Source organism: Lactuca virosa, chromosome 3 (assembly GCF_052849685.1).
Source record: "Lactuca virosa cultivar CGN04683 chromosome 3, Lactuca_virosa_CGN04683_v6, whole genome shotgun sequence".
Taxonomy (NCBI): Eukaryota; Viridiplantae; Streptophyta; class Magnoliopsida; order Asterales; family Asteraceae; genus Lactuca; species Lactuca virosa.
Window position 1 is genome coordinate 254,596,223 of NC_136428.1, and position 72,089 is coordinate 254,668,311.

General features: G+C 39.6%; 1 long non-coding RNA gene across 14 annotated transcripts; it reads left to right on the forward strand.

Moving 5' to 3' along the window:
• Positions 1-45,262: 45,262 nt before the first annotated feature.
• On the forward strand, positions 45,263-49,123 carry LOC145167143 (uncharacterized). Of its 14 annotated transcripts, XR_013740946.1 has the most exons (7): positions 45,265-46,210; positions 46,612-46,677; positions 46,893-46,981; positions 47,271-47,526; positions 48,244-48,443; positions 48,558-48,636; positions 48,821-49,123. It is a non-coding gene; the product is annotated as an uncharacterized LOC145167143 (long non-coding RNA). The 14 variants fall into 14 exon arrangements; XR_013740939.1 differs by having other exon boundaries at positions 45,263-46,082; positions 46,180-46,981; XR_013740935.1 differs by having other exon boundaries at positions 45,263-45,884; positions 45,961-46,981.
• The last annotated feature ends 22,966 nt before the right edge of the window (positions 49,124-72,089 follow it).

A 72,089-nucleotide genomic window follows, 5' to 3' on the forward strand; every position in this document is an offset into this window, starting at 1 on the left:
CATACATGGGGAATTTTTAACATAAAAGATGGCTAGAATTACATACCTTGTAGTTGTTATGATTCATTGAAAACCTTGAGAGCCTAGCACCCCAAGCGTGATGCCTCAAATGTTTCACACAACACCAAATGCTTTGGAATAACTTTAGAGAATGTATAACACTTGTAAAAATCGGCTTGCCCTCACTTGTTCTTAGTGTCACCGATTTTTGTGAGTATCTTGTTCCTTATATAGTGTGTCACATCTAGGGTTACACCATGTAAACCCTAATGTGACATGACTCTTCATTTCCATGACCCATGGGTTTGTAACTCCCATGGAGCCTCCATGGAGCATCCAATGGGTTTAACCCAACTTGATAATCCATGGGGCCTTTTAGCCCACTATACAAGTTATAGATGATTTACATAATTAACCCATATATTTAATTAGTCATCTTTTGATCACTTAATTAATTCCAAATTAATTCTTGATCAATACTAATTAAATAATACTATTAATATATTAGAACTTATAATATATTAATAAACCACAAGTGTTATTTCTCTCATTTAGTCTATCCAAATGCATGATGCCATGCAACCCAAATGGACCATGCCGGGTCGGGTCAAGTACATACCAGAAATAGTTATGGACTTAGACACCTTATCCAACTGACCATTAGTGAATGCTACGGCTCCCCCGTAGTCTTACAACACTTTCATCCTAAAACAACTGTAGCCCAATACCTTACCCCTAATCTATCGATTCAAACGCATACAGGGTCGAGCACGCACTCCACCGAAACCCGAACTGAACTCCATTCATGACTGGAGCCCTAACCTGTCTCCCTAAATTTAGTTATCAAGCCCCCAAGAAGATGCAGTTCACATGACGGGGAGTCTTACCGGACTCCAAACTCGCACAACCCTCAAACCAAATAACCACTTGGGCTGCCATTTTCCTTCGATGGGGACGAGAAGCCCATCCCGGTCTCATACATGTCCCTGTCCTGAATACCTGTGTGGTTCTTCCCCACTTAGATTCGACTAAGTCTTCGCAATACATGAGATTTGAAGGATTCCTGATCCTTCTTACTCTTTAATAACCAACTGCCCACAACCTGTTTCTTGTCCGTGCGAGTGCTCTATTACGGACCCAAATCCCCAAGGACTACACACTCCTAAAGATCAGACAAACACTTCCCGAATCCCATCGAGACTAATAATCTCAGACGCCTTGAAATGATGCCCCACCTATATCTTGAGGTTCGAATAACCGATGTCTATGCCAAGGCCTCAACAGTAAACCACTTCCCCTGGCGCTTCCAAAAGCCGACTCGATCATAATGGCCGAGTCACCAATCCTATCCGTAGGCCTTCCGCATCATGTCCCTGAACCGATCTTGACCCTAGACCCAGATAACATTGAACGCTCCAAACCAGCAAAGAGGGAAACAACTTTTCACTAACCACCCCGTAACTCACGGTATGCAAATGGCATATGACAAATGTTTGAATGTATAGTCCAAACACAAACACGGTAACACACCCAGAGATACACTTACTAAAACCCTCGAAACGAAAACTCCCTCGTGCAGTTTCCTGCAAGTACCGCACTAAACCCGGCCCTGTTGGCCTCTCATAACTGACTCGAACCCTTGGGTCCCTTTCCAGGACCCTCCAATGTATGTACCTGATCTGATCCCCTCTTCCCAATGTGCTCCAAATCAATCCCTGCTCTCGAGGTCTAGAAATCATATCATTCAGGGTCTCGCACCCTAGCACACTCACCAGCTCAATCGGTAACGGCTGAACTGCAATAGTTGGAGCAACCTCTGCTCTATACCGTGCTACTAACCATCCCCAAGACATAGTCTCCAATCCCAAAAGTGCAATAGAATGCACAATCAACCCGTTCCATCCGATACTAGAAATCCACAGCGATCTCAAAATCCTGACAGTCCTTCCGCTATCTGGCTCACCACCGGAGCCGAGACCAAACCCTGGTCCTCCCTCATGTGTGCTCATCCTCATCTAGAAAAGCAGTTATCCCCACTATCAAACATAACCAAGAATTCCCCTTCCTATCAGCTTCTTAGATTCTCCAAGACTCTCACTGATTCGAGTATAGATCTCGTGCTTTCAGTAGTACGGGCCCATACTACCTTCCACACCTATCCATACTTTCCTCAGTAATCCTCCCGAATCCTCTAAGTCACCTATCCCACTGATGCACCAAATATCCGCCAAACAACAACACAATATCCACCGAAGCACCTACTAGGCTCCCCCTAGGCTCCCAACCTCACTGAACCGCCCCAACTAACTCACTGGAGCATATCCTAGGCTTTCCTAGGTTCCCAATCTCGCCTTTCCATCAGCTGCTGAGGACTCCCCATGATGTCATCCATCCACCTCCTGGATATCGTCATATCCACTTAGTAGCTGACTCCCATCACTCAAGAGTTCCACAAAGCACAAAGCAAGCAGCATTCGTGCAGTAGTATTCCGATCCAAAGAACTATCATAGAACATTCCGCCCACATGTCACGACTCGCGCTGTCCACATCCATCCATCCTCACTGTCGGCTGCCTTATGCATGCAAATTATACATAAAACAGCATCTAATAGACAGTTGAATAATAGACTCTACCCTAGGACCACAACCAAACAAGGAACATGAAATAAGGCTATAAGATCCTAACCGTATATAATTTTAAAAGCATACACATAGCAGTTACAAATACCAATTATCATTCCTAGTCCAGCATGGCATCCAATATTCTCGCAGCTACAAGCATCACATATCAGGCCAACCTATTGCTAACTACTCAGCACTAGCATGCAATTCTACCAGCTCATACAACATACACATGCATCTCCCTAGCCCTAACTAGCATGCGATTCACAGATTCATAATCAAATCATAACAGACAATATATGTGGGTATTCTGGGAAACTTACTTGAGCTCGGCTGATTGCATGCACCACACCCTTTCTTGTCTTAGAATTTCTTTACTTAAAATCATTTCCTTTTGAAAACTTTACAGATCCTCAGTTTGAGTTCAGACTCACCGAAAGTATGTCTGAATCCCTCAAACCAAGGCTCTGATACCAACTTGTAATGACCCAAAAATCAAGGGTAAAAATATCATTTTTAATATAACTAAAACATTGATACCATTTAATTCAAACATTTCAATTCATAGTCAAGTAAATCCTTTATCAGAGTTTATCCCAAAATCATTCATTGCGGAAATCATAGGTGTGTGCACTGCGATCACTCCGAGCGCTTCCTTTCCAAAACGATGATACCTGAAACCATAAACAAAACCTGTAATCACGAAGCTTAGTGAGTTTCCCAGAGCATACCATACACACAATCCACATATCACATATCCTGTTAGCTATAAAAGCTACATGTATCACATATCCTGCTAGCTATAGAAGCTACCTATAACACATAAGCCATGCATACAAAAATCTGTAAGGATGCCATGGGCTTCCCCAGGGTCTTACAACATTGTATCATGGCTACCCCACATGGTTTTAACCTGGGAATGCCATGGGCTACCCCACATGGTCTTATATCCAATTGCCACAGGCTCCCCCCGGGGTCTACCATGCAAGTATCACAAAGAGAACTAGCATAACACACATCACATAAACATATCATATATCACAGAAATATCTACACATAACACAAACATAAACCTGTAAGGATGCCGTGGGCTCCCCCCCAGGGTCTTACACCATTGTGTCATGGGCTACCCCACATGGTCTTTACCTAGGAATGCCATGGGCTACCCCATCTGGTCTTACATCTAATGTCATGGGCTACCCCACATAGTCTTTACCTAGGAATGCCATGGGCTACCCCACATGGTCTTACATCCAATGCCACGGGCTCCCCTGGGGTCTTCCATGCAATAACACACAATCAAATCACAGAATGACTAACACATATACCATAATCACATAATGGGCCGACATTGGAGCCTTAGACCCATGGTTATGGTGAGAAGACTCACCTCGCACTGCTGAAGTCCCGCGGATGAACTTCCAGCTGCTGGTTGACAGATTCCTGAACTGCCAACATCAAACAATACCCAATTAATAATTGGGTTCCAATACATAACCACAACTCCATACTTGGGGTAAAAGACTACTTTACCCTAACTCAGCTTTCTTCAGTCGAAGGCCCAATCCAAAAGGCCCAAAAGTCAAACCATGGACCAAAGCCCAACATATGGCCCAATTTTCCAAATTGGGCCCAACCTTTATATGGTCTCATTCAAAGGCCCAACCATTTAGTCCAGTACAAACATTTGGCATTTCTAATGGCCTAATATCTCATAATCAGAAAGGCCCAATTATAGCCCATCTATGGCCCAATTTTCCAAATTAGGCCCAAACCTTCACATAGGCCTTACCCTAAAGTCCATTAAATTATTATAGTCCATATGATTGTTCTTGGATGGCCCATCAATATCCCAATCACCAAAGCCCAATAGAAAGGCATCAACTCAAAGCCCAAGTGAAATTAGGGTTTCACATAAAATGACAATTAGGGTTAAGTGTTTCTCACTTAACCCATTAAGGACTTAATCCATTAAGTCCACCACTCTACTACATAAATCATATGGTGTGATTGGGCTTAATACATAGTCCAATTCCAATGGCCCAAATGTGGGTCCCGATAAGTCCAAAGCCCATAAATCAAATATTAGGGTTTTCTAAACCCTAATTAGGGTTTCCAACCCCATCTTAGCCCAATAGGCCCAATAGCTAGATCTTTTGATCAATTAAGGTTCATTAGGTCCATTAGGGTTTCACTAGGCCCATTAGGGTTTTAGTACATTTGTCCAAACATCCAAGACAAGTCACAATGCAAACGAGGCACACCGCCACCCGAAACGGGGGCCGGTGGCAGCAGGAGGCGGCAGCCACCACCTCACGGTGGTGGTTTGAGTTTCTTTTCATTATTCTTCTTTCTAGTTACATTTTACAATGCTAAACCCCAAATAATCACACACACACACATACTAATAGAAACACATATACACAGCAACCTAGTGGTGGCCGGCGGTGCCACGTGGTGGCAGCCACCACCTTACGGAGGTAGTGGTCATGTTCTTTGGCCAACACAACACCAAAAGCACTCCAAACATCAATCCAAACGCACCCGAAAGTCCACAGCCACCCAGAATGGCGACAACAGGTGGCGGAACGGCGGCAGTAGGTGGCGGTGACGAGCTCTCTTTGTTTTTTCCTGTCCAAGAATGTTCATATTGATGGGTTTTGAGCATTCTAACACTCCTATGGTGTATATGCAAACCTAGAAACCTTGGATCTATGTTTGACTATGATACATGCAAATAATTATTTTTCCAAGGTTCTTATCCTATCTAGCATGGCATGGGGAACTTGAATAAAATAAAGCTAGTAGAATTACTTACCTTGTAGTTGTAGTTGATTGCTTGGAGTTTTAGAGCCTAGCACCAATAGTGTGGATGCCTCAAATGGAAATCACAAATCACCACAAACTTGGAATTTTGAGAGAGTAGTAATCACCTTCTTGAAATCGGCCTTCTTACTTTACTCACCACAACTCGTGTGATTTCAAGAACCAAAGCCTCCTTTATATAGTGTGGTGGATTAGGGTTACATCCATGTAAACCCTAATACCCATGTCTTTTCATTTCCATGAGATCCATGGGTTAAAGCTCCATGGAGTATCCATGGACTTTCCATGCAAGCCTAGCCCATTCCAAATAAGCATTAGCCCACACTATATAAATACAAGAGCCCATATTTAATTAGTCATACTTTTGATCTCTAAATTAATTCTAGATTAATTATAGATCAATACTAATTAAATAATATGATTTTATATTAATATATTAGGACTTATAATATATTAATAAATCATAACTTATACTATTCTCAAACGATTATCCATAAATTGTTCGGGTGAAGTGCAACCCAAATGGACCATGCCGGGTCGGGTCAAGTACATACCAAATATAGTTATGGACTTAGACACTATATCCAACACATATAACATTAAACTCATGAATTAGGCTCACACACACTAAATCATGCACACAGACACCCTCCCACGGTGGCTGGTGGCGACAAAAGAAATGGCAGCCACCACCTCACGGTGGTGGCAGTTGCTTTCCGGCCAAAAAAATCGATCACCCAACCCCATATGTTCATGACGCGAGACCACAACTCCCAACCACCGACTAGGTGGCTGAGGATGATGAAATGAGCAATACGACAACCCTAGGGCTGCCGACGACAGCAACCGACGTGCACAATGTCGTCACACTGGGAAAAACGAAGGAGAGGAGAGGGAGAGGTAGCAGGTGGCATACCGACCGTTTCTTGATATCTCGCAGCCCAAAGGTGACGAACGCAACGTGCCCCACCATCCTCGCGTATCTTTTGTTTCCCATGGCGTCTCCGACGGTCAGGGTTGTGATGGGTTCTGAGCATTCTAACACTCCTATGGTGTACATGCAACCCTAGAAACCTTGGATCTATGTTTTCTCTAAAATATATGCAAATAAGAATTTCCAAGGTTTACATCTTAACTAGCATGGCATGGGGAACTTGAATCATAAAATTACTGGTAGAATGACATACCTTTTGATAGTGATTGATTGCTTGGAGTTTGAGAGCCTAGCACCAATAGTGTGGATGCCTCAAGTGGAATCACAAATCACCACAAACTTGGAAAACTCTTGAGAGAATATGTGTGCGCTATAGAATCCGGCCACCCTTAGTTCTCACACACAACTAGTGCAATTTCAAGTGCCAAAGACTCCTTTATATAGTGTGGAGGATTAGCGTTACATCCATATAAACCATAATACCCATGACTCTTCCTTTCCAAGGATCCATGGGTTAAAAGCTCCATGGACCATCCATGGACTCCCATGCAAGCCTATCCCATTCTAAATAAGCATTAGCCCACACTATATAAATACAAGAACCCATATTTAATTAGTCACCTTTTTTATCACTAAATTAATTTAAGATCAATACTAATTAAATAATATGATTTCATATTAATATATTATACCTTATAATATATTAATAAATCATAAACATACTATTCTCAAAAGATTATCCATACAAATTGTTCGGGTGAAGTGCAACCCAAATGGACCATGCCGAGTCGGGTCAAGTGCATCTCAAATATTGTTATGGACTTAGACAACTTGTCCAACAGTCTCCCACTTGGATAAGTCTAATAACTATATTTGCAGATATGACTTCAGGAACCAACCGACAATCGTAGCTCTTAAAACTCTGTTGAACTATGAAGCGCCATTTTAGATAAGTGATCATACAATCCTCTGTTCTCAAGATATCAGCCGGACAAATACATGGAACAACGTCGTACTTATTGTCCAACAGTTTGTTTCCCGATTTCCGATTTGTTTGACATAGAACTAAATTGAACACATCAATTAGGTTCTGACCGGGAATAACCTAGCTATTTTGGAAGTCAAAACGTGCAAAGTGAAACACAAGAAGAATCGAATCCAATATGGCCTCAGAACTTATGAATATAAATAGAACACCTTTTATTTATCACCACATTGATTACACATTATAATGTTTCAAATAATCAACTTTATACTTGAATCAAAACAATAGTCATGCCATGCCCTAAGCATGCACACTATGTTTATTCAAACTATAGTTATGCCATACACCAAGTATGCACACTATGTTTGTCTATGATCCTTACTTTGTGGAATAGATCAATTGAACATAATTCCAATGATTCTCATTTCACAATCCCAAATCCTTATTGTAAATATAAGAATTCCAAATTCCTACAATTTACCTAAATCTGTTAGATTCTAAACTCATATGCATTGATCCTCTTGTACTGACTATGCACAAAGTCACAAAGACTTGTCAACAAACATTACAAAGTATTCTAGTGGAGATCAATTCCATGAAAACGAAGTCTCATATTCAAAGTACATTGCTTTGAACATTGTAACGCCCGCAGATTCGGGCTAGTCAATTTAGAGACAATAAACATAAAAAATGAGTTATTGATGAAATATTATTTAGAAGGATTAATCTTAACCAAGTGGTATTATATGTTACAAGGGTTCCGTACATATAAAGAACGCCGAAATCCGAGTTATAACGAAGAAGTTATGACCCGTCGAAGTTTTACGGCAAAACCGACACGACACCGGGAGACGTAAATAGTGAATTTACGATAGAGGACCTTTTGGCCTTAGTGATCTAAACAAAAGTTGTAGTATACGTTAAACCGATAGCGTGCATAATAAGAACGCCCAAATCTGACTTCGTATGAGGAAGTTATGAATTTTCTAAGATTTGGCACGGCAGTGCACGACCCGAAACTCGAATTTTAGATCGAGCGGTTTTTGGCCTACGTGACCTAAATGAGAGTTGAATATCTCATTAATAGGAATTCAACGATAAAAAGACAAATGAAAACGGAGTCCGTATGAAAGAGTTACAAATATTTCGCGGTCATTTAACAGTATAATCTCCTCATACTGTTAAATTTAAGATCGGTAGAGAATTAGCCGACAGAGTCAAAAGTAAAGTTGTAGATCTTATTTTTACCTACGCGTGGATATAAAGAACGTCGAAAATGGAGCTTGTATACGAAAGTTACAGGGTTTAGAAGTCGGCAGGGTGCTGCTGCAAAAGGGGTGACGTGGCACAATCTTGGCCATTGCTTTCTCCCCAAGGCTTGCCACTAGATGGTGACATGTGGCACCAACTTCAGCCATACTTCACCCTATAAATACAACCCCTTCCACCCTCATTTCTTCACACCTCCACCCTTCTCTCTCTACTCTCTCTCTAAACCTCCCAAAACTCCCCTAGCGCTAGAAGAAAGCCCCGGAGCGCTCGACGGCTCCGAGAAGAAGAGCTTTCAGCTCGGAAGTTCTGCCCCTGCAGAGCCTAGCTTCTAGCCAAACCCCCTCGTAGGTAAGATACGTCTACACTATTTTAAATATAGTTTTTAGTTAAATATAGTAATGTTATTAGGACCTTATAATAAATATTTGGGCTATTATTATGAGTTATATAAGTGTCGTTATAATATCTTTTTAACCACATGCGGTACGGGGAATCTGGTTTGGAGGGCCGCTTGGGTTGCTAGATTTCAGAATTGCTATATGCCAAAATGATCCTGCCCTCCGGTGTTCCATGTCTGGCCCCTACCTGTACATAGTGGGTGAAAAGTATTTTGTTAACGCTTATATAATAGTAATAATAGTTAGACTATTAATTAGTCTCGTCGAGCATTAGACTAAACTCTAGTGGTAATGATACTAGGTTCTGTCAAAGGAGTTGTTTAAAGTAAACGAAGTGCCGTCCGAGTACCGAGTCACCACCTTATCAGGTGAGTGCATAGTCCCTTTCATGAACATGATTTTAATACAAGTATTGATTGAAGTATTAAATATATGTTTATGTGTGAGTTATTTGATGTTGCCTGAAATACGTGTTAAAGAACATGCCTGATTATATATGATGATTTAGGATAAAGAGTAAACCTAAATTAATTATGAGGAATATTGGGTAGTATTTTCTTACGAGTACGAGTGAGTTATACTCAGAGAATAGAACTTTAGTATATGTCATTGATCCGGGAGCATGGATTAGACATAGTCATTGTCCCTAGTCCGAGAGTATGGATTGGACATAGCCAACTGTCATTAATCCGGGAGTATGGATTAAGACATAGTCAGTTGTCCTTAGTCCGGGAATATGTATTAAGACACAGTCAGTCGTCCTCAGTCCGGGAGTATGGATAGGACATAGTCATTCGTCGTTAATCTGGGAGAATGGATTTCACATACACACTTGTCCCTAATCCGAGAGTATGGAATGGGCAAAATTATTTATCCGAGAGCATGAATTAGATCCGAGAGTATGGGTTAAGTAAGAGGTAAAATTTAAGGTTCGAGAGTATGGATAATCTCGTTGTAAGGACTAACGGGGTGGGGTAAGAGTTGCTTATGTATATATATGGTGAAATTCTATATTTTGTGAGTTCTAAATTATATGATATAACATTGTGGGATTGAAATCCCTATGTACTCACCAGGTTTCCCAACCTGACCCACTCAAGCTTATTTGTATCACAAGTGTCGATACGAAGTTACAATACTCTGAGAGATTAAGGAGATATAAATCACTAGTGAAAATGAATGTAAGTTCTGTTTATGCTTATGTTTCTGTATTGACGAAGACATCCCAAGTATTTTAAAATGAATAAAAAAAAATACATTTCTTCGGAAATGCTTTGATAACGTATTTATCATGTTTTACTGGGAACAAATTCCGCAACATTTTTATTAAAACTAGTACTCTGATTTTTATAAGGAATAAACAAAATCCGTCTTTTCTGGCCGTGAAAATGGGGATGTCACAAACATCCTTCTTGCATTAAGTTTTTCTAATCTTACACAGATTGAATAACTTCCACCTATGGATACATCTCCATTTTCCCATTTTGACTATTACTTCTGAACACGAGTTGCCTCTTTTCAGAATATGTCAATATGGTCCTTTCCAAAAATTTACACCATACTTCTAACTGTCAATGAGCAACCAATCTTTGGTAAACCTTAGATTGTCCTTGACAATTGCTTAATCATTTTAGTCATATCCAATTCTAGACTTTTCCCTTTTTAATGCCCTGGGCATTTGGAAAATTTAGAAAGGATGAATATGATAGCACATGCAATCGACCCTATATCCGAAGCATATGGGACACGATTCATGATATCTCACATAAAGACATCATACTAGACCATTCTTTTGCTATAATATTTCTATTTCTATTTGCCATGTTCTCATAATTCAGATTATGAAAAGGGATGCCGTAATCATAATCGAATTTTAGAACGCAAACAATGTTCCCATATATGGAATTTCCTTATGTTGAACCATTCCAACATAACATTCATATATATACTTGACTAAAGGTGATTAAAATCTCAATCTAAGCTTTTTAGAATTTAAAAGAAGTATAGTTTCCTCTCCCTTAATTATAGCAAAACAAATTTTCTCAATTGAAACTTTTGTTTTCTATAATTAACATTGCTAACTTGCAATACTGATCATAATTGATTATGCTCCCACTAGCATAATAATTACTTAGCATAACAATTATGCTCCCACTAGCTTTGACATGTACTCAGACATCGACCTCTAGAAATCAATACTTTTATTGCCTTTCATCACCAAAGTTCAGATTTCTTATACGAGATGCTTCGACAAGACTTTATCTAGGCTTCTCTTACTCACACACCTTTCCTTAGATTGCTCACATGTGCGTCTAAACAATTATGAAGAGGGATGCCATAATCATAATGTTTAGACCTATTTGCCATTTCTCACAAGTCCACGTTAGTGTGCCGGTTAACCACACACGCTCCACTAACGACTTTGAGAATGCAAATATCACAATTGCTATCTACTTAAAATCTACTTAGTGAAAGCGTTTCCTCACCATCATTTTCATGAATCGGAAAGAAACCTTATGACACTTAGATTTTATGGTGTATGTGTTCCCATCCATGAGAATTTGTCACAACCATAATCACAAGACAAGGTTAGTGACAAACTCAAAACCATATGGATTGAACTTGTTCAATCTTAAATTCTTGCCACCTGGTAGCACAAGGGCCTACAATTGCTTCCAAGTTGTTATGCATACAATTAAGAACTCACATAACTCACAGAACTCACATACATAGTCAACTTTACCGAAATAGGCATAGAAACAAGAATTATGTCAACACGATAGGTTAGAAACCTCAAGTCGTGTGCTAGCGATAAACGATAGGTTAGAAACCTCAAGACCTTTAAGACTCACACTGTCCTCTTGACATATAAGTTTCTCTTTATCAAGAACCATTCCTTGACAAACAAACAAATATTCAAGAGTTTGTGCGGATTCTTATCAAGACAAACACTTTACACAATCGGTCATAGTTGGTCTTTGTCTTATCCAAGACATCACAACTTACCAATTTCAAATGTTCAAGAGTAGAAAACATTTTACTTTACATTTGATAAGTGTTTTAAACCTTCCTTTATGTCACTCAAGGTTACAATCTTGGAGTATGACTCTAAGAATTGTTTTGGAACGAAGTATGATTCATCTTCTTGATTTTAACCATTCCAACAATTCATGATTCCTCTTCTTAGCCATACATAAGCACTAAGATGTCCTTAGAGAATCAAATTGTGATATGGTTTCATAATCATTAAGATGATCATAAAACATGATACCAAAGTACTCTCCCATCTTTTTAGATTGGAGAAACTTTTATCTTTCTGCCTAATTTGATTCTTCTCATTCGTTCTACCATACATCGAAACTTTTTCAATGCTTCAGAATTATACTTAAAGTTGTAAGTATAACCATATTTACTTTAGTAAATCATGACAAATAGACTTTGTGGTGGACCTGACCAGCGCACAACCATGTGTACCCAATCCCTTTGTCCTTCACTTGACTCACATATACATGTGAACAAGAAATTAGTCTTAATTTTCCAAAAATGAAAAATTCTCATTCTTCATACAATACAACCTGCATGATTCTAAGTTTTGGTCCAATTGAAACTTGGATGATGAGAATCTTTCCTTATTTGGTAAACTTAGACACTACCACCAAAGAAAGAATCAAATTCATATTTCCATTATTGCTAGAAACATACAAACATTAACTTTCCATAAATGTCATTGCAAGGATATATAGAATAAAGTAAAACAAAGTTTTATTTATTTATAAAATGCGGAAAAAAAACTTTCCTTACAATGCAGCCTTAAATGGAAACTATGCTATTACATATTTCCTAGCAATCTATCATAAGTCCTAAGTTGTAGCTCAAGAATCTGATCTTCGAACCATCTTCGCGATCAGATTCAGCATATTCTTCCTTTAAGTTTCCTTCCCTTTGTTTGATCTTGCCAAACATCAATATGTACCCAAGTCACATTTTGTATGAAGAATCATCAATTAGGAACTTAACAGAGTTAGATAGTGGAATTACCTGAAGCAGAGTCAAACTTTTTGATTCTTCCTTCTCTCAGATCCTTCAGGTAGTTAGGGCAGCTTCGCTTCCAATGTCCCTTCTCTTGACAGTAAAGACATACAGACTTATCCTTTTTCTTTACCTTTTGGTCAACCCGGTTGACCAAGGCCGATCCCTTTCCATTGGGAAGAGAAAGTTTTTCTGTACTTCCAATGTGATCATTGTCAATGTCCATGAAAGTTTGAGAAACAGACCTTCCACCAATATTTGCTTGACCATTGCGCCAAATCATTGTTGATTCAGCAGCAACAAGCAAATAATAAAGATCTATTAGGGTCATGTCGTGATCTGTCATATAGTAGTCTTTAGTAAACTTACTATATGACTCAGGAAGTGACTGAAGAACCCAGTCAATAGCCAACTTCCTTGGAACAACGACACCCAACATTCTCAACCTGTTAATGTGTGACTTCATTCCTAAGACATGAGTGCACACAGGTCTTCCATCTTTATGTTTCATTGCTAGTAGGGTTTGAGTGACCTTGAACCTTTCAAGTCTTCGAGCTTGTGGGTCAGGGAGAATAAATGAAGGAGGTGGAGGAAGAGAAGTATGATTTCCATGAACCAATCGCGGGAAATCATCTTCATTAGGAAAGCTTGTTCCAAGAGATTTGGGAAGATCATAGTTGTCTGAACCAGACATCTACAATGGGAGAAATTCAAGTTAGTTGATTTAAGACATTAATATAACACCCAATATGAAATATTAAGGCTAGGACCCAACATAATATTTTATAACTTGGAAGAGGGATGCCGTAATCCAAGCTATAATGTAACATCCCAATTTTCAGGTCCAAAAATTTCTTTTTAATTAACCAACACATAAAAACATTCATAAGAAAATACTGTGAAAACACATCGTCTCATAAAACAATGTATCATGTCTGAAAACCCAAGCCATAGAATAATAACATATCAGGGTACAATCCCAGAAAACTCCATGCGGAAATCATATGTGTGTGTGATGCGATGCTACGCCGCCGGCTCCTTCCCCTTAGACGAAGAGGTACCTGAAACCAAAACCGAAACCGTAAGCACAAAGCTTAGTGAGTTCCCCCATCATACCACATACCATACAATATCATTGGTATCTCTCAACCGGTAATCATCATCGGTATCTTTCAACCGGTAACCAACATCGGTATCTTTCAACCGGTAATCGTCATCGGTATCTTTCAACCGGTAACCATCATCGGTATCTTTCAACCGGTAATCGTCATTGGTATCTTTCAACCGGTAACCATCATCGGTATCTTTCAACCGGTAACTATCATCGGTATCTTTCAACCGGTAACTGGGAACTATTCCACCCCTACCACTAGCATACAACAGCAAGGTACAATCATACAGTCAGGCATATCCGGGTACTGACCTACCCCACGGCCCTAAGGGCCGCTGTTAGGGATCCTAATCCCTACTATACACGTAACATATCATGCAGATAATACTCGTGACCAAAGCACATAACCAAACCAAGATAATTATCACAAAGACAATCATCTTACAAATACTCCTCTTTGGTGGGCCGGCATTGTGGCCTTAGACCCACCCCTACTGGAAGGTAACTCACCTCAATGTCGTGCAGTGTTTGAATTATCCTCGGCGCACAAGTCGACTCCCTTCGACTCCTCGATCCCTACACGACGACCTTCAAGTCAACACACAGCCAGTACAACCCTAAACAGGGTCAGTCCAAGTCTAATCAAAGTCAACTTCAAGTTGAACCGACTCGCCGAGTTGGGCCGTCAACTCGCCGAGTCCCTCACCCTTTACTCGTCCTTATCCACAACCCGACTCGTCGAGTTGGGCCGTAAACTCGACGAGTTCCTCCCTCACATGAACAACGCATGAAACTCATCCGACTCGCCGAGTTGATGAACAACTCGTCGAGTTCACCTTCATCTGATGAACAAGTTCTGTCCTCGACTCGCCGAGTTGATGAACAACTCGTCGAGTTCATCTTCATCCTTAAGAAGATTGCCTTGGACTCGCCGAGTCTGTTCTAGCACTCGTCGAGTCCCATGAACTCCAGGTCTAAAATCACGTCCAATACATTGGGTAACTCTTCCTGTCCGATTACAACCCTTCTAACACTCAACTGGGTTCCTTTGACTCTCAACATATATGGGGCTCAAAGCCTCGGACTCGTCGAGTCCAAGAACGGACTTGCCGAGTCAGTCATGTCCACACTCTAAATCCTTGAATTCTGATGTACAACCTTTGATCAAAAGATAGATCCAAGCTTCTATAATCGATCTAGCACGTAAAGTTACAAACTTTACGTGCTTGCATGGGACTTTGAGCTCAAAAAGACATAAAACAAGCTCTTAAGATGCATGGGGCCTTTCATGGGTGCAAAAGCAGTCCCCAACTGCCTTGTGACTCTTTTAATGACATGATTCAGAAGCTCTAACCCCCAACCATGTTTGCAATCATGGTTGGCCATCAAAAGTGGCTTATAAAAGCCCTAAATCTCCCCAAAAAGGGATCTAACAAATGAAAGAGCAAGGTTACAGCTTTTTACCTTCAATGAACTGTAGAAGGTACACAAACTCGGGTTCCCTTGGTCTTTACTTGCTTCCTCAAGCCTTTCTCCTTCCTTCTTAAGACCACAAGCACCAAAATCCACCAACAAGGCTTAGATTGCTTCAATAATGGCTAGGGTTTCAATGAGAGGTGTTCTGGGAGCATAAGGGATGTTGTGGCCGTCATAACATTGTTTAAATAGGGTGCAAACCCTCAGATTAGGGTTTTTGTCCAGTCAGAGTCTACTCGTCGAGTCCGGGACCCGACTCGACGAGTCCATCACTTAAATCCTGCGCCTCATCCCGCTTCTACTCGGCGAGTTGGTCCTTCAACTCGCCGAGTCCAAGGCCAAAAATGCAAAAATACTTAAATAAAAATACATTCCAAGAACCAGGTGCTACAAATCTCCCCCACTTATTTTAGACTTCGTCCTCGAAGTCTGCTGCTCGATCCTGGAACAGCTCTGGGTAATGCTCCATCATCTCATCCACCGGCTCCCAAGTCGATTCCGAGCCCTTCCGGTGGTGCCATTGCACCTTTACTAGCTCAACCCTCTTGTTCCTCAGATCCTTCGACTTCCGGTCAAGGATTGCTACAGGTCGCTCAATGTAATTCAGGCTGTCATCGACCTGAATATCCTCTAAGGGTACTACTGTTGAGTCGTCCACCAGGCACTTCCGCAGCTGAGAGACGTGGAAAGTGCTGTGGATCTGACTGAGTTCGGCTGGCAGATCCAACCTATAAGCCACCTTGCCCACCCGGGCTATAACCCTGAAGGGTCCAATATACCTGGGACCCAACTTGCCCCGCTTCCTGAAGCGGATAACGCCCTTCCATGGCGACACCTTCAGGAGAACCATATCCCCGACCTGAAACTCCAGGTCCGATCGGCGCTTGTCGGCATAACTTTTCTGCCGACTCTGAGCGGTCTGAAGCCTGCTCCTGACCTGCTGGATCCGTTCGGTCGTCTTGAGCACTACATTGGTGCTCCCCATGACCCTCTGGCCAACCTCGCCCCAGCATATCGGGGTCCTGCACTTCCTCCCGTACAACATCTCGAAGGGAGGTCGATCGATACTCGCATGATAGCTATTATTATACGAGAACTCCGCCAACGAAAGGTAGGTATCCCAGCTACCTCCGAAGTCTAAAACACATGCCCGCAGCATATCCTCTAGCGTCTGGATGGTCCGCTCGCTCTGACCATCCGTCTGCGGGTGAAAAGCGGTGCTGAAATGCAGACGAGTACCCAGCTCGTCATGAAACTTCTTCCAAAACCTGGAAGTGAACCGTACATCCCTGTCGGAAATCACTGAAACTGGCAACCCGTGCCGCGACACCACCTCCCTGATATAGATGTCGGCCAACTTCACGGCCGAGATACTCTCCGGAATCGGAATAAAATGAGCGCTCTTGGTCAATCGATCGACGATGACCCAAATCAAATCCACCCCTCGCGCGTTCCTGGGAAGCTTTGTGATAAAATCCATCGTAATATCCTCCCATTTCCACAGCGGGATATCTAACGGCTGCATCTTGCCGTGTGGCCTCTAGTGCTCGGCCTTGACCTTCGTGCAGGTCAAGCACCGCTCCACGTACCATGCTACGTCCCGCTTCATGCAGGGCCACCAATAATCGGGACGAAGATCTCTATACATCTTCGTCGCTCCGGGATGGATAGAAAATATGGATTTGTGTGCCTCCTCCATCAGGATTTGGCGCACGCCTCCATGATAAGGGACCCACACCCTATGGTGAAGAGTCAATAACCCTCGGCTATCTTAGTCGAAGGAGGAAACCTGCCCCACAATCTGCTCGCTCTTCCGATGTTCCTCCTTCATGGCCTCCTGTTGGGCCTCCCGAATCCGCTCCAACAGCGGAGTCACCACTGTCATCCTCAGACAGATATCCCAGATCGGTGCTGCCTTGCAGCTAAGCTCGTCGGCCACCACATTGGCCTTCCCCGGGTGGTAGAGGATCTCACAATCATAATCCTTTACCACATCAAGCCACCGATGCTGCCTCATGTTCAGATTTGGCTGGTCCATGAGATACCTCAGGCTCTTGTGGTCCGTGTAAATCGTACAACGAACCCCATAGAGGTAATGACGCCAAATCTTGAGGGCGAACACAACAAGCCTCAACTCCAAATCGTGCGTTGGGTAGTTTGCCTCGTGAGGCTTCAGCTGCCTCGAAGCGTAAGCAATAACATGCCCTCTCTGCATCAATACTGCGCCCAAGCCCGAGATGGACGCATCACAGTACACGACGAGATCCTCCATGCCCTCTGGCAGGGCTAAGAGTGGCGCCTCGCACAATCTCTGCCTCAATGTCTCGAATGCAGCCTGCTGCTCAGGCCCCCAACGAAAAACCACGACCTTCCTCGTTAGCCTGGTCAGGGGTACGACTATCTTGGAGAAATCCTGGATGAATCCCCGATAGTAGCCGGCTAATCCTAGGAAACTCCGAATCTCAGATGGAGACCTCGGAACCTCCCATCTCATCACGGCCTCCACTTTGGCCGGATCTACCGAAATCCCGTTCTGGTTGACAAGGTGCCCAAGAAACTGCACCTCGCGCAACCAGAACTCGCACTTGGAGAACTTGGCATACAAGCTCTCCCTCCTCAAAGTCTCCAGAACCTCTCGCAGATGCTCCTCATGCTGCTCTCGCGTCTTGGAGTAAACCAAGATATCATCGATAAACACTATCACAGACCGGTCTAACATCGGTCTACACACACGGTTCATGAAATCCATGAACGCGGCAGGAGCGTTGGTGAGCCCGAAAGGCATCACCACGAACTCATAGTGGCCATAACGCGTCCGAAACGCCGTCTTCTGCACATCCTCCTCTTTGACCCTCATCTGATGATACCCTGAACGTAAATCAATCTTGGAGAACCAAGACGCTCCCTGTAGCTGGTCAAAGAGGTCATCAACCCTCGGGAGTGGGTAACGGTTCTTCACCGTTACCTTATTTAGCTCCCTATAGTCTATACACATCCGATGCGACCCATCCTTTTTCTTCACGAACAGAATCAGGGCTCCCCAGGGAGAACTACTCGGTCTAATGAATCCCTTGTCTAACAACTCCTGCAGCTGTGTAGACAACTCCTGCATCTCAGGATGAGCCAACCGATACGGTGCCTTGGCTATCGGAGCCGCACCAGGGACTAGGTCGATCCTGAACTCCACCTGTCGCTCCAGAGGTATCCCAGGCAACTCCTCGGGGAATACGTCCGCAATCTCTCGTACCACGGGCACATCGCCCACCGTCGCCCTACCCGCCTCCCGGGTATCCATAACATAGGCGACATAACCTGCGCAACCCTGCTGGAGGTAGCGCCTAACTCTCGCTGCCGAACATAAAGCTGGTCCTTGTTGTGGCCTCTCGCCCTGAATCACCAGCTCTCCCCCACTTGGGGTCCTGATCCGCACCAACTGCTGCGTACAGTCAATCACTGCCCCATTGGGGCTTAGCCAGTCCATACCGATAATAACCTTGTTCCCCCGCAAAGGCATGTGAACCAGATCTACCAGATAACGTTCCTCGAACAGCCTCAAAACACAATCCCGGTAGACCTCTGACGCTCGTACCAACCGGTCGTCCGCAATCTCGACCTCTAGAGGGCAATCCAACATGCCCGAAGATTCCGGAAACTTCTTGCTAAGCGCAAGAGAGACAAACGATCGGGTAGCACCCGAATCAAACAATACCTGAACTGGAATATCGTTCACATGGAACGATCCTAACCAGAGCGCATACATAACATATCAACATCACAGCAGCATATCATACAAGCATACAAAAGAAGTCATACCCGTCACCACATCAGGTGCAGCGCGTGCCTCCTCGGTTGTCAACTGAAATGCTCGGCTCTGCACCACTAGAGCCTCTGTCTTGGCCTTCCGGCCATCTGCAACCCGCGCTGTCGCTGAGACCGGCGCCACTGCTGGTGCCGCTGCTGACGCTGCTGACAATCTCGGGCAGTTGGCCTTTTTATGGCCCCTCTGATTGCAATGGAAGCAAATCAGGTCTGTCATCTGTACCGTAGGAGTAGGGGCGGTACAATCTCTGCCAAAATGCCCAACCTTGCTGCACTTATAGCAGCCTGAACCCGGCCCAGTGCGGCAAGCTCCCTCGTGTGACCGACCGCATTTTCCATAGCGGCCCCGCCCAGACTGGCCTTTCAGCCTACCATCGGATCCCTTGGGCTTCTTCCCCGAAGCCCCCGTCGTCAGCCCCTCCGCTGCCTTCCTTTTCCGGATGTGCTCCAGATCAATCTCCCTCTCCCTAGCCCTGTCAATCATGGAATCCAGGGTAGGGCAAGCTGAGAAACTGACATGCTCCCGGATGTCAGCTCGTAACATATCATGGTAGCGGGTCCTCCTCATGTCCTCATCACCCACATACTGGGGCACCAACAATGCCCTCTCCCGGAACTTGGCGGTGATCTCCGCCATAGTCTCCGTAGTCTGTCTCATGTCCAAGAAATCTCTGGCCAGCTGCTGAAGCTCCACAGCTGGCGCAAACTCCGCCCTGAATCTGGTCATAAAGTCTGACCAGGTCATAGCCTCAACAGCCGAGGCTCCCAATGAGTCACCAACAGACTCCCACCAATCTCTGGCTCTGTCTCTCAAACACCCTGCTGCATATCTCACCTTCGACCCCTCGGGGCAGAAGCTGGTCAGCTGCGCAGACTCGATGTCTGCGATCCATCTCCTAGCAGCAATGGGGTCTTTCACCCCATGGAAATCCGGCGCACCACTCCCACGGAAGTCCTTAAAGGACAGTGTGCACGTACTCGTCTGGCTAGACGCCATATCACTCCTGAATGCCCGGAGGGGATCCTCCATCAGCTCAACAATCCCTTCCTTGATCGACCCGAAAATGACCGGGGTCGACTCAAGAATGCCTCTCGTGATCTCAGACGCGATGAACTCGTGCAACCCGTCATCAACCTGCTCGGATCCTGCACCCGAGCCCGATCCTGATCCTGATCCGGAACCTCCTGCTCCATGTCGCGTGGTCACCATGCTGGAAATACGTGTATAAATGTCAGGATCATACATACTCTCGAGAGGTCTAACACACTCTCCAAGGTTCCCAGTTCTGTCTCAACCTTCCTTGATCCGAGTACGGGTCCTTTGCTTTCAGTAGTACGGGCCCATACTACCTTCCACATCTACCCGTACTTTCATCAAGGATTGCTTCGACTTCACCAAGTCCCTTTTACCGATACCCTTTCCACTGATCTCAGCCTAGGCTTTCCTAGGGCACTCTCCGACCTACCCTCCGCCATCAGCTGCACTAGGAGTCCCCATCACTTCCCCCTAACTAACTTGCGGATACGGTTACATATCCGTTCCTTAGCTAGTTGAAAATGGCCCGAACCCCGAAAGCACAAAGCGAGCAGCATTCGAGCATTGGGTAACCAAATCAGGCATAACCTACACAGGCCATCCTACTGCTGACTAAACAGTCCTAGCATACATCTCATACAGCAGGCATATAAGGCATCCTTCCTAGATCCTTAGCCCTAACTAGCATGCAATTCTCAGAATCATATATCAGGCACACAAGGCATCCTCCTAGATCCTTAGTCCTATTCTAGCATGCAGTTTTCTGAATCAAAACCATATAGCATAACATATCAAGTATGGGTATCTTGGGGAAAACTTACTTGAGCCCGGCCGGTCGCATGCATCACACACTTCGTCTTTCGTAAAATCCTTTCATTTAGATTTTAGAAAACCATTTTCCTTGTAAAAACCTTTTAGCCCCTCAGTTTGAGTCCAGACACCCTCGAGGGTGTGTCCGAATCCCTCAAACCAGGGCTCTGATACCAACTTGTAACATCTCAATTTTCAGGTCCAAAAATTTCTTTTTAATTAACCAACACATAAAAACATTCATAAGAAAATACTGTGAAAACACATCGTCTCATAAAACAATGTATCATATCTGAAAACCCAAGCCATAGAATAATAACATATCAGATTACAATCCCAGAAAACTCCATGCGGAAATCATATATGTGTGTGATGCGATGCTACGCCGCCGGCTCCTTCCCCTTAGACGAAGAGGTACCTGAAACCAAAACCGAAACCGTAAGCACAAAGCTTAGTGAGTTCCCCCATCATACCACATACCATACAATATCATCGGTATCTCTCAACCGGTAATCATCATCGGTATCTTTCAACTGGTAATCGTCATCGGTATCTTTCAACCGGTAACCATCATCGGTATCTTTCAATCGGTAATCGTCATCGATATCTTTCAACCGGTAACCATCATCGGTATCTTTCAACCGGTAACCATCATCGGTATCTTTCAACCGGTAACTGGGGACTATTCCACCCCCTACCACTAGCATACAACAGCAAGGTACAATCACACAGTCAGGCGTATCCGGGTACTGACCTACCCCACGGCCCTAAGGGCCGCTGTCAGGGATCCTAATCCCTACTATACACGTAACATATCGTGCAGATAAAACAACCTTTGATCAAAAGATAGATCCAAGCTTTATAATCGATCTAGCACGTAAAGTTACAAACTTTACGTGCTTGCATGGGACTTTGAGCTCAAAAAGACATAAAACAAGCTCTTAAGATGCATGGGGCCTTTCATGGGTGCAAAAGCAGTCCCCAACTGCCTTGTGATTTTTTTAATGACGTGATTCAGAAGCTCTAACCCCCAACCATGTTTGTAATCATGGTTGGCCATCAAAAGTGGCTTATAAAAGCCCTAAATCTCCCCAAAAAGGGATCTAACAAATGAAAGAGCAAGGTTACAGCTTTTTACCTTCAATAAACTGTAGAAGGTGCACAAACTCGGGTTCCCTTGGTCTTTACTTGCTTCCTCAAGCCTTTCTCCTTCCTTCTTAAGACCACAAGCACCAAAATCCACCAACAAGGCTTAGATTGCTTCAATAACGGCTAGGGTTTCAATGAGAGGTGTTCTGGGAGCATAAGGGACGTTGTGTCCATCATAACATTGTTTAAATAGGGTGCAAACCCTCAGATTAGTTTTGTCCAGTCAGAGTCTACTCGTCGAGTCAGGGACCCGACTCGACGAGTCCATCACTTAAATCCCGCGCCTCATCCCGCTTCTACTCGGCGAGTTGGTCCTTCAACTCGTCGAGTTCAAGGCCATAAATGCAAAAATACTTAAATAAAAATACATTCCAAGAACCAGGTGCTACATATAAAATATTTGAAGGTAGGCGAATGACGATTCACCAATTTCCACCATGAAAAACGAAATAAAAATTAGGTTTTAATTGGTTTGAAACTCCTAGATCTTTTGAGATTCATTGAACTTTTCAATGGCATGTTTCAATCTCGATTGTGCCCTCTCAAGTTTGTGACTGGGATGCCGAGGATCACAAATAAGGTGTGAATAACCATGCAAACTAACTTGGTACCCTTAATATTATCACCTAATAGATGTGCCGGTTAACCACACGCGCTCCACCGATCTATGATAAACATTAAGTTACCCTTCGCCACTCTTACCAGTCCAAGTTAGTGCGCCGGTTAGCCACACACGCTCCACCAACGACTTGGTAAGGTACAAAGTGTCAATTTCATGGATTAGCACCAATTTCACATTTTCCTAAAGTAACTAAGATTGGGAATATATAAAAGGTTTAGTTACTTTATATTTATCATTATACTTTTAATGAAAATTATAGTTCTTGTCCGACCCGTTCGGCTAACGACCCTCCACCAGTCAAGGAAGCGGTGAGTGAGAGTGGACACCCATTAAGCTACTATTTTATAGGCAACAACCTTATACCCCCCTTATAGACCGGCTTCGTGAATGAGGCCTACTAACGGTAAGAAGACTTTATTCTTATACATATATATACATATTAACTATTAATATTATAATAGTATAATGGTTGAATTTTAACTTTTAAAAATCTAGGGTATGGAATTAAAGTTTGTGTGAGACTTTACAAATTCTAAAACTTGAGGGAAAGTTTTGAACAATTCAAAAACTTTTGGATTTTCATAACTTATGAGTTTAATTAAGACTTTAAAAAACTTTAATGAAGAGACTCTTGGACATCCATAACTTGAGGACAAGTTATGGAGTCCATAAAACCATTTATGAGAAAAAAACTCTTCAAGTGTGTAACTTATGACTTCTTAAATGGACTTTAAAAGAAGAGACTTTTGGAAATCCATAACTTGAGGACAAATTATGGATTCCATTAAAACACATTAAGATCAAGAATTAACTAACAAACAATTTGCAAATAATTCCTATGATCTAACAAAACCCATAAGTTCATGAACATCCATATCAACAATTTCAAGAATCATATGAACGCATACAAAACTTGAAATTTTGATAATAGCCTTTGAAATTGGATTAGTATAATCATTACAACATCAAAACATGTTTTATAAGTCCAAAACAGTTTAGTGTAATGATTCTAGTCCAATTCCAGCATAAAAACTCGAAAAACTGCACTCTGGGCCTCCTACTCGTCGAATGCAAGAACCTACTCGACGAGTAGGATGAATATATGCTTGGACTCGTCGAGTCCCCCCATGGACTCGGCGAGTCCACTGTCCAGACAGCAAGATTTTTCGATTTTTCAACAATTTGCATCAAGTATTCAAGAAAACAAGCCTAGTCTCTGATACCACTATGGGTTCTGAGCATTCTAACACTCCTATGGTGTACATGCAACCCTAGAAACCTTGGATCTATGTTTTCTCTAAAATATATGCAAATAAGAATTTCCAAGGTTTACATCCTAACTAGCATGGCATGGGGAACTTGAATCATAAAATTACTAGTAGAATGACATACCTTTTGATAGTGATTGATTGCGTAGAGTTTCAGAGCCTAGCACCAATAGTATGGATGCCTCAAGTGGAATCACAAATAACCACAAACTTGGAAAACTCTTGAGAGAATATGTGTGCACTATAGAAACCGGTCACCCTTAGTTCTCACACACAACTAGTGCAATTTCAAGTGCCAAAGACTCCTTTATATAGTGTGGAGGATTAGGGTTACATCCATGTAAACCCTAATACCCATGACTCTTCATTTCCAAGGATCCATGGTTTAAAATCTCCATGGACCATCCATGGACTCCCATACAAGCCTAGCCCATTCTAAATAAGCATTAGCCTACACTATATAAATACAAGAACCCATATTTAATTAGTCACATTTTTTATCACTAAATTAATTCTAAATTAATTTAAGATCAATACTAATTAAATAATATGATTTCATATTAATATATTATACCTTATAATATATTAATAAATCATAAACATACTATTCTCAAAAGATTATCCATACAAATTGTTCGGATGAAGTGCAACCCAAATGGACCATGCCGGTTCGGGTCAAGTGCATCTCATATATTGTTATGGACTTAGACACTTTATCCAATAGTCTCCCACTTGGATAAGTCTAATAACTATATTTACAGACATGACTTCAGGAACCAACCAGAAATCGTAGCTCTTAAAACTCTGTTGAACTATGAAGCGCCATTTTAGATAAGTGATCATACAATCCTCTGTTCTCAAGATATCAGCCGGACAAATACATGGAACAACGTCGTACTTATTGTCCAGCAGTTTGTTTTCCGATTTCCGATTTGTTTGACATAGAACTAAATTGAACACATCAATTAGGTTCTGACCGGGCCCGGTACATAGGTCAAAACAAAATCAATAAAAATCGATAAGTCTAAGAACTATATTATTATTTATTTTAAGTAATTTAGACAGAATGTTACAATTCGATCTTACTTTCAATAAAAATCGATATTCCTTTCAGTGGAATTGATAATATGAAATCGATGAAACCATAAAAAATGGCGATGTGTGAAGTTTTGTGATTTGGGATAAACAACTGATGATGGAGTCGATATCTTCATTTTTCAGATATCAACGATGCCACCGCCACCGTCTGAATAACCTTAACCCAAGTACAGATCTGGATAACTCCTTTGGTTTAAAACCCTATCACTAGGCGGAGTTCAATGCTTTCTAGGTGGAGATGGAGGTGCTTGTAGGTGGTGATGGCGGACAGTGGTGGCACTCGGAAAAATTCTAGTACAGATATATAAAACTCCTCCTCTAATGTGTGTTATTCTTAAGTATGTATTTTCATAAATTTGTGTGTGTGTTTAAGAAGAAGTTAAAGAACCTGGATGAAGATTTAGTGAGAGAGAGAGAGAGAGAGTGAGAGAGTGAGTGAATGGGATGGTCTCTTTAAGTAGATAGGGACCAAAAACAATAGAAAGATCCTATTTTGGACCAGTGGTGCACCAACATTTTATTTTGGACCAAAAACACATTAAATTGTCAACCATAGGGACCATTTTTGCAATTTTGTCTTTTTAAAATAAAAACTATTGTTGGTCTAAAGAAAGTTAGAAACTATTTTCAAAGTACATTGAAAGACGGAAAATTGATTATTTATATATAAGAAAAACAAAATGTATACTTTTTGGTAATGATAAAACTGAATGATATAGCTGGGTAATTTACAGTTTCCAAGGAAAGAATTTATTACGGAGTTTTAATAAAATTTTTATAGGTTTGTAGAAGACGAAATTGCAAAAATGGTCCATGTGGTTGACAAATTTATGTGCTTTTTGTAACGACATGATTTTTAAAACAATTTTTCATTTTTCCACATAATAAAACTCATATAATATTCTCAAAATCTCATGTATCAAATGTCATCATAATAAAACATATCCCAGAATCTCAAATACATAATCCTCTATCAGTGTGTACAGATCACGTCGGCGCCTTCCCGCGATCCTCGCTAGTACCTGAAACACATATCACATAATATGGTAAGCATAAATGCTTAGTGAGTTCCCCAAAATACTACATACAACACATAAGCCACTCGAGGCTGTAGCTCTACGAGACCTTCCGATCAATGCGTCTCAGGGGCCTTCCGGTCCCACAATCTGAGTAGACCTTCCGGTCCTACTCTTTCGACCTTCTGGTCCATACCATATCGACCTTCCGGTCCATACACTGCTGGCCTTCCGGTCCATACCATACTGACCTTCCGGTCCATACCATTCTTACTCAATACATACATAACACATACATATCACATAGAAACATATATCACATACTCTTCATAGCACATAAGACCTTCCGGTCACACATAATTACCACTCTAGGTAAGGTATAGTGAGAAAACTCACCTCGTATGATGTCTAGTAAACTCTCGTGCTCGATATCCCCGATCTAGCCTCCGCTTAATCACATAAAGTAATTTATCTCTTATTAACATGATTCTCATAGGCTAGACTGATCCCTTCCTATAATTTCCCAGAAGAGAAAAAGACCATTTTACCCCTCCAATGGTCCAATGTCCAAATGTTGACCAAACCCTAAAAGTCAACCTCAGTCAACGGTCCAACTTTGACCAGACTCGTCGAGTGCACTCGGGTGACTCGGCGAGTCCATGCGTGTCCTCTGAATCCTCCTAAGGCCTCACTCGACTCGTCGAGTTAACCTTTCTCTGAACGGGCTACCACTGATCACGAATCGTGGTGCAACACGATCCGACTCGTCGAGTCCGCTCATGGACTCGGCGAGTTTCTTCCATGGCAATACTCATTTGACCTTCTGAGGTCAGATCTGTTTCTCTAACTTATAGATCTGGCCTTCTAACACCCAATAATCACGTAAAGGTCCGAACTTGGTGTCCATGCATGGCATTTTGGGCATGAAATGCCAAGAACATGATTTAAATGGGGTTTTTACTCATAAATACCATCAAGGCTGAATAAAGCAGGAACCTTTGGGTGCTAGAGACCTCCTAAGGTCCAGATCTGGAGTTCAAGCCTCCTCATGAACCCCAAATCCTCAAAGTCCCAAAATGAAAGGAAAAGAAGCCCTAATCTTCAAGATGAGAGATCTACTCAAATAAAAGGGAAAGGTTCGAACTTAATACCTCCAATAGAAGCTCTTGGACAATAAGCAGTAGATCTATCGGCCTTTTCTCAATCCTAGATTGGAATCTTCCTTTCCTTCACCAAAATGCACTCACAAATCTCAAGTAAGGCTCAAGACTCTCTCACAAGCTCAAGGGGCGATTAGGGTTTCTTCTCAGTGAGTTGTGGCCGCAAATGAGGCTATAAGTGCCTTTAAATAGGTCCCAAACCCGGGGATCTAGGGTTTCCACTTACAGCGCCAACTCGGCGAGTCTACTCTTGGACTCGTCGAGTAGTTCACTAAACTCACGTGGCCACCGTGCTTCTACTCAACGAGTTATAGCACCAACTCCTCGAGTAGATCATTGATCCTCAAAAATAAATAATTAAAAATAACATACCTGAAAATCCGGATGTTACAATTCTCCCCCACTAGAATCAGACATCGCCCTCGAAGTCTTACTCTGCAAACAACTCTGGATGCTACTCCCGCATCTCTGACTCCGGCTCCCAAGTCAGCTCGGACCCTCTCCGATGTTGCCACTGGACCTGAACCAGGGGCACCTCCTTGTTCCTCAGCACCTTGATCTTCCGATCCAAGATCGCGATCGGCCTCTCAATGTAATTCAAACTCGCGTCCACCTGAATATCCTCTAGCGGCACAACCGCCGTTTCATCGGCTATACACTTCCTCAACTGGGATACATGGAAGGTATCATGGATCTGACTCAACTCCTCGGGTAGCTCCAGACGGTATGCTACCTTACCCACCCTCACGGTCACCCTGAACGGACCAATGTATCGGGGCTCCAGCTTGCCCCTCTTCCTGAATCGGATCACTCCTTTCCAAGGAGATACCTTCAGGAGTATGAAATCTCCAACCTGGAACTCGAGCTCGGATCGCCGTCTATCCGCATAACTCTTCTGACGGCTCTGGGCTGTCAGTAACCTCTGTCTGACCTGCTGTATCTGATCAGTCGTCTTAAGCACTATCTCAGTGCTACCCATCACTCGCTGCCCTACCTCTCCCCAACGGATGGGAGTTCGACACCTCCTCCCATAAAGAAGCTCAAAGGGAGGCATACCAATACTCGAATGGTGGCTGTTGTTGTAAGAAAACTCAGCCAAAGGTAGGTATGTGTCCCAACTTCCACCGAAGTCCATAACACATGCTCGAAGCATGTCCTCGAGTGTCTGTATCGTCCGCTCACTCTGCCCGTCCGTCTGTGGGTGATAAGCAGTACTGAAGTGCAATCTCGTACCCAACTCCTCATGAAACTTCTTCCAGAACCTGGAAGTAAAACGTACATCTCGGTCTGACACAATCGTGATCGGCACTCCATGCCGCGACACCACCTCTCTCACATATATTTCTGCCAGCCTCTCCGCAGAAGAGCTCTCACTGATAGCAAGGAAGTGAGCGCTCTTCGTCAGCCGGTCCACAATCACCCAAATTGCATCAACACCCCTCGCGGTCCTCAGCAATTTGGTGATAAAATCCATAGAAATCTGTTCCCACTTCCACTGGGGAACCTCTAATGGCTGCAACTTGCCATGCGGACGCTGGTGCTCGGCCTTAACCCGACGACAGGTCAAGCACCTCTCTACAACCCATGCAACATCCCTCTTCATACAGGGCCACCAGTAGTCTCTCTTTAGGTCCAAATACATCTTAGTGGCCTCGGGATGGATCGAAAATCTCGATCTATGCGCCTCCTCCAACAGAGTGCTACGTGCCCCGCCCGTATACGACACCCAAATCCGACCGTGAAAGGTCATGAGCCCTCGGCTATCCGTCATAAACTCGGACAACTGTCCAATCACCCGCTCCCTTTTGCGGTTCTCCGGTCTCACAGCCTCTACTTGGGCCTCTCGTATAGTGTCCAACACCGGAGTCGTCACCGTCATCCTCATACATATGTCTCGAATCGGGGCACTCTCCGCCCTGCGGCTCAGGGCATCGGCTACCATGTTAGCCTTGCCTGGGTGGTACAGGATCTCACAGTCATAATCCTTTACCACATCCAACCATCTCCTCTGGCGCATATTCAGGTTGGGCTGATCCATCAGATACTTCAAACTCTTGTGGTCCGTGTATATGGTACACCGAACCCCATATAAATAATGGCGCCATATCTTGAGGGCGAATACCACTGCCCCCAACTCCAAATCATGGGTGGGATACCTCGTCTCATGAGGCTTCAGCTGCCTCGATGCGTATGCTATCACGTGCCCTCTCTGCATAAGCACGACACCCAACCCTGATATAGACGCATCACAGTAAACCACAAAATCCTCCATTCCCTCCGGAAGGGCTAACACTGGGGCTTCACATCGTCTCTGTCGAAGAGTCTCAAACGAGGTCTGTTGCTCTGGACCCCAAGAAAAAGCAACGCCCTTCCAGGTCAATCTGGTGAGGGGAACGACAATCTTGGAGAAATCCCGGATGAATCTCCGATAATAGCCGGCCAACCCCAAAAAACTCCTGATCTCGGTGGGGGATCTCGGCACCTCCCAACTCATGACAGCCTCAATCTTGGCCGGATCGACCAATATCCCATTCTGATTAACGAGATGTCCCAGGAACTGGACCTCTCGTAACCAGAAATCACACTTGGAGAATTTGGCATAAAGCCTCTCCAATCTCAATACTCCAAGGATCTCCCTCAGGTGCTCCTCATGCTGCTCTCTGGTCCTCGAATACACTAGAATGTCGTCGATGAACACAATCACCGATCGATCCAACATCGGCCTGCATACTCGGTTCATGAGGTCCATGAACGCCGCTGGTGCATTGGTGAGCCCAAAAGGCATCACCACGAACTCGTAATGCCCATAACGAGTCCTAAATGCGGTCTCCTGGATATCCTCATCACGCACCCTCATCTGGTGATATTCAGACCTCAAGTCTATCTTGGAAAACCAAGACGCACCCTGCAACTGATCGAACAGATCGTCGATCCTCGGCAATGGATAACGGTTCTTGACCGTTAACTTGTTCAACTCCTGGTAATCAATGCACATCCGGTGTGAACCATCCTTTTTCTTGACAAAAAGGGTCGGTGCTCCCCATGGAGAGCTACTCGGTCGGATCAATCCCTTCCCCAACAGCTCCTGAAGCTGCGAGGATAACTCTTGCAGCTCCGACGGCGCAAGGCGATAGGGTGCCTTGGCAATAGGTGCTGCCCCCGGAATCAAATCGATGCGAAACTCCACCTGCCTCTCGGGAGGCACACCCGACAACTCCTCTGGGAAAACATCCGGAAACTCTCGCACTATCGGTACCTCGCTGACAGAACTCGGCCTCTCTGCGGCAACTCGTGTATCCATCACATAAGCTACAAAACCCTCTACAGCCCTGCTGTAGACTCTGTCTCGCTCTGGCAGCCGAACAAAATGCTGACCCAGACCGGTTACCCTCGCCATGCACCGTAAGTACTCCCCCACTAGGGTCTCGTATGGTAACCAACTGCCGCTCGCAGTCTATAACAGCTCCAAATCGGCTCAACCAGTCCATGCCCATGATGACACAGACATCACCCATCGCAATCGGTACTAGATCTATCGGGAACTCAACACCGAAAATCTCGAGTACACATCCTCGAATCACATCAGTAGCATAAACCGCTCGCTCGTCATCTATAGAAACTCGTAGGGGTCGGCCATAAACCACTTGGCTATATGCCCCTCCTTGCCACATTTGTAGCAAACACCTGCTCGACAAACTCCATCATGTCCCTTACCGCACTTCCCACAAGTGCGGCCCTTCTGGCCTCCAGATCTCGTATCGGCGGGCTTTGCCCGCTTGGCTGCCGGCTGAGACTGCACCGACCGCTTGTCCCTCCTCTGAGACTCGGCCTCCTCCCTGGCATGAGTCTCTAGCTCAATCTCCCTCTTCCGAGCATTTGCCTGGAGCTCGGCAAATGTTCGGTACGTCGAGTTCGCCACGAACTCCCGAATGTCTCTCCTCAGTATGCTCAAATATCGACTCATGCGTGCCTGCTTAAAAGACACGTGCTCAGGGCAGAACAACGCCCTCTCATGAAACATCCGCGTGATCACCGTCACAGACTCCATCCCCTGCTTGAGGGACAAGAACTCCTGGGCCAAACTTTCCCTCTCCACCGGGGGAACATACTCGTCTCTGAACATAGTGGTGAACCTCTCCCATGTCACCGTGGTAAGCTCTGTAGGAGTAAAATCTGTCGTCACAAACTTCCACCAGTCCTTCGCTCCCAAGCGAAGCTGGATCAGTGCGAACCGTACTCTCAAATGTTTCGGACAGGAACAAGTGTAGAAACATCCCTCAATGTCAGAGATCCACCTTATCGCGGCTATCGGGTCCTGAGTCCCATCAAACTCTGGTGGCTTCGTGTTGCTGAACTCTCGGTACAACAACGAGTCACCCCCCTGTGGCCTGTCAGCGGCGACGGTTGCGGTGGCTGCAACAACAACAACCTCGGTAAGAGAAGCATACCGCTCATCAAACGTCTCAATCAAGGTGGTCTTGATAGGCCAAAACATCTCAGGAATCTCCGCTTGTATGGCTGCAGCCACCTCCTCGTGAATCAACCTACGGATCTCCTCATCACTGGTACCACTGGTACCACTGCATCCTGGGTGGTGACGCGTCCCAACCATGATGTCTCTGAAACACAACACAAAAGGAGGCAGAGACTCGCTCGAGTATACTTGCACTCGATACTCAACCCTACTTGTTCTGTAGTACCCTAAGGATTCTTACTTGGACTGCTCACCGATCCGGTGTTTCCAGTAGTACGTGCCCTATACTACCTTCCACAATGCATCGGTATTCACCCCAAGTCCTCCTCCTAGGATCCTAGATCACAAGTACTCTATATCTCATCACACACATGCCACCTTCCAGTAGACCTGTCGTAAGCTCCTCTCTGCTACCTACTCACTCTCGTAGTAACTCATAGCAGCAGTAATCTCCTAGGCTAAGACATCATAAATCAGGTCACTCTAGTCCTAGATATGAATACCTAGCCTTCTCTAGCATGCATAGCATATCACATAATATCTCATAACACATAATGTAAGGGTATTTTGGGAAATCACCATTCGGGCGCTGGCTGATCGTACACACTGCTCCGCTCTACTTTTCTCAAAACCTCTTATTCTTTTTGAAAATTTGTTTCTTTTATGAAAAAAAATTTCAAATCCTCAGTTTGAGTTCAGATACGCCCGAAGGTGCATCCGAATCCCTCAAACCAAGGCTCTGATACCAACTTGTAACGACGTAATTTTTAAAACAATTTTTCATTTTTCCACATAATAAAACTCATATAATATTCTCAAAATCTCATGTATCAAATGTCATCATAATAAAACATATCCCATAATCTCAAATACATAATCCTCTATCAGTGTGTACAGATCACGCCGGCGCCTTCCCGCGATCCTCGCTAGTACCTGAAACACATTTCACATAACACGGTAAGCATAAATGCTTAGTGAGTTCCCCAAAATACTACATACAACACATAAGCCACTCGAGGTTGTAGCTCTACGAGACCTTCCGGTCAATGCATCTCAGGGGCCTTCCGGTCCCACAATCTGAGTAGACCTTCCGGTCCTACTCTTTCGACCTTCCGGTCCATACCATATTGACCTTCCGGTCCATACACTGCTGACCTTCCGGTCCATACCATACTGACCTTCCGGTCCATACCATTCTTACTTAATACATACATAACACATACATATCACATAGAAACATATATCACATACTCTTCATAGCACATAAGACCTTCCGTTCACACAGAATTACCACTCTAGGTAAGGTATAGTGAGAAAACTCACCTCGTATGATGTCTAGTAAACTCTCGTGCTCGATATCCCCGATCTAGCCTCCGCCTAATCACATAAAGTAATTTATCTCTTATTAACATGATTCTCATAGGCTAGACTGATCCCTTCCTATAATTTCCCAGAAGAGAAAAAGACCATTTTACCCCTCCAATGGTCCAATGTCCAAATGTTGACCAAACCCTAAAAGTCAACCTCAGTCAACAGTCCAACTTTGACCAGACTCGTCGAGTGCACTCGGGTGACTCGGCGAGTCCATGCGTGTCCTCTGAATCCTCCTAAGGCCTCACTCGACTCGTCAAGTTAACCTTTCTCTGAACGGGCTACCACTGATCACGAATCGTGGTGCAACACGATCCGACTTGTCGATTCCGCTCATGGACTCGGCGAGTTTCTTCCATGGCAATACTCATTTGACCTTCTGAGGTCAGATCTGTTTCTCTAACTTATAGATCTGGCCTTCTAACACCCAATAATCACGTAAAGATCCGAACTTGGTGTCCATGCATGGCATTTTGGGCATGAAATGCCAAGAACATGATTTAAATGGAGTTTTTCCTCATAAATACCATCAAGGCTGAATAAAGCAGTTTCTTCCATGGCAATACTCATTTGACCTTCTGAGGTCAGATCTGTTTCTCTAACTTATAGATCTGGCCTTCTAACACCCAATAATCACGTAAAGGTCCGAACTTGGTGTCCATGCATGGAATTTTGGGCATGAAATGCCAAGAACATGATTTAAATGGGGTTTTTCCTCATAAATACCATCAAGGCTGAATAAAGCAGGAACCTTTGGGTGCTAGAGACCTCCTAAGGTCCAGATCTGGAGTTCAAGCCTCCTCATGAACCCCAAATCCTCAAAGTCCCAAAATGAAAGGAAAAGAAGCCCTAATCTTCAAGATGAGAGATCTACTCAAATAAAAGGGAAAGGTTCGAACTTGATACCTCCAATAGAAGCTCTTGGACAATAAGCAGTAGATCTATCAGCCTCTTCTCAATCCTAGCTTGGAATCTTCCTTCCTTCACCAAAATGCACTCACAAATCTCAAGTAAGGCTCAAGACTCTCTCACAAGCTCAAGGGGCGATTAGGGTTTCTTCTCAGTGAGGTGTGGCCGCAAATGAGGCTATAAGTGCCTTTAAATAGGTCCCAAACCCGGGGATCTAGGGTTTCCACTTACAGCGCCTACTCGACGAGTCTACTCTTGGACTTGTCGAGTAGTTCATTAAACTCACGTGGCCACCCTGCTTCTACTCGACGAGTTATAGCACCAACTCGTCGAGTAGATCAATGATCCTCAAAGATAATTAATTAAAAATAACATACCTGAAAATCCGGATGTTACAATCTTGGTCCAAAACGAAATGTTGCTGCACCACTAGTCCAATTTTGGATCTTTTTTTTTAATTTTTTGGTCACTGTGGTTGCCATTTATTTGTGTTATTGGTCCATACTGCACCTGAAATGACAAATATACCCTTAAATACTTTATTTTTTTTATTTTTTAATTTCTTTTAATTAAGAAAAAAGAAAAAAAAACAATCACCACTCTTTTCCCTCCCGCATACAATCACCCCTCGACCCTTATGTTCTTCATCCCCAAAAACCCTCATATAGAGCAACAGACGTTTGAAGACATGATCGCTGCCAACAACAGACCACCGACATCAGTATGTGAACCACATCAACTCCGACATCAGTGTAAACCTCATTGTCGTCGATGAACGTTATCCTCTGTTCTGGAAACCCTAGCTTTGATAGAAAATGACAGAGAAGAAAAATGAAAACGATGGAGAGCCGTGAGGTGGTGGTCTGTCGGAGAAATGATGGAGAAAACAAACAATAACAATAACGATGTCGCTACTTCTCCCTCCATCTCTCTCTCATAGGTCTACTCAGATCTGTCAACCCACCTTCATATGAGAGGCGATGTGTGGGTGTTGTCGGAAATTCATGTGTAGGTGGATGAAGAGGAAAGTGTGGTGGAGATGAGGAGCGGCAGATATGTTGGTGGAGATTCGTTGGTCCAGTTAGCGGATCTTGGATTCAAGAGGTAAGGCCAAAAGTTCTAAAATTTCATCAATTTGTGCCATCAGACTGTCGAGGGCTTGGCAGTATAGTTCTTAAGATTCAAAACATGAGGATGACCTCACACATACAAAATCAGAAATCGTTCTGGGTTATTTTCGAAATCATAAATGGTTTATGTGATTTTTTTCGAAATATGGCTTCATTGATGGAGTTTTTTATATGTGTCGAAGAGAGAAATAGGTAGGTTGAGTGATGCCATTCGGTGATAACAATCAATGGTGATGGTGACAACCATGGGTGTTCTCTTCTTGAGTGTTTGTGTGTGTCTTTTCTTGAGTATGTATGTTCGTATGTGTGTGTTTTAGAGAACAAAACCAAAAAATCATGTATATGTTTATGAATGTGTATGTTCTTGATTATATGTGTTTGTGTTCGTAAACATGTTTTTGAATGGTCATGAAAGTCAAACAAAGAGAGAGGGAGTGTGTGAGTCTGGGCTTTTCTTATTTTTGAATAATTAAAAACATTAATATAAATATAAAAAAATTAAAAAACAAATATAAGGGGCATAATAGTCTTTGTAAGCTGATAGGGACCAAAATCACAAAAAAGATCCAAAATTGGACTAGTGGTGCACCAACATTTCGTTTTGGACCAAAAACACATGAATTTATTAACCACAGGGACCATTTTTGCAATTTTGTCTTTGTAGAAAGGCAATAGAATTTATTACGGAGTTTTAACAAAAAAGCAAAATCATTCATTAGTTTTTTTAAATTTTATTATATTTTTTATTATTAAACGATCTAATATTTATACTTATAAAGAGAAAACATTGTACATCAAACAAAAAATTCATAATATTTAAAAAGAAAATACAATGAGTTTTAAAAAATGGTAATATTTTAACATTTTTTATACCTTTTCTAAATAATTTTAAAATTATACAAATATAGATAACGTAATATTATTTTAAAATTATGCCGGTAAAAAAGATAGTATAAATATGTTCAAAATTATAATAATATTAAATAACATTGATTCTAAAAAACACAACATCCATATAAACCTTACAAATAAAAAACTATATTGTTTTTCATATCAATTCATATTCTCTTCCCCGAAAGCTAATTTCCATAACGAAACAAATCACTATCGCCCAAGAAAAAATGAGACCACTTCGCCGAACAAACTATTCGTCAAAACAAACAGACATCCGCCCATAAACTATTTATAATTTCTAATGGTGACAAAATAACAAAATTATTTGTCTACGCTAAACTTCATTAATCCCAACTCCTAATAATATGAATATATATTCAAACATAATTTTATTGAAGAAAATACAATAATTTTTCTTACGTTTAATAATATTGAATGTATTCCACGTATTTTTATTATAAATCAAAACAAAACAATACTTTAATTTTAAACCTAAAAATTAAATAATGTATTTTGATTTTAAACAAAAACAACATAATTTTAATTTTAATTAAAATAACAACTTAGTTTTATTTTCATCATAAAAAAACGTACAAACTTTTAAAGCAATATACTTTTATTTTTAGCCCAAAAAAACGGAATTTTATTATTAACATGAAATAGTCCGGCTGAAAGCAAATTCATCGTTCGTTTTCCAAAAGAAATCATTTCTTTTCAATATTTTGTTTTCTCAATTCCTCTTAAACACATCCCTACCAATCAATCGTAAAGTAAAAATCAGAATAGTAGATGACCTAGAAAAGAAACTATTCGGTCACTGCAGCTAGGTACCTAGCTAGAAACTATTCGTCGAAAGAAACTATCCGACAAAAAACAACCTAGCAAAAGACTGAAACGAAGTAGTCATACAAGATGGGTTAATTCACGGGATTGAGAGATTGTTAGTGCCTAGATTAGTATAAGAAGAGTTTAACCAGAGAAGAAGCTTGAGTTCAATTTCAGCTGTTTTACCCGAAGGAGCTCCAATGGTGGATCCGAGAACCCAGGGAAGAAAATAATTTACAACCATTTGATCCATGAGTATCAAACGGAAGAGAGTATAAGGTTCACTCTGATACATTGCGGCTGCCACATAAGGTGTTGGCGGAGGAGGGTGATGCAACGGTGAGGAAAGCCACAATCGTGAGGAAGATGACGACCAGAGTACAATCTCATATGAATTAAGCGAGTTTTTGTTTTTAGGAAAAGGAATTAAATGAATTAAACATGTGATTTGTAAAGGATTGTCCATTTTGTTGTTTTTAGATTTAATGATTTTAAAATGGTAAAAAAGATTATAAATCAATAAAAATTATAAAAAAAATAGATTTGGGCATATATGATATTAAAAAACATTAAGGACAAATACGATATTTAGAGTTTAGGCTGGGCAAATACGGTATTTATATGTTTAGTAAGGACATATACAAAATTCTGCCTTTCTGTTAAAAAAAATATATTTGAAATTAAAGTGAAACTTTTCTGAAAATATTGAGATTTTTCTGACAATTTTTCCTTTTTTGGTAATGTGGATTATCTTAAGCCTATTGTCCTATAGTCTGTTAGGCTATTAGTAGCAGGGAGTTATACGCGCACGTGGTTTTGATGTGTCCTGGGCAGTGGCGGTTTTGCTTGGTGTCCCGCTATGGCACCGGCAACACCTAATTTTCATGTACGCAGTAGAAAAAATTTCGATTATTTTTATCTATTTTTCCTGCGCCGGCAACACATACTACAACTTCAGAAACACCTAGTATGTATTCCTGCGTCCGCCCCTGGTCTTGGATGGTGTGTCGTCAACATCGGCGTCATTGGCCGTGGTTTGAATCACAATCCTTCACTCAATTCTTCTATCTATTTCTTTCTTGTTCTACTCACCATCTCTCTGTCTCTTAAAGAACTTAAAATTGGAAGAGGTGACACCACCCCCATAGGCGCGTGGTTGACATGGTGGTGAGGTGGCCGGAGACAACATCTTTTTTCGGTGGGACCACTTCGGGTAGCCTTATAACAATTCACTAAAATTTCATTGATTTCTTGGCCATCACAAGACATTTTTAGAGTTACTTCAAACGATTTTTTACCTTTCAGAACTCATCCACAATGAAAACAATTAGATACGATTAAGTTTGGTTCAAAGTAATAGCGATATTACCATTAAAAATCGATTTAAGTTTAGGGCATCCACAATGCATTGAACTCCATAGAGGTCAATGGATTGCCATGTCATCTTTCTACAATCCATACAACTATATCATTTTTTTTCTCCTACAATGCAATGAACTCTACTAAATTCAATACAATGTTACAAAATGTAATTTATAGTAAATATTTAAGAATTAAAACTTTCCTTTTTCCCATTGAAGAGTTCAATGGTCATTGAACTCCAAATCCATTGAATGCCAATGTGACATCTCACAATATTATAGTTTCATCCGTTGAATGACACATATATTTGCCACCTCATTCAACTCTCCCATTGAACTTACCATTGTGGATGCTCTTAGTAATCATATAGCTAGTGATTATATATATATATATATATATATATATATATATATATATATATATATATATATATATACTAGTTGTATAACCCGTGAGAATCACGGTTATAAAATTAATTAAATTTTCATATTAAAAAATCAAAATTATTAATCAATTATTTTAAATAAATTATTAGTTAACAAATATTTTTTTAGTTATATAAAATTATAATCGTTGATTTAAATAAATACGTGAAGTTATATACACTTATAATCTGTATTAATTTTATTTTATTTTTCAATCTAATGTTACTAATTTAATATAATTAGAGTGAAAAAATTTAAAATTTGAAATTTAAAATGAAGAATCACTTATTAATTTAATATAGTTAGAGTGAAAAATTTTAAATTTGAAATTTGAAATGGATAATCAATTATTAATTTAATGTAATTAGAGTGAATCAAAATTTTGAAATTTTAAATGAATAATTAATAGGTTGACAAGTGGCATGATAGATGATATATAATATTAATGATGAGGAATTCTAATTGTATGACACTTGTCAATAGGAGATTAAACCTATTTTTTGTTAGAATAGGGATATATATATATATATATATATATATATATATATATATATATATATATATATATATATATATATATATATATATATATATATATATACTAGGCGAATATCCGCACGTTGAGCGAAATGAAATTATATAGTTAAATTTTGTAATTATATGTTATTGAAAATATTTATGTCATTTAAGTTAACTATAAAACAATAATTATTACATTTAGTTGATGTAAAGTTATAATTAATGTGAACAGTAGGTAATTTAACATTTATTAAAATCTAATCATTTAGTAGTTTCTATTTTCCGTGTGTATAAAATTTGTTATATTTCTCAACGATTTTATTTAACCATTATTATGATTTATTAATTTTCAATTTTTTTGACGATGTTTAATTTTATCATGACGATTATATAAATTATCAACCGCTATTTGTAATGTAATATTATTTAGTTTATAACTGTATGTTATTTTTAACTATTATGATTATTAATTAATTAAAATCAACTTAATTGAATTTTAATTATTATAAAAAATAATATCCATACAACTTTTAGTTAATTCTGATTTTAGATTTAGGTTCTTTAATATTTATCGTATTTAATAATTTCCTTTTAAATATTTTAGAAAACTTTATCTTTAAAATTTTACACTCTCTTTTTTTAGTTTTTTATATATTGATTTATGTTATCTATTTTAATATTAATGTCAACAAATTTAGTTTATCATATTGATAATTCAAGAAACCTTCCATTTATGATAATGTTTATAATTAACAACATATTTAAATTAATAAATTACATATATTATGTGGAAATATGAAAAGTTGGGAGTTTCAAATTGATGTGGTGAAAGGAAAAATGCTTCCTTTATAATATAGTATATGATATGAACTTTTTTTAACTATTATAACTATTAATGAATTAAAATCAACTTAACTGAATTTTAATTATTATAAAAAATCATATTCAGACAACTTTTAGTTAATTCTGATTTTAGATTTAGGTTCTTTTATATTTATCGTATTTAATATTTTCCTTTTAAATATTTTAGAAAACTAGGTTAAAACCCGTGAAACCCACAGGTGATAATTTTAAATAGAATTAAAAAATTGATTATATAATAAATTAATATATCATTAATTTAGGAAAACTTATGAATTGTAATATTATATTTTTTTAATAACTTTGTAATTTGTAAGTATTTAATTATACATGTAAATCCACATATTTTATAAAAGTCATGAATTTGTATAATGCAATATAGTATCACTTTGTAAAAAAGCTTTATTCTTATTAAACCCTTACTTTTGATGCATGATTATTGTTGAACATATATGGGATGTAAAATCAAGCACATGAGAGCGCATCGGAAGAAAAAAAGTTTGTTGGCTAAAATGTCATTTTCCCATTGTAACTTACCACCCTAATAAATCTTTCAACTCCACTATCTCCATCTTTTTTCTTTCATTATAACATCTCTCTTCCATTTCTTTCTTTTTAATATTGATTTTTGAAAAAAAAAAGTATTTCCTTTATAAAATGACACCATATATTTGTGGATTATTGGTAAATTAAAGATCAGCACCTTTTGCACGTAATTTATCAGTAATCAGTATATTAAATGACTATTGATAATTCTAAATCGTAAATTCTATTATAATCGTTAATGAATGATATTGCAAGTCTCCATACGAATTACAAATGTAGTTTCACTGGAATGTTACAAATAAAGACCAATTACCAAATTACTAATATAATTTCATTGGAATATTACAAATAAAGACCGATTAATAGTTTAGGGGGTCATTTTATAATTTTATATTCTAAAAAATATAAACAACATTTATAATTTTATATTCTAAAAATGATAAACAGAAGAAAAGGAAAAGAAAGATGGAGAATGTTTGTTTATTTGTTGTTAATGTCTTTACAATTTTGATTTTGTCAATGATAAAAATAGTTAGATTTAAAGTACTGGTTAAGGAGTTATTGAATCCAACCCTTTAGTTATTACATAAATTAAGTTTTCCCTATTTTTGATTGACTGTAAATGTTATTATGGAAAAATGAATCGAACGTTTAAAAAAAATACAAGGTCCATTTTACCCCTGCCAACAATATTCAGGTAGCTAACAATCCGTAATGAAACTAAGTTATTTAGGTAGCTTACAATGTAAAATATGTTAATGTTAAAACAACTAATTATGAACTACAATGCTAATAAAGGAATGTAAACATACAAACACAACACATAGACATACACACATAACAAACATAGAGAACATAAGTAGTTTCACAAAAGTACAAATCATAGTCAATCCCATGTTATAGCATTGAACTTTTCCAAACAAATAACATATTATAGCATCATATTGTACTACACTTTTTCAAAAAAAAAAGACATCATAACATCATAACGTACTATAGTAGCAGATAAAATTTATTCATTTATCGCCATTTTACATTTCGACATGCTTTCAGATTTATCAATAATAATATATAATAACATGATATTCATAACAAATAGTAATAAAGAAAATATTAGCATACTTTTTCTTCTAGAAATGAGTTAATTAACAGCATATCAAAATGACTACGAATAACAATCTTTAGTGTTCCTTTTATTCATTTCTTCTAACAATAAAAATTATAATCTTATCATTTGCCAAACAAAGAAAATACTTAATTTTTTCGAATATGTAGTTTCACAGGAGTTGTTGGTCCCTGTATAAAAAATAACAATGTACTTTCAAGTATATATATTTATTATACCATCTATTTTAAAGTACAATGCCTTAAAAATAAAAAGTTTTCAATAGAAACATAATTAGTAAACATAAAAGAAAAGTAAGATTATAAAAAGATGACAATTCTGCCCCTAAACAGAAAATAACCATTCCACCCCTACAAATAAAATGACTCTTCTGCCCTTGTATTGTTAACATATAATTATTTTTTAAAGAGTATTCTGACTCGGGAACAAAAATTAAGAAAAGTTTGACAATTTGGTTCAACAATCATAAATTCAAAGTACAAAGCTAAAATTGGTAAAAGTGAAAAACAAAAACTTATTAAAAATGTTTTAAAAGCTTTAATGTTACCATTTGTCAAACAATGAAAATACATAAACTTTTTGAACTATTTCCATTTATTTTCAGGAATGGTCATTCAAAGTACAATGCTATTTCTATATATGATACAAAGTTTGTTGTCCATTTTATATTTTTCTGGAAAATGGTTTGAAACACAACACAATAGAAACACACACAACACACATACACTAACATAATTAAAAATACTTTTGTTTTGGAATGAGAAGTAGACACCCAGTTTAAAAGGATACGAATTAAATGGCAGGTAAATATGAGTAAGTTTTGCAATAACTAGAATTATTTTTCCTGATTTTGTGGGAATATTATGACTGTTTCTATTGTTTAATTGCACCGAATCAGGAATGAACAACCGAATTTTTAAGTAGCACAAGGGCATAACCGGAATTTCAATTTCATATTTTGGGCGGGATAAGAAGCTGGTTGGGGCTTAGGAGATGCCACATGGCATCAACACATATAATATAACCACCTGCAAAACCAAAAGAAACACTGTCTTTGTAAAAAAAAAGGACTATGTTCTAGTTATATAATTAGTCATTCAAAACACCTCTTAGAAAGAAAAAAAATAAGAAAGTTTAACATACAAAAAAATATATTATTTGTGTGAAACGACTTATAATAAATATGGTAAAAACTTGACGTCTTTCTAACTTGAGCCATGAACTTTCATCTAAGCATCTATAAGAACCAACTAAAGATAGCAGCAGCAAATCTTAACATGCATAAAATTTGAAAGCAGAAGCAGCAACAGACCATGACATATATATGCTGAAAATACCCTCCAGCAGGATTGAGACGGATCCAAGGGTATTCCTTGTTAGTGAAAATTACATTGATGATCCTTGTTTTAAAGTATTGTTATTTTTTTCTAGAATCTAATCAAATATGGCCATTTTGGACTTTTTGGTAAATTTGACCATTTTTGTTTTTTTTTTTGTTTTTGTTTTTTTTTTGTCATTTGGATGAGTTAAACATGTTAAAAACGTAGATCCAATTTTCACAAATATAGACCCATATAACGAATATATTTCAAATGTGAATAGATTTCAAATGTTAATATTGGTTGGCAACATCAAGGAAAAAGATGATCACCTGGATGAAGCTTTCAGACTTAGTCCACTCTTTCTCTCTCTAAATCTGAATAGAAAAAGAGCTCTTCAAAGATGATGGCCTACTCTATGACAGACGTTGGTACTCCTCTTTCTCTCTTTAAATCCGAGCAAACTGCCATAAATGTGACCAGAAGTAAAGAGGAACAGAGTAAGGTGATACTTGAAGAACAAATTCCCTTTCTTGATACATAATCATAAATTATTCACTAAATTTTATATTTAAACTGTAAACCCCATTATTTATGGAGACCTACATCTTGATAATGACTTGATTGAAACTTCCCAATAAATCACGCTTATGCACCATGTAGGATAGTACCATAACAGAATCCTTGCTCCAAAAATAAAGAAAAAAATAGCCATGTTTGTATGTGTATGTCGGTACTGTAGAGACAAAGAAATAAAAGGAATACATGAAATTGATTCAATGTGGCATTTTGTCAAACACTTGGCGTGCATTGATGAAAACGATGATAATACCAAGATGCAATTCGATCTTATACATTAAAAATCAAAACCAAAAAGAGATGGATGACATGATATCGATTCAATGATTCCTCACTAAACCATGAGTTGAGGTTGAATAGAGGAACCATCTGATTAATTTCTGAATTGTTATAAAGAAACCTATTAAAGAAAAATCATAACAATTTACAATCAAGAAATTGGAACATTCACATTAACAATTTGTCGTCTCTTCTTCAATCGGACCTGATTGCTTAGTCATATGTCTTCTTTCTCTAAGTAGGCCCAATCTTAGCATAATCAAACTCAAACTGAAATGTTTAACTGGGAATCCTTCGAAAGTACTGAGAGGGAGTTTTTTGGGAGTGGATTTTGGATTGAAAAAGAGGAAAATAGAAAGAATAGGCCACATAAACATCAGAGTGTGAGAAATATAAGAGAGGAGGAGCGGTGGGGAAATGAATTCAAAGTCGGAGAAGATTTGCTTTCCGATTTATAGTGATTACGTCCTAATTTCATTCAAATCAGTTGTTAATGATATGCGACTCTCAAGGAATATGCCAGACTGGGAGTTGAAGGAAAGGGTATGCTTGGTAATTAACATAGAAACTATAAGCGGGAAAAGTATATGGGGGGATGCCAAGCCAATGACACGTGGATCATAGGTACTGTTTTATTAGAATAGAGAACTTTATCTTTAAAATTTTACACTCTTTTTTTTTGTAGTTTTTTGATATATTGATTTATGTTATGTATTTAAAATTAATGTCAACAAATTTAGTTTATCATATTGATAATTCAAGAAATCTTTCATTTATGATAATATATATATATATATATATATATATATATATATATATACCTTAATAAACATTTATCATGTTTTGCTGAATTTTACTAGGTACATCCCTTAAAGCAGCATTTACAACAACTTTATGCATTACATAATAAGTAATTCGGTCAAACTGATAAGGTAAAGCTAAGCGGGTCTCAAGTGGAACAAACTCTTCCAAAACGTGAATCAGTCAAAATGAAATGGGGGCATTTCCTCACATTCAGCAGATGGAATCGGTCAACAAGAGGTACACTCTATATTGCATCTCCTCTCTCATTTCAGTCAACACGATGTTGCCTTCAACTATTCACCATCGCCATCTCTCTTTAACATTCCCCCCTTCTTTCCTCTCTTAAATCCAGAAAACCCAGATGCCCTCTTCAACCTCCGTCCTCCAGAAAACCCATATGCCCTTCCTTATCTCAGACTTCTCATTTTCTCCCACCGACCCAGTTAAGGTTCCACATCTGCCCTCCTCCGCCTACGTCTCTAACACCGAACCACCTCCTTCAAACGATGCGCTGTTTGCTACCATCTACTGCCACCGGCCACCAACACACTTCCGCCGTTGCTACACGTCAGTAAGATCTCTCTCTATCTTTATTCAACCATCAGGATCTCAGTGTTGTCCTCATAGACATCACCCTCTCAAAACCTAAGGTTCTATGTGCCGTCGCTTCATCCATTAAAACGATGTTGACTCCTCGTTGATTGAAGGCAGATGAATTTAATCCATGTAGCTTTTCTTTAATATTTTGCGTTTTTGGTTCTAATTGGGAACTAAATCTTGATTAAACCCAAAAAACTGTATGTGGGTTGATCTAAATCTGTGTTTGAAGGTCAGATATGGTATGATTTTGCTTTGTTTTGATGTGGCTCATTCCCTTATCTCGAAATTTCCTCACATCTCTGTAGTTTCTGTTCATTGTTGATATAAACTTGAAGACACATTCAAATCAGTGCCTCTCCATCAATGATTATCGTCTAAACCTCCACCGCCGACCAAAAAGAAGTCATTTTTGCATTTGGTTCATCAGGTTTGTTTATTTTACCGATTTTGTATTTTTTTTGTTTAGGGCAAACTAAATCATACCATATATCCTCTCTATCTCACTTGATCTATGTCTCTTGAAGAACCACTGTACCACTGCCATTCTCTGCTCAGGTAAAAAAACGTCTTTTTCGTCTCTTATATTGAACAAATTATAACTGAATTTCCTTTTCATCTCTTATATTGAAGAAATCCCAACTAGATTTCGTTTTGATCTCTTTATATGTTTCAAATCTTCACCTTTCTCCACCTGCCCTGCACCTCCAGTACCGCCGACCACTCCCACCATCTATTATCGTTAGAGAGACCTAATCGAAACCACTCACTAACTCACTCATGCTACAAACGTAATCAGCATAACTCCACTTACATGTTATAATTTATATAACATCTCTCTCACCCTCTCTCACCATCGATTCAAATTTGAGCCAGCCTGATCGTGTATTTTTAACTCTAATTGAATGTTTTTGTGTTTTTCACTTTGGTCTGGTGGTTTCTGATGTTGGTTTTGGAAGATAATTGACTATACCTTGGTGGGTCCACACGATCTGATTTGGTAACTTTCATTTTATGCGAACTAGGTATGTTTCTTATTCTTCTTCTGATGACACACATGATCTATTTTGGCATTTGAACAATCTATTCATCTTTGGGTTTCTTCAAGATAAAAAAAGAAGTTATTTGTATTTGGATTCAGGTTTTGCAAACAAATCTTAGATTTTGTTTACCCATATACTTTTTATTTTTGGTTCGATTTATTTCCAATCGTAGTTCCTACAAATGCTTTTGATTTTAGGGTCCATCCATACCGTGTTATAGTTATTGATTTCTTTCGAGAACAAGAAGGCTAGAAAGTCACAGCCATTAACCGCCCTCTTCACCCAGGTTTCTAACTATGTTGTTGTCGATTTTAAATTTCGTTTTAGTTTTTGATTTTCAAGATTTTTTTTTGATTGGTATGAATTTGAATGATTCCAGTGCTTTAATTCGAACGCATGTTTAGGCTTTCTTTCAAAAATTTGGTTCATGTGTTCTTAGTGGTATTAGGAACATTTGGGTTTGATTTATAGGTATATGTTTTATTTCAAACTATCTGTATAGGATCTGTTTAACTTTGTGTGTGTGTGTGTGTGTGTGTGTGTTTTACAGTCTATTTTCTGGTTTGGATTTGCAGGTAAACAAATTTCACCAGCAACAAGTATCACTAGACACTTTTATATGACTTTTTGCAATTGGGGAATTACTTCAATTCTATTCAATGGCTGTTTGACCTAACCCAATCAAGTTATGGTACTTCCTGCTATTGAAGCATTTAAATAAGTCATGTTGCAAAATTTCTCATGGGAACCTGCTACTAAACAACCACCACCATCGATTTTATCTTTAAGCAAGGCCTTGATCGATTCCTATTTCTTGGTATGATTGCAATAGTAAGTAATATTTATGTCTTTTGTTGTATCTAAACTTAATCCTGATTATTTGAATCTTCAAATCAACTATTTTAGTAAAAAATCACAGGTTTTGAATTGGATATGGTTCTTTTCAGATAAACTTTTAGATTTATTGATTTTTGATCTTTTTCAAAGAAACTATTAGTTTTCTATTCATATGTACTGACATTTAGAAAACTTGAAATAACCATCGACAATGGAGGTATATGTTTATGTGTTGATTTATTGTGTTGAATTGAAGATTAAACCAACATCCAACAAAAATAATTTCTTTGAACATTATTTTCTTGCTTATTTATGTCTTTTGCTGTATCTAAACTTAATCCTGATTATTTGAACATTATTTGAATCGATTCCCATCAAGGGTTCATTATTTCCTTTTCTCAAATGTTCTTTTCTTGCTTCAAAGTTTCATTTATTAATCATCCTTTTCTTGAAATGTTGATTTAAAAGAACTAACAAAGTTTTGGTTCTTTACAGATTTATATAATAAAGGAATAAAATAGGTAGCTAACGAGTTCTATCGTTTCTTATGAAATAATTACGTAAAAATTTTAAATCAACTTTTTTTGCTTGATGATACAGGTGTATAAAAGTTATTTAACCCAATGGAAAAGAAAAAAAGAATAGATGAGAGGGCTACAACTTTTTTTTTTTTACAAAATAACCTTGTGAGCTTGTGTATTATGTGTGCAGGCAATAGAGGGTTGGATTGATGATGGAAGTATAATTGCAGGTCAATGGTGGAAAGTGGACTACAGAATGGTTAGAGAAAATATGATTGAAAAAGTATGGGACAGTTATCATGATGTCAAATTGAAATATAGAATCTTGATATGGTAAACTTTGGGCATTGTAGTTTGCAATCTGACTCCCAAAATCACTAAATCCTCTAGGTATGCTACACATATGATCTTTTTTTTAACCTTATTACCAGTTAATTTGGTTTGGTGTAAGTATTTGTTGAATCTTTAAATTTGATTATGCTCATAATTTTAATTGATAAACAGATCATGGAACTTCAAGCATCTGAAAGAGGATGATTACATGGAAGCAATTGATGATAAATGATTCGATGATAAGTGAAAGGTTTAGCCATGTATCATGACTATTTTAATATTTGAAAACCCCAATACCTGTTGTCTCATGGTTTCATGTTTCTTTTGTAGTTGGTATATATAAGCAAATGCCCTTTGTTTCCCAACTTTTTCATGGTATTAAGCATAAGCATGTTATATAAATTATATAAATATGAATTCTCTTTTTTTTGCAGAGTTGGTGAACGGTTACAAGGCTTATGAAAAAACAACAGCACTCAAAGAATTAACAGATCTTTTGAAAAAACTGGCCATGGGCAAAAATGTCAACACCAAAAATGCACCAGAACTAGCTATTGGGTTACGTGGATATGCACAAAGAGATCTGTTGATTGAGTTTTATTGAGATGATGACACAAATAAGAAGTGTCTTAAGTGGTTATCATCTATCTAAACTTACATATAGGACCTACAAAAACAATATAGTTTTGTTGAACTTTTTTAAAATATTTCTGTATATTCTCATATTTTCTCTTCAATTCCTTTTCTTTCTTAGCGTTCCCACCCATACAACGTAATTGGATAAGTCCATACTTGATTTACAAACAAAAATGAAAAAATAATGAAAATAGAATTTAAACATAAAATTTGTAATTGACGTTGTGTATGATCACACTAAAAACATATTATATTCACAAATTGACGAAGATCAGATTAATTGGGAGTTGACTGAGTTTTAAATGTATATATTTTATAATCTTTTTAGTATTGGTCGTTGCTATTTGTTTTCTATCTTTTTGGATTATTCTATATAAATGTTGTTTTTTCTCCGCTAGATAGAAATTTCAATTTTGGAGTCATATAAAGGAATCTTATATGTACAAACATACATAGCGAAAGAATTTGTGGTTGATTTAGTTACATATAATCGGATACACATCCTTGAAATTTTATCCGGTCCGATAGTATAATTAAATAAAAGTAGTTAGTTTCAATCGATAAGAACATTACAAGGCGGAAGAAAACACATAATAAGAAATTTGAATTTATTAGATTTGATTTATATAAAACTATGTATTTTTTATGGTTCTATATCTATTATTAAATACACAACAACCACATATTTCCCAAACTCATTCTACATACAACTCACTCTATATTAAAATTCCTCTTAATCTTGAAAATAACTCGGTCTGCAAGATTACAAGACAAAGTGGTACTGCTCAACTGCTTCAGACTGCAAAAGTAATCATATGGGACAAAGCATCGATGGCTAAAAGACATGCGTCAGAGGTGGTTGACCAAATAATGAAATATATCACTGGGGTGAGGTTCCCATTTGGTGGAACGAGGGTATGTTTACCAATGATTCCTCTACGTCCGTCTAAAGATGACATGTTCACATTCAAGCTGAAGAGAAAACAATTTCCAATTCGATTATTTTTCACTATGAAAATCAATAAAGCTCGGGGACAAACAATTCCATATATAGGTATTTACCAGAATCGATTTCTCGCATGACCAACTTTAGATGACATTATTCAAAGGGATATCATGTGTCAATACAAAAGTATTAGTGAAACATGACAAACAATTCATCGGCAGTGAAGTCTATATACATCAAATGTGGTGTATAAAAAATGTTGCACGATTAATAATGCACAATCAATCATGTGTTCGTACATTTGTAAAGAATCCAAACTTTTCATTTTTAATTCTTATTTATTTCGTTTTTGGTAGCATGACTTTTATCGATAACTGTTTATATGTAATAAACTATTTACACAAAAATTAATCGTCTCTAGAAACTAGTTTCAGAAAAACTATTCGCACACGTCGCTTGGCGCGGGTAAACGGCTAGTATATATATATATATATATATATATATATATATATATATATATATATATATATATATATATAGAGTTATGTTCCAATGAGAACATTTTTCCAGTGAGAACATTTGAGAACATTTTTTAGAAACACGCGTGTTTGTTATTCAAATACAAATTACCCACGTAACTTCCCCCACCATATTATGTCATTCTCTCCCCACCATATTATGCCACCATGGGTGCCGGAAACCATTATTATCGCCGGAGATCAATCGATAACAACCGGAGATCTCTTCGTCACATCACCACCTTCGGAGGCCAGATCTCTTCGTTGCTTCCCCCACCATATAACCTCTTAGAAGATGTTGAAATGAAAGAACAACAAGTTCTAGCATCTCCTTCAAATTCGGTTTCATCTATGACTCCTTCCGTGTTACAGTGTAAGAATCTATCTAAATTTTGATCTCTATGATTGTTTGTTTGATCATATTTTTTTATTATTGATGGATTTGATTTCGATAATGTGTTATTAATCGATTGATTTTAGAAAAGATATGTGTATACGCTTTAGGAACGAACGCAAGCTTTGTTTATTATCTACTGTTTCGAATTGAGAATCCGAATACGTTAATCATGTGAAATTGGCTCACGGATTTAAAAGAAATCACGACACTGATTAAGATCGGAGCTTCTTCTCGTGAAGTTGTCGCATTTTGAGAGCTATTAGACTCACAATTGTGTTGGGGAGGAAGTTAAATGCTTCTGTGATTTCATATCTTCCAAAGGTAGGTTATTTTTTACTTTTATATATCTTAACATCCATCGAATTTCAATCAATTTATTAATATCTATAATTACACACACAATCACAATAGCTAGTAAAGTTGATATTTGTATAGATTTTTTATGAACAACAAGTGTTCGATGAAATGCCTCAATGAAAAAGTAGCATTTTATGTGAAAATCCTTAACTTTGAACCCTCATTAAGCCACGCATTAAGGCCCTTAGGTTAAATTGAATTTCATATCTTAATAGCCTAATAAGTAACCAACAATCATATAAAAAGTGATAAACTTAAGGCTTAACCATTAAGTCCTTAATAGAACACCAAAAGTGATTTAAAAGCTATTATGATCAATTTTCCCAAATCTGTCCTCCAACTTCTAAAATTCGTGCAGGTCAATAAGAACATCTAAAAATCATGAGACTTAGTTTTCTGGAAATCTTAGTTTGTCTAGTTTCTTCAAACTTTGAATCACATTTCGAAATTCCAACTCCTTGAGGGGTAAAATTGGCAATCTTCTTAGGCTGGTCCATGTTGTCACAGATTTCATGCATTGTCTTGAAAAAGTCATAATAAATTCATTAGAGCTCCAAATGCTAAAATTCCAAATCCTATAATTAGATATGTATGTATAGTTTCCCACATATAAAGGTACTGATGTAATTCTTGGTAGATTGGTACAGTTTATTCCAAGAGTGTGACAACCGTCAAATTCTGGTCAAGTCAAAGTCAAATAAAGTCAACAAGTCAAACCGGTCAACTCTACTAACTCTTGTATAGTAGGGTTTACGTTATGTAATTATTGTACAATTCGCTATTTTAATAAGAAGTCATCAATTGGAAAGTTCGTATGTGTAGGATTCTTGAGCCCTAATCGGGGTAAGTGATGTAGCAAAGCGATAAAACACTATTACATACCCTTCGGGGGTGTGTGAGACTCTTAAACATGGCTTAACGGGGTTTACGGACCTTGCGTTACAAAGCCAAACACTCAAAAAGGTCACAAAAGAAGTCTCTCCCAATCTCTTTCACTCAATCTCTCCAAGTATGTGAAATCTCTCCCAAATCTCTCTAAGTATGCCAAATCTCTCCAAGTATGTGAAATCTCTCCCAAATCTCTCTAAGTATGCCAAATCTCTCCAAGTATGTGAAATCTCTCCCAAATCTCTCTAAGTATGCAAAATCTCTCCAAGTATGTGAAATCTCTCCCAAATCTCTCTAAGTATGCCAAATCTCTCCAAGTATGTGAAATCTCTCCCAAATCTCTCTAAGTATGCCAAATCTCTCTAAGTATGTCAAATCTCTCCCAAATCTCTCTCAACTTCTTATAATCACTCGGGGCATCCCGACCCTTAATTTAGTCGAAAACCGCTCGAAAACGGAAGTTTATGCGAAAAACAGCCTTAAGGAGCCGAACCCTCTTAAGGAGCCGAACCTTCTTAGGAACCGAACCTCTCTTAAGTAGCCGAACCTTCTTAGGAACCGAACCTCCCTTAAGGAACCGAAACCTCTTGAGAACCGAAACCACCTTCCTGAACCGAACCTACTAAGAGACCGAAACTCCACCTTCGGTCCGAGAGTGCCACCTTCGGTCCGAGAATACTACCTTCGGTCCCTTCTGATGAGTCGCCTACGAGATCTCTCGGTTCCAATACAACCGAACCCTACTCTCGGTTCCCATCTACTTTAGGTTCTAGTGGCTAGGACCGAACCTCCGACCCTGAACTTCGGAAATTCGCAACTTTTACCCGGTTTTCAATATTTTTAGCGTTTTGAGCCTGTTTTTCGTGATTTTAACGCGGGATTTTCACCCACACTTATATTTTGACATATAAGACCCCATATTTTCATAATCTAATCACATTTTGAGGGTAATCAATATCTAAGACTAAAAATATAGTGGGTAAGATATGGAGTGAAGTGTTGACTTATCCTTTGGGCAAGGACACAAGTCACCTCCCATACCCACTCCAAGACCATCCCTAGTTACTATTCCACCATACCTGGTCATTTCATTGTCCTTTTCCCACTCTTTTCAGCCAAGTGCCTTGACATAAGGATAGTAAGACCCTCATCTCTCCTCCCATTTCACTCACACTTCACCAAAAAGCAAAAACTCATTCTCTCTCACTATCTCTCTCTAATATCGAAAAGTCTAAGGCTGATCAAAAGCTCTTCATCTACTCCTAGTAAGTAATATCACTCCTCATATGATTATTTCTCCTTCTTTCTACCTAAATCATAGATATCTTACACAAACATCATCATATGTGTGTTAGATCTTCGAATCTTCAAGCATCTTCTAAGTGTTCTTGAGTTGAACACCTAATTTCTTCATCATCCATCCTCTGAAATCACTCAAGGTGAGTTCATACCCTTATCTTTTCATGTTTTTCTTAAGTTTTAAGGGGGGGGGGGGGGGAATACAAGTTAAAACACCAAGAACACAACTAAACTCACCCAACAGCTTTCATGAGAAAAGTTTAACTCCATTCACGAACTGTTTTGGTCAACTTAAACATTTTAGTTTTCAAAACTGTATTAGGTGCAAATAGTTCAGGTTCATACCTTTAAAATGACTACTTGCACATCACCATACGATTTTTCTACAATTTATGGTGATTTTTACAAAACTGCCTATCATTTCAAGAACAAATCCGGACCAGTCTGTGAATATGGACTTTTTCACACAAGTGAGAAGCCACTAAAAATCATAATAAAATTTATGAACAAACTAGACACATTTTCCAAACTCTCAGAATTTACAGATTCTGATTTGGACTTTTAATGATTTTTCTATGAATCTTCTAAAAACATGAATAGAAATGTTAACACTAGAAAAATGTTATCTATTTCACTTACACCTTGTAACTTGTTGAGCAAGGTGTGTATCATTATGTGCATATATGTGTTATATTATATGTCATTTTGTCTTGGGATATAGACATACAATAGAAAACAAATGGATTTTTACCTCCACAAATATGGTAATTTATTTAAAATAAACAAAGTTTATATCCATTGCATTCAAACATTTTGATAAACTATTGTAAGTATAGTTTATGTTCACTACTACTACTATCATTTGATAAACTATAATAGGTATAGTTTATGATGCACTACACAACAAGTTCATTACTAGAGGTTTCATTTACACAAAAAGGGTTTTCATTCACTTCACGTAAATCCGTTAATGACTAAATTGTGAGACATTCGCTTCATGTTACTTTTCAAGCAATGCACTATAAGTCCTGTATTGTAACCATAGTCTCTTTGAGGGAGAGCGTGATAGTTGTGTATAGATCTATATTGGGCTTGACACCCCACACCTTGCTGTTAGCTACAGTAGGACCTCAAGGTCTACGCGTGACAAATGTCATAACATTTCCGACGCCTGAAGAACGTCGTTTCAGGCCATCTAGGTCATAGTATGGTTATAATAACTCACATAAAGTATTAACAACTCATAGGAATTACGAGAATTTCATTAAATCAAACGAGTTTATGTCAATTTAAACTTGCATTGTTTTACTATAAGTATGGAAATTACTTGTACATTTTGGTCTTTGGATTTAAGGCTGCAATTCACACTCTAAGGAAAATATTGGATTTTTCTGGAACAAACATTACTTTTACAAAGGAAAAGGTTTTCATCACTACATTCAAAAGCTTATGAACTCACCAACTTAATTGTTGACACTCTTTCAAACTACTTGTATTCTCAGGGAATAAATAAACAGGTAAACAAGCGCTTTTAAGGATGGGACGTTAAGCCGTCAAACATTTCATTTTTGTCAACATAATGTAATTGATTTGGAAACATGTAAACTTACTATGGTGTAACTTTTTCAATTATATATATGTTGGTTGTGTTTACTTTGATCACTATTGAAATTGTTGTTATGATACTATACATGAAGTCCTCCACCCCCGGACGTTTCCACCATCCTTTGTTTGGGGGTGTGACAGATTGGTATCAGAGCAATGTTTATAGTGAACTAAGTATATCGAACCACTTAAGATATACAAACTATAAACTCATTTGGGACTGAAAGTCTCTGATTAAACATTTTCAAATGATTATACTTTTGGAAAGTAAACGGCTTCTTGTTAAAAGTATAAGTACATGCATACATGCTCTATAGCACCTGGTTCCTGGTATGTATTTCATTTAAGTAAAGTTGCATTTTTGGCCTGGGACTCGGCGAGTTGAAGGCCCAACTCGCAGAGTAGAAGCGGGATGAGACGCGAGATTTAAGTGATGGACTCGTCGAGTCGGGTCCCGGACTCGACGAGTAGGCTCTAACTGGACAAAACCCTAATATGAGGGTTTGCACCCTATTTAAACAACCTTATACAGCCTCCATCGCCCCTTTATGCTCCCATAAACCCTCCATAGCAAACCCTAAGTGTTGGTGCAAGATCTAAGGCTTTTGAGTGATTTTTGTGGGTTTTGAGCTCAAGGAAGGTGGAAGAGCATAGAAGGATCAAGAGGAGACTAAAGGATTCCAGTTTGGTTCATCATTTGCAGTCTTTGAAAGGTATAAAGTCTGTACCTTGCTTGCTTGTTTGTTAGATCCCTTTTTGGGGAAGATTTAGGGCTTTTTAAGCCATATGAGATAGCCAACCATGATTGTAAACATGGTTGGGGGTCAAGACTTCGGATCTAGCACTTGGGGAGAGTCACAAGGCAGATTTGGGTTGCTTTTGCACCCAAGGAAGGCCCCATGCAACAAAAGAGACATTTTAGAGCCTTTTTGGCTCAAAAGTCCCATGCATGCACGTAAAGTTTGTAACTTTACGTGCTAGATCGAGCTTAGGGGCTTGGATCTATCATTTAGACAAGTGTTGTACATCAGAAATCGAGGATTTAGGGTGTGGACGTTATCGACTCGGCGAGTCCGTTCTTGGGACTCGACGAGTCCAAGGCTGTGAGTCCCATATCTATTGAGGGTCAAAGAACTCAGTTGGGTGTTAGAAGGGTTGTAGCAGGACAAAAAGAGTGACCCAACGCATTGGACTTAATTTTAGACCTGGAGTTCATGGGACTCGACGAGTGCTAGAACAGACTCGGCGAGTCCAAGGCAATCTTCTTATGTTTGAAGATGAACTCGACGAGTTGTTCATACAAGTCGGCGAGTCAAGGTCAGGACTTGTTCATCAGCTGAAGGTAAACTCGACGAGTTGTTCATACGACTCGGATGAAGGTTCATTGATGTTCGTAAAGAAGGGGAACTCGTCGAGTCGTTGCCAAACTCGACGAGTCGAGTCGTGGATAAGGACGAGTAAAGGGAAGGGACTCGACGAGTTGACGGCCCAACTCGGCGAGCCGGGTCAACTGGAAGTTGACTTTGACTTGGACTTGGTTGGGGGTAAAATAGTCATTTTACCCTAAGAGTGGATATCAGATTCTGACTGAGTGTTTTGTGGGGATTGTAGCCGGAGGATTTCTGGAGCAGTAGCGGACAGAGGTTTCCTGCACAGAGTATCAGCAGCTACTCGTACGAGGTGAGTTACCTTCCAGTAGGGGTGGGTCTAAGGCCACAATGCCGGCCCACCAAAGAGGGGTATTTAGAAGATGATTGTCTTTGTGATAATTATCTTGGTCTGGTTATGTGCTTTGGTCATGAGTTTTATCTGTATGATATGTTACGTGTATAATAGGGATTAGTTTCCCTGACAACGGTCCTTAGGACCGAAGGGTAGGTCAGTACCCGGATATGCCTGACTGTATGTTTATATCTTGTTGTTGTATGCTAGTGGTAAGGGGTGGAATAGTCCCCAGTTACCGGTTGAAAGATACCGATGACAGTTACCGGTTGAAAGATACCGATGATGATTACCGGTTGAAAGATACCGATGATGATTACCGGTTGAAAGATACCGATGATGATTACCGGTTGAAAGATACCGACGATGATTACCGGTTGAAAGATACCGATGATATTGTATGGTATGTGGTATGATGGGCGAACTCACTAAGCTTTGTGCTTACAGTTTTAGTTTTGGGTTTCAGGTACCTCTTCGTCTAAGGGGAAGGAGCCGGCAGTGTAGCAGCGCATCACACACACACATGATTTCCGCATGGAGTTTTATGGGATTGTACTCTGATATGTTATTATTTTATGACTTGGGTTTTCAGACATGATACATTGTTTTATGAGATGACGTGTTTTCACAGTATTTTCTTATGAATGTTTTTATGAGACAGTTAATTAAAAAGAAATTTTTGGACTTGAAAATTGGGATGTTACAAGTTGGTATCAGCGCCCTGGTTTGAGGGATTCGGACACACCCTCGGGAGTGTCTGGACTCAAACCGAGGGATTCAAAAGATTTTTACAAAGAAAATGGTTTTCTAAAATCTGAGTCAAAGGGTTTTGAGAAAGAACAAGGTGTGTGATGCGTGCGACCAGCCGAGCTCAAGTAAGTTTTCCCCAAGATACCCATACTTGTTATAATAAGTTATATGATATATGATTCTGAGAACTGCATGCTAGATTAGGGCTAAGGATCTAGGAGGATGCCTTGTATGCCTGATGTATATGATTCTGAGAACTGCATGCTAGATTAGGGCTAAGGATCTAGGAGGATGCCTTGTATGCCTGTTGTACGAGCTGTATGCTAGGACTGTTTAGTCAGCAATAGGATAGCCTGATTAGGTTATGCCTGATGCGGTTACTCGATGCACGAATGCTGCTTGCTTTGTGCTTAAAGGGTCCTGGCTAACTTTAACTAACTAGTGAGAGATTATTTAACAGTACTCGCAAGCTAGTTAGGGAAGGGAAGTAGGGACTCCTAGTGCAGCTGATGGCGGAGAGTAGGTCAGAGAGTACCCCAGGAAAGCCTGGGATGAGACTAGATGGAAAGGGATATTGGTTAAGGGACCTGGTGAAGTCGAGACAGTCCTTGAGGAAAGTACGGATAAATGTGGAAGGTAGTATGGGCCCATACTACTGGAAGCAGAGGATCCGTACTTGAATCAAGGAAGGTTGAGACAGAACCGGGAACCTTGGAGAGTGTGTTAGACCTCTCACTTGGTGGAATGGCCGACTTAAGTCACTTACTCCTGCAGTGGCTAACTCTATAAGCTGGGAGGACTTGAAAGCTTTGATGCTAAAGGAGTATTGCTTGAGGGGTGAAGTGCAAAAACTTGAAGAAGAACTCTGGAACCTCAAGATGTCGGGCACAGACCTTGAAACTTATACTACCCGATTCAATGACCTTGCACTCCTCTGCCCAGCAATGGTCACTCCAGAAGAGAAGAAGGTGGAACGATACCTCTGGGGGCTATCATCCCAGATTCAAGATAGTGTGCTGGCCTCGAAACCCACTACTTTTGACAGTGCCAAGGAATTAGCACAACAACTTGTCGACCATAGGGCCAACCATGGTACTGTTACTACCACCCATGATCAGGCTAAGGGGCGGGGGGGGGGGGGGGAGCAATAAAAGAAAATTCTGGAACAACAAAAAGAAGCAGTCGGTACCAGCCTCCGCCAAAAAGCAACAGACAGTTGCTGTCCGTGCTGCCACTGCTCCTGCCACTCCAGCACCACAGAGGCAATATGCTGGAAACCTTCCCAAGTGCAATAAGTGTAATTTCCACCACACCGGTGCTTGTCGGGAAATGTACTGCAACAATTGCAACAAGAAGGGGCATACCGCTCGCTTCTGTAGGGCGCCAGCTCAACCAATCACTCAAGTCGCCAATGCGGGGGCAAGTCAAGCCTGTTACGACTGTGGGGAGACAGGGCACTTCAAAAGAAACTGCCCAAAGGCACGAACCCCTAATGCTGGTGGCGTGGGGAGAGTCCTGGCTATAGGACATGGAGAAGCATTCAAGGACCCCATAGTGGTTACTGGTACGTTTCTTCTCAATAACTCATATGCATGCATACTCTTCGATAGTGGAGCAGAGAGGAGTTTTGTGAGCCATCAATTCAAACAATTACTGTCGCACCCCCAAACCAAGGATGGCGGAAACGTCCGGGGGTGGAGGACTTCATGTATAGTATCACAACAACGAATATAATAGTGCTCAAAGTAAGTACAACCATCATAAATATAATTGAAAAGGTTACACCATGGAATAAGTTTACATGTTTCAAAATCAATTACATTATGATGACAAAATGAACTGTTTGACGATTTATCGTCCCATCCTCAAAATGCTGTTGGTTTTCCTGTTTCACTGATTTCCTGAGAATACAAGTAGTTTTGAAAAAAAGTGTGAACAATTAAGTTGGTGAGTTCATAAGAGTTTTGTTTGAGAAAGAAACCGTTTTCCTTGTAAAAGCGACAAAGTATGTTTCCGGAAAACCCAATATTATCTTTATTAAGTGTGAAATGAATGCTTCTATGTTATGCAATAATGAACCCTAGAAGGACCCATAGATTCCTTCTATAATCGCCCAGCGTATATAAGTTATATAAAATTTAAGTTAAATAAACCGTTGAATATAATGGGTCTGCCCTAGGTCCACAACCAAACAAGGAACAGGAGATGAGGCGGGCCCATCAATTCTAAGTCGATTGTGACTAAATTCTTACATAACTCTATCATATATACTTAGCAATTATAGCTGATGTCTAATAATTCTAGCTATATGTAGTTTTAATAGAAATATGTTTCCAAAGAAAATCCAATATTTTCCTCATAAAAGTTATGTAGTCCTAAATCCCAGGACCGAGAGTAAACAAGTATTTTTCCATACTCCACCTCAAGTACTTCACCCACTCTTCTTGGATAAGATTTACACTAAAAAACGTGATTATTCATGAAGTATGGGGTTCTATATATTAAAACATGATTTTGGGTGAAAATTCCACGCAAAAATAGTGAAAAACGGGCCTAAAATGAAGTTGTGGTCGAAAACCGGGTGGAAAATAGAAAATCCGAAGACAGGGCGTGGTTCCGGTCTTAGCAGACTTAGATCCGCAGTGGTGGTTTGGTTGGTGAATTAGATCCGAGGGGGAAGTGACTTCGGTCCGAGCAGGTACCGCAGGCGGACTCGTCAGGAGGGACCGCAGGCGAAGGTCGGATGCGGTGCTCCAGTTGTGGGTTCGGTTCGGCGATGCGGGTCTTCATCAGCCTCGGTCCTCAGCAGATTCGGTCCAGTCCGATGGCTGCGGTTCGATGGCTGCGGCTACTCAAAGGGACTTCGGTCTTGGTTCTTGGGGCTTCGGCTCAAGGAGGGTTTGGTCCCTATAGAGGGACTTCGGTCCTAAAAGGCTATTTTCTAAGGCATCATCCCGTTTCGAATGGTTTTTCACCAAGTCAAGTGTCGGGATGCCCCAAATGATTACAAAACTCAAAAGAGGTTTTGAGAGAGATTTGGGAGAGATTTGACATAGTTGGAGAGATTTGGCATACTTGGAGAGATTTGGGAGAGATTTCACATCCTTGGAGAGATTTCTCATACAGGGAGAGATTTGGGAGAGATATCACATTCTTAGAGAGATTTCTCATACAAAGAGAGATTTGGGAGATATTTCACATCCTTGGAGAGATTTCTCATACAGAGAGAGATTTGGGAGAGATTTCACATTCTTAGAGAGATTTCTCATACAGAGAGAGATTTGGGAGAGATTTCGCATCCTTGGAGAGATTTCTCATACAGAGAGAGATTTGGGAGAGATTTCACATTCTTGGAGAGATTTCTCATACAGAGAGAGATTTGGGAGAGTTAGAGTGAAAGAGATTTCGAGAGACTTCTTTTGTGACCTTTTTGAGTGTTTGGCTTCGCAACGCAAGGTTTGTAAACCTCGTTAAGTCTCGTTATGATTGTTATATGCCCCCGAGGGGTATGGAATAACGTTCTATCGAGTAGATTCTTCACTTACCCTGATTAGGGTTTAGATTTTCCGAACACGTGAAAACTCTAAGTGATACTTTGTATTAAGATTGCGAGTTGCTCAATAAGAAACATAATGGGAACCCTAATATACAAGGGTTAGATGAGTTGACCGGTTTGACTTGTTGACTTGGACTTGGCCAAAAATTGACGGTTGTCACATCATCCCCCCCGTTAGAAAGAATTTCGTCCCGAAATTAGCGTTTCGACTGGGACTTCAAGAATATGGAGGAAAGATGGGGGAAACTTTTCGTAGTACAAGAAATTGATATGACGGGGACCAACCCGCCTGATGTTAAATGACGACCTTGGAATTTCTTATTGTAACTTGAGCTGAGTCAATTTAAAAGGAGTTACTGTTTTGGGATGATAGCGTATTCAATATGTGCCTTTATGCTCCCTGTTTTATCCTTGGTATTACCACTATGAATATTTTATAATGTAGTTAGCGAGTTCCAGCATTATGAATGTTTCATCAAATTATGACAAAATTTGCATTATAAGTGATGAGTTGAAAAAACTCTTAGATCGATTAGATCTTCAACAGGTTAAACAATAAAATCAAATAAACACTAAGAACAAAATATAGAATCAAATGATGTTTAATGATTCAAATGTAGTCACGCCTCAGCAGAGCTCGAGTAAGAACTTCCACTGTAGAGGCGAGCTAGGGTTTTATAGTCCATAAAACAATAATAATAATCAAAAACACTAAGGACCGAGCCCATGAAGCAACACTATTCGACCCAACAATCTCCCCCTTTGCGTCAAATGAGGCGAGAGATTATTTATGTTGAGTAGCCTTCACCTTCTTCACAACTTTGAACAGCCGAGGAATGATAACAAGAAGTGTCTGCCGAAACTGAATATACCAGCGAAGCATATCAGTAAACAACTTCTTGTCGGCTGTAGAATTCTGATCACACCTGTGAATGATCTCCAAAATATGCTCCAAGCAAGCAGTTGAGAACAGGTGCTTATCACAAAGAGCAAAAAGGCATTTTTGATTTTCACCCCTAACGAACATCACGATATGAAATTTAGGGTAGATTTTACCCTTGACCATCACGTTCACATTGCTAGTTCTTCCAGTTGGTTTGATCGTTGGTCGCTTGTGAATGGCAGATGCGATTTCTTGATCCATTTTCGCTACTTCATGAATGTAGCAAACAAGCATTCGCTTGCTGTGGTCAATAATCGGCTGATACTCCTGAGGATTGGACAGCAGAATATTGTTGAGGAGTATCCAGTCGTGAGGGTTAAGGTTCGGTAGATCAGCCAGGGAAAAATTATGAACCGAGCTGTCAGAGCCTCGGGTCACTTTAAACTTGACATTGACAAATTTTCCAGCTGAATAAGGCTTCAGTACCTTGACCGTAGTAATCTTCTGTGAGCTCCAGGTCAAGTACTGTGGCTGAGCGAACTCCAGATAAAATTCCAACAAATCCTGATCTACCTTCGGGTCCGGAGAGGGAATGACAACAGTTGAGTTGAAGCAATGAAATATAAATGCCTTTCGTGTGATTGGCATATCAAATTGAGCGTCCTTTGAGTTCTCAAGACCAAACGACATTACAGGTTCAAGCCAATGAGTACTCGGTTCATCTATAGCTTCTCTCTGGAGCGATTCAATGGTCCATTCTGGAAAAATGCACTTCTTTTTCTCCAAGAGCTCCTTTTCTTTTTGCTTCTTCTCGAGCTCAACTGTTTCGTTCTCAATCTTTTTCTCAAGCTCCTTATCAGTGGGCTCAGATTTCTGAAAAGGCTTAGAGGGATTTTCAACCAAGATATCTTCAAAATCATGATCATCATCTTCATCATCTTCTCCAATCTTCTTCTTCTTTATATCCCTTTTGCTGACCGAAGCTACATTATCCTTCGGTGCAGCTGTTGATTTGGGTTCGGGAGGAGGTTGAGTTTCATCCTTGCCAGCTTGAGTAACCTTTTCTCCCCTTGTTTCGGTTTGACAGAAGTCACCAGAACACCCTCTATCCGACTCAAGATATCCAACGCAGGTTTGAGTTTTTCGGCTAAATGGCGTCTAATGGATATAGTCAGAATAGAGTCATGAGCGTCGAGAAGGTGTAACAGAATGGAATGAACGTCACCCACGGAGCTTCGAATAACCTCTCTTTCAGACTTTAAATCATCAAGCTCTTTTGTGGCAGAGTGAAGCTTGATGTTTTGAATTTTCAGCTGAGAGGTTCGCTTGTCTAACTCATCCATAATCCGATTTTCAACGGCAACTTCGGCTTCCAGCTGAGTCAAACGCTCATTAACATTATTATGAAGCTTTTCGTTGGCGCTTCAATGGCTAGGCGAGCGACTTCAAGATTAGTCCTTTCAGCTTCAAGAGAACGCTGGAGATTGTCAACTGAAGCATTCATAGTCTCAGAGTTCTTTTGAGCGGCAACTTGCAAAGAATCTAGGAATAGTTGAGCCTCATAAATTAGTTTTTTGACTTTTGCGGTCGCTTCTTTGCATTCTTTCGTGGAGACCTCAACAGCAAGCGAGGCCTTCTGACATTGAGATGTAGAGGCATAGGTTGAGCTGGTACTGCCTTCTCAGACTTTCGCTTCCTAGGGGTTTGAACTTTTGAAACTTGACCCCCTTACCACCCTTTTTCACTTCTGGCTTCTTGCCTCTCTTTGCAGGTTTGTCTGCATCATCAATTGATTTCACCATGTTAGCAGTGAGTTCCCTTGGACTAGAGGAGGGAAGCTTCTTGTATTCCTGAATAAGCTTGCTTGAAGGAGGCACGAAAGAAGACATCGACTCAGGAATGGCACCAACAAAAAGAAACTTTGAGGGATGAGTAACAATAATGTTGGTAGTATGAAACGTAGCAATGGAAGAAAGCATTGAGTCCGCCATGATAGGAACATGGTAACCATCCATTGCCCACTGATTGATAATAGTCCAGAAGCGAGCACAAGAGATTGATGGGTTTTTGAGCATTCTAACACTTCCTAAGTGTACATGCAACCCTAATAACCTTGAATCTATGTTTTCTCTATATACATGCAAATTTCTTTTCAAGGTTATTCCCTAACTAGCATGGTATGGGGATTACATAGAACATAAAACTAGTAGAAATACATACCTTGTTGTTGCTTGGATTCCTTCAAGACTTTATGAGCCTAGCACCCCAAATGTTGTGCCTCAAATGCTTCACACAACACCACAAGACTTGGAATAACTTGAGAGAATACTTCTTACACTTGAAAATCGGTTATGCCCTCACTAGAAACACTAGGTCACGATTTTGCTAGCCATAGGGTTCCTTTTATAGTGTTGTCACAATTAGGGTTTACACATGAATGCCCTTAATTGTCATGACTCTTGATTTCTCATGACCCATGGGTTTGTAACTCCCATGGACTATCCATGGAGCTCCATATGGTTATAACCAAACCCATAAACCATGGATCATTAATCCACCATAAAAGAATTGATGATTGTCATAATCAACCATATATATTTAATTAGTCTCACTTTGATCACCAAATTAATACTAGATTAATACTTGATCAATACTAATTAAATAATACTATTATTAATATATTAGAACTTATAATATATTAATAATCATAAGTGCCTTATTCTCCCATCTAGTCTATCCAAGTATTGCAATGCCATGCAACCCAAATGGACCATGCCGGGTCGGGTCAAGTACATACCAAATAAAGTTATGGACTTAGACACTATATCCAACAGTCTCCCACTTGGATAAGACTAATAACTATATTTGCAAATATGACTTCAAAATCCGACTAGCAATCGTAGCTCTTTCAAAGTCTCTCGGAACTGAGATGATGATGATACGCCATTTAAGATAAGTGATCATATAATCCTCTGTTCTCATGATATCAGCCGGACAAACACATGGAACATGGTCTTACTTATTGTCCAACATTTGTTTCTCGATCTGATTTGTTTCGACAAAGAACTAAATTGAACACATCAATTAGGTTCTGACCGGGCCCGGTACATAGGTCAAAACCAAATCATCGAGGGGCCCAAATATCGCTTCTATTTCTAGAAGGAACAGATAAACTTCGACTGATATGCTTGTACTAACTACTTGTTGAATTATTCACAAAGGCATGTTTTATGACATCGAGTTACCAATGCGTTTTCGTGCAATCAATGAATAACCAACTCATAGTCAACAACTCATATCTCTAGGTTTGAAGATTTATATGATATTACCGTCTCACGATCACTCGAGATAAATTCCATGAAGTGATGCTAGTGATCGTGGGTTGGATCCAATACTCAGCCCTTATGAGTACTCATGAATGTTGTAGCAACCATTGCATTGTCTAAAGCACTTTTAGACAAACCAGACAAGCCAAATTCATGACAGTCTTAAATCAATACTTACTTCCAAAGTTTGACTGACTGTGGATGGTTTGAATAATAACATAATTATTCTGGAAGTAAAAACATGCAAAATTGAAACATAGTAAACAATCAACACAAGATAGTAACACCTTACTCATAAATAAATAACAACTTTTATTTATCATCAAATGTCAATTACATTTTACAAGTTTCAGGAATCTAATTATTGAAACTAATATCATCCTTCAGCCCAATGCGCCTCGCATGCTGTAAATGCTTAACCCTGCTCAGTCCCTTCGTGAGGGGATCTGCTGGGTTCTCATCTGATGATACCCTCTTAGCCACGAGGAGTCCTTCTTCTATTCGATGTCTGATGAAATGGTATTTTCTGTCAATGTGCCTAGATCTCCCGTGATCTCTCGGTTCCTTAGCCAAAGCAACCGCACTTTCGCTGTCACAGAAAATTTCCATTGGCTCCTTTATAGCTGGTACAACTCCAAGGTCACCGATGAAGTTCTTTAGCCATATCGCCTCCTTAGCTGCTTCACTTGCTGCTATGTACTCTGATTCACAAGTAGAATCAGCTACTGTCTCCTGCTTGGAACTTTTCCAAGTAATTGCCCCTCCATTTAGGATAAAGACCCAGCCTGACTGAGAGCGGAAATTATCCCTATCAGTTTGGAAGCTAGCATCGCTATATCCTTCCACTCTCAAGTCATCACTGCCTCCGAGGGTAAGGACCCAATCCTTAGTCCTCCGCAGATACTTGAGAATGTTCTTTACCGCTGTCCAGTGTGCCTTGCCAGGGTTCCCTTGATATCTACTGACCATGCTCAAAGCAAAGGCCACATCAGGGCGAGTACAAGTCATAGCATACATGATCGAGCCCACAGCGGAAGCATATGGTATATGACTCATCTCAGCTATCTCAGCCTTTGTACTCGGACTCAGAGTCTTACTCAGCTTGGCATTACCCTGGATGGGTAATTCCCCTTTCTTGGATTCTTTCATGCTGAACCTCTTCAGCACCTTATCCAAGTAAGTACTTTGACTAAGTCCAATTAGTCTCTTACTCCTATCTCTCAATATCCTTATCCCTAGGATATAGGCAGCTTCCCCAAGGTCCTTCATAGCGAAACACTTCCCAAGCCAGGACTTAACCTCCTGCAAGGTTGGGATGTCGTTTCCTATGAGAAGTATGTCATCCACATACAACACCAAGAAGCTAACTATGCTCCCACTAGCCCTGACATACACACAAGACTCATCCTCACTCCTAGAAAAGCCAAACTCTTTGACTTTCTCATCAAAGCAAAGATTCCATCTGCGAGATGCTTGTTTCAATCCATAAATGGATTTATCAAGCTTACACACTCTATTAGGGTATCTTGTATCGACAAACCCCTCTGGTTGAGCCATGTAAACATCCTCAGCCAACTTCCCATTAAGGAAAGCGGTTTTGACATCCATTTGCCATATTTCATAATCATGAAATGCAGCTATGGCTAACAATACTCTAATAGACTTAATCTTAGCTACTGGTGAGAAGGTCTCATCATAGTCAACTCCCGGAGTTTGAGTAAAGCCCTTCGCAACCAGTCGCGCTTTGTAAGTATGTACCTTCCCATCCATGTCGGTCTTCTTCTTGAAGATCCATTTGCACCCAACTGTCTTACGACCTGGTACATTGTCAACCAAGTTCCAAACTTGATTGTCATACATGGACTGAATCTCGCTGTCCATAGCCTCCTTCCATTTAGCAGACTCAGGGCCTGCCATGGCTTCCCTGTAATTATTAGGTTCATCCAAATCTATTAGTGTACTATCACTAATAAATGTATCACCTTCAGTGGTGATGTGATAACCATAATAAAAATCAGGTGTGTTCCTCACCCTAGTGGAACGTCTTGGAGGTACAGACTCATCTATCGGATCAACAGGAGTTTCCTCCTCAGGTTGGTCGACAACATTTGAGGTTCCTTCACCACTTGACTCTTGAAGCTCTTCAAGGTCAATTTGCCTCCTACTGTCCCCTTGGCTTATGAATTCTCTCTCACGAAAGACTCCTCTTCTTGCTACAAAGACCACATTATCACTGGGTCTGTAGAAGAGGTAACCAAAGGATCTATGTGGGTAGCCGATGAAAATACACCTCTCACTTCGAGGTTCAAGCTTATCATGAGTCTCACGCCTCACGAAAGCTTCACAACCCCAAATCTTGATGTGGTCCAAATTGGGAACTTTCCCAGTCCACATCTCGTGAGGTGTTTTGGCAACCTTTTTAGTAGGGACTAGATTAAGGATATGGGCGGCAGTCTCTAAGGCATACCCCCAGAAAGAGATTGGTAACGAAGCTCGACTCATCATGGAACGAACCATATCCAGCAAGGTTCGATTGTGCCTCTCAGCTACACCATTCAACTGTGGTGTTCTGGGAGGTGTCAATTGTGAGACAATCCCACATTCCTTAAGATAGTCAAGGAACTCAATTCTAAGATACTCTCCTCCCCGATCGGATCGGAGCATCTTGATGTTCCTGCCCAATTGATTCTCCACTTCCTGCTTAAACTCTTTGAACTTTTCAAAGGTTTCTGACTTATGCTTGATTAAGTAAATACATCCATATCTACTGTAATCATCAGTAAAAGTCACATAATAGCGATTAGCATCCCTTGTAGCAACTCTGAAGGGCCCACGCACATCCGTATGTACAAGGTCCAACAAACCTTCACCCCTATCACAAGTACCTGTGAAGGGTGACTTTGTCATTTTTCCAAGTAAACAAGACTCGCAACTATCATCTGACTTGAGGTCAAATGATTCCAAGACTCCAGCCTTTTGGAGTTGGCCTATGCGCTTCTTGTTAACATGTCCAAGATGACAATGCCACAAGGATGCTTTATCCAAGCTATCTGAAGAATCAATATACAACACATTATTTCCAAGATTGTCTACAACATTCACGACTTCATATACACCATCACAAGGTAATGCTTTAAAGTAAAATACATCATTGTAATAAACATTAATAGCACCATTTTTATTATCAAATGAAAATGAAAAACCTTGTTTGTACAAGCCATGAAAAGAAATAATATTTCTCGCCATTTCGGGCGAGTAACAACACTTATTCAAATCTAACATTAACCTATTATTAAGCAATAAAGAATAAACTCCTATCTTGGTAACAGGTGATGCTTTCCTGTTGCCCATGACTAAGTTTATCTTCCCGTGCTCCACTTGCTCACTTCTTCTTAGTGCCTGCAAATCAGTACAAATGTGAATACCACAACCTGTATCAAGCACCCAAGAATTAGCATTAGATGAGTTGTTAGACAATATTGTGTAAATACCTGCATGGGTGGGTTTAACCTTCCCATCCTTTAGATCTTGCAGATATTTGGGGCAGCTTCGCTTGAAGTGTCCTTTATCCTGGCAATAGAAGCACTGTGCTTCCTTTGGGTTTGAAGAAGGAGTAACGGGACCTTTCTTTGTCCCACTTGAAGAGGAACCATCAAGAGTCTTACCCTTGGTACCCTTCGAAGGGCTTTTCCTCTTCTTACCCTTTCCCTGCCCAATAGCCAGAACAGGGGCTGTTGAAGGAGTAGAAGTAGCAACCGCTTTACCCTTAAGGCCATTTTCAGCTGTCCTTAAGAGTCCTTGAAGTTTGCTAAGTGTGACTTCCTCCTTGTTCATATGATAAGTCATACGAAACTGATCATAACTTGGAGGTAAGGAATGGAGAATGATGTCAATCGCCATTTCCTTAGGAAGGTCAACATTTAGCTTCAGCAACCGGTCAACGAACCTTTGCATCTTCTGCAAGTGACCGGTGATGGGTTCACCATCCTTCATCCTTGCGGTTATCATGGAAGAGATGATTTCATACCTCTCCTGACGCGCGCTCTGATGGTACCTTTCCATCAGATCCAGGTGCATCTCATAGGGGTAGAAATCTTCATAGGATTTTTGAAGTTTAGGAGTCATGGTGGCCATCATGATGCATGCTACTTTAGTAGCATCCTTTTCATGTGCAACAAACTCCGCAAACTCTTCAGGAGTAGCAGTGGCTTCATTCACAACCTTAAGCTCCCTATCGAGGACATATTCTTTGTCCTCATAGCGGGTAATCATTCTGATGTTTCTGATCCACTCATTGAAATTGGATCCATCAAAGATGACCTTACCACACAAGTTCATAAGGGAAAAGGAGCCTGTTGGGTTTGAGCCAGAAACATTGTTGGAAGACATCTGAAAGGAAAGAAAGACAAGTTTCATTAGATTAGGAATCCTTAATAATTCACCCAAATGAAATATTAAGGCTAGGATCCAACAAACTATTTATAGTTGGAAGAGGGATGCCGTAATCCATACTATAAAATATTTGAAGGTAGGTAAATGACGATTTACCAATTTCCACCATAAGAACGAAATATTTTATTATTAGGTTTTATTGGTTTTGAAACTCCTAGATCTTTTGAGATACATTGAACTTTTCAATGACATGTTTGAATCTCGATTGTGCCCTCTCAAGTTTGTGACTGGGATGCCGAGGATCACAAACAAGGTGTGAATAACCATACAAATTGACTTGGTACCCTCAACAATATTACCTAATCGATGTGCCGGTTAACCACACATGCTCCACCGATCTATAATAAAATCAAGTTACCCTTTGCCACTCTTACTAGTCCATGTTAGTGTGCCGGTTAACCACACACGCTCCACTAACGACTTGGTAAGGTACAAAGTGTAATTTTATGGGCTAGCACCAATTTCACATTTTCCTAAAGTAACTAAGATTGGGAATGTATAATGTATAGTTACTTTATAATTCATTATACTTTTAACGAGTATTTAAAGTCGTATCCTACCCGTTCGGCTAACGACCCTCCACCGATCAAGGAAGCGGTGGGTGAGAGTGGACACCCATTAAGTCATCATTTTATAGGCAACAACCTTATACCCCCCTTATAGACCGGCTTCGTGAATGAGGCCTATTAACGGTAAGAATGACATATTCTTATACATATCTATATAATAAAATTATAATAATAGTATAAGTGTTGATTTTTAAACTTTTTAAAAATCTAAGGTTTAATTTGGAATTAAAGTATTAAAATGTAAGACTTTTCAAATTCCAAAACTTGAGGGCAAGATTTGAAACTATTCCAAGTCTCTTCAATTTGTAACTTATGAGTTTTAATGGTTCATAAAAATGAAGACTCTTCATTTTATGAAACCTCTTTAGTTCTTTAATCATAATTAAAAGAAGTGACTTTTGGTTATCCATAACTTGAGGACAAGTTATGGACACCATCATAGCCATTAAGATCATGGATTAAACACACATGGAGGTTACACATAATTCCTATGATCTTCTAAACTCATATGAACACAAATTCATGTCAAGCAATTTCAAGAAAATCATATAAACATATACAATACTTGAAAATTGATAAAAGTCATGTAAAATGGGTTAACATAATCATTATCATTTTGAAAAACAGATTTTACAAGTCCAAAACAGATTGGGATAATGATCTTAATCCATTTCCAGCAACAAAACTCGAAAAAACTGCCCAGCACGCTCCTACTCGGCGAGTGCATTATTCTACTCGTCGAGTAGGATGAATTTGTTCATGGACTCGGTGAGTCCTCCCCATGGACTCGGCGAGTCCAGTCGTCAGAGTGCAGAATTTTCGATTTTTAAGCAGTTTTGCATCAAGTATACAGAAAACAATCCTAGTCTCTGATACCACTGATGGGTTTTTGAGCATTCTAACACTTCCTAAGTGTACATGCAACCCTAATAACCTTGAATCTATGTTTTCTCTATATACATGCAAATTTCTTTTCAAGGTTATTTCCTAACTAGCATGGCATGGGGATTACATAGAACATAAAACTAGTAGAAATACATACCTTGTTGTTGCTTGGATTCCTTCAAGACTTTGTGAGCCTAGCACCCGAAATGTTGTGCCTCAAATGCTTCACACAACACCACAAGACTTGGAATAACTTGAGAGAATACTTCTTACACTTGAAAATCGGTTATGCCCTCACTAGAAACACTAGGTCACGATTTTGCTAGCCATAGGGTTCCTTTTATAGTGTTGTCACAATTAGGGTTTACACATGAATGCCCTTAATTGTCATGACTCTTGATTTCTCATGACCCATGGGTTTGTAACTCCCATGGACTATCCATGGAGCTCCATATGGTTATAACCAAACCCATAAACCATGGATCATTAATCCACCATAAAAGAATTGATGATTGTCATAATCAACCATATATATTTAATTAGTCTCACTTTGATCACCAAATTAATACTAGATTAATACTTGATCAATACTAATTAAATAATACTATTATTAATATATTAGAACTTATAATATATTAATAATCATAAGTGCCTTATTCTCCCATCTAGTCTATCCAAATATTGCAATGCCATGCAACCCAAATGGACCATGCCTGGTCGAGTCAAGTACATACCAAATAAAGTTATGGACTTAGACACTATATCCAACAGAGATCTCGGTGTGGCGAGAGGAAGATGATAAACTCTGAATAAGTTGAAGCCATAAAACCATTCCATAATCCAGATTAAGACCGTGATACACACCATAAAGCAGAGTCATGAAGGACTTGCTCGCACCATCAGATCCAACACTT